At 34.0% G+C, this 61,137-nt stretch overlaps 3 protein-coding genes across 3 annotated transcripts; all 3 read right to left on the bottom strand.

Annotated features, from left to right (window-relative positions):
- Positions 1 to 19,347: 19,347 nt before the first annotated feature.
- Positions 19,348 to 32,707, bottom strand: LOC131936222 (uncharacterized). The gene is made up of 9 exons (XM_059293136.1): positions 32,617 to 32,707; positions 26,556 to 26,659; positions 25,964 to 26,228; positions 25,490 to 25,511; positions 23,869 to 24,064; positions 21,227 to 21,410; positions 20,718 to 20,830; positions 19,720 to 19,983; positions 19,348 to 19,451 (listed from the first exon to the last, which is right to left on the bottom strand). The coding sequence occupies exons 3-9, from the start codon at positions 26,022 to 26,024 to the stop codon at positions 19,449 to 19,451; spliced, it is 843 nt and encodes a 280-aa protein (XP_059149119.1). The 5' UTR covers positions 26,025 to 26,228; positions 26,556 to 26,659; positions 32,617 to 32,707; the 3' UTR covers positions 19,348 to 19,448.
- A 67-nt stretch (positions 32,708 to 32,774) lies between these two features.
- On the bottom strand, positions 32,775 to 44,111 carry LOC131936187 (uncharacterized). The gene is made up of 5 exons (XM_059293101.1): positions 43,691 to 44,111; positions 40,959 to 41,223; positions 39,655 to 39,676; positions 39,126 to 39,327; positions 32,775 to 33,005 (listed from the first exon to the last, which is right to left on the bottom strand). Exons 1-5 carry the CDS (start codon positions 43,910 to 43,912, stop codon positions 32,775 to 32,777), a joined length of 942 nt encoding a protein of 313 aa, XP_059149084.1. The 5' UTR covers positions 43,913 to 44,111.
- A 188-nt stretch (positions 44,112 to 44,299) lies between these two features.
- On the bottom strand, positions 44,300 to 53,882 carry LOC131936186 (uncharacterized). Its single transcript, XM_059293100.1, has 6 exons — positions 53,749 to 53,882; positions 53,347 to 53,552; positions 47,652 to 47,880; positions 46,008 to 46,117; positions 44,823 to 45,075; positions 44,300 to 44,361 (listed from the first exon to the last, which is right to left on the bottom strand). The coding sequence occupies exons 1-6, from the start codon at positions 53,828 to 53,830 to the stop codon at positions 44,300 to 44,302; spliced, it is 942 nt and encodes a 313-aa protein (XP_059149083.1). The 5' UTR covers positions 53,831 to 53,882.
- Between the last annotated feature and the right edge of the window lie 7,255 nt (positions 53,883 to 61,137).

Genomic DNA, 61,137 nt, shown 5'->3' with positions numbered 1-61,137 from the left:
CTATTATTGTTGTTGGATGTAGTGTATAAGTGATAAGCGATGAGTGTCGCTAGCATAGTCCAAGTTGACGAGGTGAGCCACATATTTCATTTTCTCAATTGATCGTTTTTTATGGTCTCTTATTACCAAATGTCTACTTTTACAGCGGGGCCTTGTTTTTACTTTCTCGTATATACGAAGTATAGAGAAAGTATTGTAATCGTGCAAAAAAAAATCGAGATTTTTACAAATCTCGACGTTTTACACCTCACTGATACGGAAAAACATAATTTTGCAATCTTGTCCGTATGTACGTGTGTGTGTGTGTCTGTCTGTCTGTCTGTGTGTAAACACGATTACTTGAGTACCGTTACAGCTAGGTTGATGAAATTTCATATATAAGTATTTTATCAAAATCGTAGATCCGTATCAACTTTTGAGCGATTTCCGACAACCGGAAGTGGTACTTTTTCTACTTTGAATTTTTCAAAAGGCTATAACTTGAGTACTATTTCAGATAGATAAATGAAATTTCAAATGTAAGTAAAAGATCTAATTCTCTACTCTACCTTCTATCAAATTTTGAGTAATTTCCGTTGACCTGAAGTACTAATTTACGCTATTTCCGATTTTTCAAAAAAACGCATGTAAATTTATAAAGAACAAATAATATTGCGCACTATTATGCGCTTTTTGCTTTGGCGTTCACTTGGTGCGCAATTCTTTTTTCTACTAGATTTTATTCTATTTTTAAAAGTTTAAGTAAACAAAAATCATGTCTATATTCCGAGTTGCCATCCCACGTAGTGTTATATTAGAATATTCGAGAAAGTTTGGGGGAGATCACTTCCGGTTTATTTATTTTTTAAATGTAAAATAAGCAGTTGCTGTATTAATTGGACATAGTGCTCCTTGCCGTATCAAACTCTTTAAAATGATCGTAGGCACAATAGTGTATACAGGGGAACTCCGGCAACGTCCCTTCGAAATAAGAATTTTTTTACGGAAATACTAAGGGGTGCCAATTGACCTGCTTGGACGCCCTGTTTTACCTTTTAAAGAAATGTAACTGCGACAAGAATTTAAACATTTAATTTCTCCCATTCTTTAACTGCACACAAAAATATACGAAAAAAAAAACAGTTTGATAAAGGAAAAACACCCTTATTTTTTATACTAAACGGGTTTAAATAGCTGAAAAAAAAATTAATAAATAAAAAAGGCGTTATGTAAATAAACCCTACTCAAATCCTTGTAATTCGATGCAAGCAAAATCATTACATGTCGTGTTTACTATTATTTTTCTAGAATCTATAGTGTGTGTGTGTGTGTTTGAGTGTTTTGTGTGCTTGTGTGTGTGCGTGCTTGTGTGCGTGTATGCGTTGTTCGTGCTTTCGTGCGTGCGTGTATGTGTGTGTTAACACGAATATTTGAGTAGCTTTTTAGTGAGACTGACTCGTTGTTGTACACCTTTTATTTATTGCCATGGGAAGGAATGTAACCAAAAACAAGGTTCTCTGCACAGTCATGTATATTTTCAGACTTGTTAATGTCAATTGCCCCAACTATTTAAACGCGTAAATCATGTGACAAAACATCAGCAACATAGTTATATTTAACTATAGTAACTTTATAACTCAATACTTTTTTAAAAGGCTTATTTAATAATTCAAAATTTTGCATGTAGTCCTACCTGGTTCGGTACGAACACGTGGAGATGAAATGAATGACACTGGAACAAGTTGAGCTGTTAAAAGATTTGAATCTACTGATTAAAACATTAAATACATAATATTAAGATTGTAACTATATATAAACGACAAATCGAATGACTAGAACGGACATTTGTGTATTATAACTCGCCTGTAATTGTAAGACTCTGATACCGACTCTCCATTAAAACATCATTATTTGAATTAAAGTATATCGCAGAACAAATATACAAGCCATCGTTTGGACAGGTAGTATCATTTACCGTCATGCTCATCATCATTGTGTTTCTGTTATTTAGTCTGTCAGTTGATTCATTGATCCGTCCAGAGAAATAAAACCTTATTTTTCCGGCAGGTGAAGTTTCTGGTAGAAACTAAAACGAATAATTTTATTTTAATATATATATGGATTATATGGCTTACTATGTGGCGGACAGCAAATAGACCCGTGGCATACATACATATATATATATATATAAAGCAAAGTGGTCAGGTACCCGATAGGGCACTTTCCGGCGCCGCAGGCGCGTCAAATTTGGCACGGTGACACCTTGGGACGATAGAACACGAGGGCCGGTGACGGTTGTCCGAAAAGTCCACGGAGAGGAGGGTCAAAACTGACCTCGACTGACCGGCGCCTTATATGGACTATATTACTAAAAAAAACTTTTGCCGAACGACCCCCCCCCTTGATATTTTGTGAGATGGTAGGAGATCGCCTACGAGTGTCAGAAAAAACTCGCCATGTCCGGGAAAAAATCTGGAAATGGGTCAAAACTGACCAGTTGTATTTCCCTATATAATCTATGTATTTTATGGGAAAAACAGAGGGTCATTTCAACGCGGATTTTAGGGTACTTAAACTCAGTATATCTTGCTAATTTTTTGCATGCTCCTAGGTAAATGGCTTCGCCTTTAGGGAAAACTGTCGGTTTAACTCAAAGCCCTCGACGAGGGCTAAAACATGACCGCAAGTGAAAATCTCCTTATTTGAGCAATATAACGAAAACATTTCTTGCCGAACGCTTCCCCCCCCCCCCCCTCCCTTGATATTTTGTGAGGTGGTGGGAGAACACCTAGGGATGTCAGAAAAAACTCCCATGTCCGGGAAAAATCTGGAAATGGATCAAAACTGACCAGTCGTATTTCCCTATATAATCTTTGTATTTTGTGGGAAATACAGGTTAATTTAACATAACTTTTAGGATACTCAACCTCTATTTATCTGGCCATTTTTTTGCATGCACCTCTATATATGACTAGGCCGTATAGAAAAACTGTTTGTCATACTCAAAGCACTCGACGAGGGCTAAAAAGTGACCGCGAGTGAAATTTTCATTATATAAGATATCTATAAATAAATTGACGAACTACCTCCCTAATATTTTGTGAGGTCGTAGACCGACTCCGGAGGATAACAAAAAAAAATATTATTCCCTTCGAAAAAACCCTAAGGGTCGTTAGATTTGTCCAGATGAATTATTTCCTTATAATTAATTGTTTGTAAAAAAAAAAAGTAAACATAGACATACTTCATTTGTTCAATTTTCGAGGGAGGTACCTTTTTAAAAATAATTATTTTTTAAACAATTGTATACTATTTTAAACATAAACAGAGAATGACAAAGTATAGCATTTGTTTAAGGGGTCGGCGTGGTCGTCGGTAAAGCTCATGGTTGCTAAACCGAAAAGTGGACAGCCACTCTTCTAGGAGAGACAACTCCAATATCAAACAACTGCTGTAGTTTGTTCTTGGTTGGACAAAGGCTATGGAAGCAAATCCAAAAAGAAAAGCAGGCTGAAATCGGAGTCAATGGCCTCGATGGCGCACAATCAGTTGACACGTATCCTTAATTGTGATGGAGGCGTGGTCGAGTCGGCAAAAGGTCATGGTTGATAAATTCGAAAACATTCTCGAGTTCAAACCCTCTGGCAGATTTGGCTCGATCCCTTCCAACACTAAAAATTAAGAACGAAGAAAAAGAAGAAGAAGAGCGTTTGTTTCCGTAAAAAATTAAGTTGTTAATTAAGGTACGTATCCTAATTAAATAAGTTAATTAATTTTAAAAGTCAATGTAATATAAATTATGAGATATACTCTTCATGGAACCTCTGTAGTTCTAATTCCATTTTAGTCATACATTTCGAAATTTCCAATATTTTCTCTGAAAATGGACTGTACACAACAAAGATCAACAACAACATGTTCTCTAAAATTAGCATTACTGTTTAAATTTAAGCACTCCACGCCTCAACCGTCACTTATAATTGCGTTTTCAAATTCTTAAATGTTTTTGAAAACCTAAGCGAAGCTAGGCAGTATGGCTAGTATAGTAATAAACTGGACTTGATAGCCATAGTGTAATATTTTTATAGTATTTATTATTTAAATTAATTATTTTAAAAATTAACATTGATGGCTTTGTAAAACAAATTTCATTTTACAAAATTATTGTTTTAAAAAACGTTATGTGGAATGAACAAAAGAAATTTTTATCCTTCTTAAAAATTCCAATTGTATCTGAAAATTGCTTCTCTTAGTCCTTTAAGCACAAATTATTTTTCTTGATAGAAAAAAAAAAGACTTCCCTTGCCTTAGACCCATCGGGGAAACAAATTCTTTCTATTAGTTTGTTTTGATGTAGGAAAAAACATAATTGATAATAATAGTTTAACTATTCTGTCGCTGTGCCTGTCTTTCTATGTGTCTATCTATCTGTCTTTCATACAAAAAAATATAGAGAAAACACAGGCAAAATAAAAACTTTCACAGTCGAACGGAAAAAGGAACGTGATGTCACATGGAACACATGAGATATTCTAACGCCGGAAAAGCACACACAATAATATGACGTCAGTGATTTTATAGTAAACATATAATTTTAAAAGAGATTGCCGAAATAAATACACATTAATAATAACGTCATCGATGCTTAAAAATAAGGACGCTTATATTACCCCCTCATTTATTTGTCTAATCTTAAGAGCGGTTTGGTGTGCAGTTTCTTTCAGAAGAAAGAAACACAATCTGTATGGTTGAGGTTAAGCGGCAAACAGTAGGAAACATTCTAGATTATAAAATTAGGGTCTGCCTCGAATCTGTATGATCTATCAGTGCGAACAGTTTATTTCACCCTTTTTCCTCCCAGGAAGGGGGAGGGGGTGGTACAGGGGGAAAACTATTTTTTCTTTGGAGGGGGGGGGGGCGGACACTGGTAAAAGTATATTTTCAATATAAATAGACGTACTCCTGGCACGTGGGAGGGGCTTTACCCAACCAGACTCCACCTCCCGTAGAGTCGCCTGAAAGAAACTCTAAATTAAATGCGACTTCTGTCAAATTATAGCTTATGAACACATTTTAGGGGTATGGCTACGACTATATTTATTATCAATGTGAAGTAGCAACTTGTAGAACATGGTTAAAAAGGGTTAAAATGCCGTTTATGGTTGAAAATCCGTTTTCAATTATTTTGTCGGTTCTCGTTAAATTTAAAGTTGAGGTGGTAATTTTGATTTCGGTTTAGAGAAAAAGACAAAACTATCAACTTAGCGCCCGTTGTATTTCTCCTTCAACTGGCCATTTATCTCGTAATTATATGCTTAGTATGGATTGATAAAGGGCAATGCGTTAGATAAAACAGAGATATTATAAATACTAACTTTTATTTGTTTTATACACTGAATGTACTGTTTACTAATTTTTATGTTTAATAAATAACAGTTTAGTAGCCGTTCTTAAATGTCCTCTATGTTTACTTCTATTTTCCCGTTTGCGGATAAGATGGAGTATTACAGTTGTTCACTAAATTGAATCAGGCATGTCCGCCGGCGTCCCGACAAGCTGCGATTTGGCACTCCAGTCTAAACTCTGAGCACTATGCGTTTCTGTTGGCGTTTAATTTTGCATTATTTTCTGAGTTATTATTTGCGTTTAGGTTTGCGTTTACGTTTGCTTTTATGTTTCTATTTGTATTTGTATTTGTATTTGCATTTATATTTTTGTTTGTGTTTACGTTTGTGTTTGTGTTTGTTTTGCGTTTGTGTTTGCGTTTGCGTTTATTTTGCTACATGATTAAAGCTAGATTAAAATTGAAATAAATTTTTAGATCCAGAATAGGGAGTCGGTTAACCTCATTGTTGTTAATCCGAAAAGTCTCGAATTCGAAACCCTGCGGATATCAACTGTTCTAGCAAAGAAAACTCCAAAACCAAAAAACTGCTGACTTGTAGTTTTGCTCTTGGTTGGATAAAGGCTATGGAAGCAATTCCAAAAATAAAAACAGGCTGAGATCAGAGTCAAAGGCTTAAAACCAGTTGACACGGAGTACTTAGATGTGTTGGAGAGGATACTTTTGAACACAAAAATTAAGATGGAAGAAAAAAGAAGAGCCATAATATCTTCTTCCGTTAGGAAAGTAATACTGTTTTTTTTTAAATTTAAACAAAAATGGTGAAAATTAAAAACAGTTGAAATAGTTTGCGGACGAGGTTATCAATTTGCCAGAGAAAAGAAGAAGAGAGAGAAAGAGAGAGAGAGAGAATACTAGTTTTCAAGACATAATGATTAAATTAAAGCTACAGTAATAGAAAACATTGTAAGTATTCAACTTACATATTACATTGTATGTTTAAGAACTAATAAGGTATAACGTAACACATTAACATATTACAATTCGACGAATGACTGTTCTATCTAGATAGTTTCGGAGAAAAAAATGATATAAGAGTATAAGGAGTTCCTTACAGATGATTCGTATGGAGAGTTAAGTGTGTTGTATCTCGCTAAAGTAGTTCGTTCTTTTTTCCCATCTCTCCTTGCAATAGTGAGGCTTAAAATTGTTCTTGCATTTGTTGGAACACCAGCACGCGAAGCGTCACATGTCACAGTGAACGATCCTCCTATACCAACAGCTTTTGGGTTGACGAGAGTTTCACTAAGTGGCTGACTAGCAGTAGAAAAATGGACATTAAATACTTCTAGGTCAAAACAGCTGAAACATATTGGCGTGTATCTGTTGTCATTAAATGAATATTCAAAATAATATACGCTTGCTAACTAGGCCATTTTTAATAAACAGCACATTTAATAAAACATTCGTCTAAATGTGTCTACATCACGATGCTGTTCAACTGTATCCAACGATTATCAAATAATTTTGTGTAACGAATTTCAGGCACTATTTATTTCAAAAGTTAATAAATTTAAAAATAAAAATTGTATGGATTGAAATATAAAACAAAACATAGTAATGTGGACATCATTACCTTGTATCCGTGGACTTTTGCCCTGGAAATATTGCAACTCTCTGAGTCTATATTTAAATAATGAACGCTAATTAATCTAGTTTACGATTTACTAATGTGTTAAAATGAAAAGATATAGTAGGCACATTATGAAGTTTCATAACATGCTCCAGATTTTTTTTTATAAACACATTCTCAATATCATCTCTGATCATGTATTTTTGGAAGATTTTATTTAACTTGCTTCCTCGTAATGTCTTTCTGTCTGTCGTCCGTCGTAGGTCAAAACGGGCGAGCGACGTTTCGAGCACTTCTAACTGATCAATTTTGTTCGTGGTTCAAGACTCGATGACATTGCAGTGTGACATTAACTGTGTGTTAATTAGTCGAATAATTCTTTTTCTTAATGAATTTTTAAAAACTATTCTGAAGTTAGTAGAAAGATCTACTACTATTCCGAACTATTATACGCGCATCATCATGATCATTTGGTGCGCAATTATTTTTAGTTATGAAACTCAAATGTATTAAAAAAATTTAAAGTGGGGATACTGAAAGAATATTCATACAGAACGGATTAATAACATTTAATAACATTATGTAATAATGTACTACAAATGAGAAACTAAATGATTTTCTTTCAATATAATAATGAGTCTTTATTAATGACTTAAAATGAGGACCCACGCTTTTCTTTTTAGTTATTTAAATAGTAGATCACTATATTTAAAGAAAATTCATTTTTTTTCAATTTTTAGTGCATTATTACATAACAGTTTGAAAATGTTTTATATAAATTTCTATTATCCATATTCAGAAATTTAGCTTTAAAATTAATTTGATTTACCTAATTTAGTATTTTTTAACTAACGTAAATGCAGTTTTTTTTGTTATGTTTAATATTAACTTAGTAACATCAAAATACCCTTTTTAGTGTACAGCGTCATATTCCCAACGATTATGCTAGTGTTGTTTTCTGTAGCCAGACAAACATACATGTAGCCATCATACTTTTCTTCTGTTTGAAACTTCAGTGTTGACGAATGAATATACTGGACACAGGTTGTCCCAGAACTGACCAGCACAGGTTCCTTTTCTTGATGTCGCGTTTTTTACAGGATATGGTGTAAAGCTGTTAAAGTTACTTAACCTGCTGCCAAACTTCCATTTTAATGTTACGTTTTTTGGTCCCTGTAATAATGTACGGACAAATTTAAAATACAAATAAAAATAAATTGTAACATATTCTTTAAAAACTTTTTAAGGCCAGACACCACACATGTTTCGACAGTTAATTTTTTTTTCTACTAGTATGGGTTTAACACTAATTCTGATAGTAACACCATTTAGCTATCTAACCTGAACGTTTCCAACCTCTAGTGCCAACGGTAATCCGTTTATTGCGATGTGAAACACGGTTACCCCCCCCCCCCCCCCATCAAATTTTCACACTACTTCGCGGACAGCGGCTACCTTCGAGCGTGTGTTACGTGTTCTGTTGCCCACGAGGCAACATAAAGTATGCAGCAACTTATCGGTCAAGCAATCGTGTACACGCTGGTGTAGCGACCTTTGTTTTGTTCTACAAATAAGTGCGATAAACGTTGTTTTCTACAAAGTAAAATTCGATGTCAACTCCATATAAGGGCGTGCGCGTAAAAATAATGAATGGGAAGAGATTCGTTGATACTTTTGACCAATCATACATTAGTACAGTAAATCAAAATAATCCACGATAGTTTGCAACTAACCACGTGTGCTAGGCAGCCATCTTGCTTCTAGATAAACAAAACAATCGCCTGTCTTCGTTTGTTTACATCATGTGCGTATACTCTTCTACTTATTGTTTTAAAATTATATAACACTTTAAGTTTAATAATTGAAACTTTGCCAAGAAATTTACTGTTGTAAATTATTATTGTATAAATTAGACACTGCATCAAATTAGACATTGCTTCTATACTAAGTTAAAACTGTGAAATTTTCTTACCTCGATGATACAATTCAAATCAACATCGTAACCCGCACCAGTGACAGACTGATTAGAATTCAATTCAACTTTATCCTTAGCATTTAGATACAACGAAAAAAGAATGGGACGCGCTGTTTAAAGGTTTAAATCTCATTAGCCATTTTAACTGACGTCATTTTATTTTAAACATAATGAATCTAATCATTAACATGCACCCTGATTGTTTTAAATAATAATGAAAAATGTTTTTGTTTCCATTACTATTTCATTAATTTTAATAATAAAATGTATAGTCCTACATAGCAAAAATCATGAAATGTAGGTCTACTGTTTTTTGTAATGTACATAATTGAAATAACATAATTCTAAACTATGTGTTTGCAACTAGGTGGAATTTGAACAACTCGCCTTTAATCGTGAGAATCTGGTAGCTATTTGATATCGAATCACTTTTATTGGAGTTAAGGTATTTCGCAGTACAAAAATAGAATCCAGCATCTGCACATTTAGCGTCATAGATCAAAACTTCTATTTTCATTGTGTTCCTGTTCTTTGGTTTTCTAGCAGTTGCATTTAAGGTTCCAGAAAAACGAAAAGCCCATTTTCTTGCAGGGAAACTTTGCGGTGGAGGCTGAATAATACACATTATGCTGATATATATTTCTATATCTATTCTTATCTCTCTCTCTCTCTCTCTCTGTCTCCCTCTCTCTCTCCCTCTCTCTGTCTCCCTCTCTCTCTCTCTCTGTCTCTCTGTCTCTCTCTCTCTCTCTCTCTTTCTCTTGATCTATGGTTTTACTTATCAAGACGTACGCTAAAAAATGTATACAATTTTTGTCGGCCTAAAGTAATACAAACTACTTTACAAAACACCATAAATACCATTGAACAGCCGGGATTTTAAAGCTTCTTAATCAGTGTGTGCATTCATAATCTTGTTGTGTTGACTAATAGTGTACATAATTTTGTTTTAGCTATGAAGTTTTTTTTTTAGTTTGTTACCAATTTCGTTAAACGCGTAGTAAAGCACAAAGCGTTTTGACCAATGTCTATTTTAACATTAGTTCAAATCAAGTATAAAATTAAAAATATATACGCCTATAATTCAGGTGAAACGGGTACCTATGGCTAATTATTAATAAACAGCATCATTGTCAATCACAAATCGTCAAAAAGTAGATGCTGTAACGTTTTAAGTAAAAAAAAGTGTAATTATATAATTCTACCTGACAATTTTTTCGTCGTAAAATACAGTATATCAAATTAAATTTAAATAATATTAATGTATTATGTTTTTTTTTTGTTTCATTTGTAGAATAATAAAAATGACAACGTAAAATTTAATTCAACTTCCATTATAAACTACATAAACTACATGAAAGCGTTACCTTAGCCTCGTATTGAGTACCATTATGTCCGTATCTTGCTAAAGGTTTAAGCTGCTGTGTACCATCTGACCACTCAATCACCAGCGTCCGAACTGTTGTAGCAGTTGTTGGAACACCAGCACGTGACGCGTCACATGTCACAGTAAAAGTTCCTCCAGTCTCAACTACACTTGGGCTGATAAGCTGATCACTTATTCTTTTACTAAATGTTATTTAACAGATTGTTAAATTAAAACCAGTAGACAGTTATTGCTAGAATAAATGCTTACATTTAATTTTTAACAAGGGGAGTGTAAATTAGTTAGGTGAAAATTAGTGAAAATAGTAATAAAACGGTTAGTTTAGGTATTCTCATAAATTAAAGGCAAAACAGGTACAATTTAAAATCGTTTTTTTTTCTTTAGACTAAACATGTAATAAACTTAAAGAAATGCAACATTACCGTGACTTTGAGCACGTTTCTTAGACATATGTTGAGCCTTAACATATTTTAAACAGATTTTAATTCAAGTCATCAACCAAACTATTCAAACCCTAAAATTGAATCTCCAATAGACTCAACTGATCATAGCTCTCAGATTGTTATATTTAAAAAAAAAAACCATTTATGAGAAAATCAATACAAACTAGAACAATTATATTGTTGCCATTCATACCCCGTATGGGCTGCCTCTGTCCCTGAAAATATTTTAAAATTGTTTTTGTATTTAATTTATTTACACTTGTAAAAGAGGGTAAAACATGAATCAAAACGGAGATAAAAAATAGATGCTAAAAATGTATGTTATCAAAACTTTACTAAAATAAAAATGTTGATTTTCACAATATCAATTATTACGTAATTCTGAAAATAATTTTATATAGTTTTTGTATTTAATTTATTTACATTTGTAATAAACCGGGAGTGATCTCCCCTAAACTTTCTCGAATATTCTTATATGAAACAACAGGGAATGGCAACTCGGGATATAGACATGACTTTTAATCCATTTTAAATACTTAAACTTTTTAAAATAGAATAAACTCGTAGAAAAAAGAATTGCACACCAAGTGAACGTCATATAAAATGTGCAAAATAGTGCGGAACTTTATTAGTACTTTTTTAAATTCACATGAGAGAAATCGGAAATAGCGAAAAGTATTACTTTCGCTTAACGGAAATTACACAAAATTTGAAAGAAGGCAGAGAATTAGATCTTTTACTTACATGTGAAATTTCATTTATCAATCTGAAATAGTACTCAAGCTATAGGCTTTTGATAAATTCAAAGAAGAAAAAGTTCCACTTCCGGTTATCGGAAACCGCTCAAAAGTTGTTACGGATCTACGATTTTGATATAATACTTATATATGAAATTTCATCAACCTAGATGTAATGTTACTCAAGTTATCGTGTTTACACACACACACACACACACACACATAGACATACGGACAGAATTGGATAATCCAGTTTTTCTGACTCCATTACGCATAAAACGCCAAAATTTTGATATATCTGGATTTATAATTTTTGCCCGATTAAAAAAAATCCTCTACATCCCGGATGTGATGAAGGACTGAGGAGTAAAACGGTGAAAACTGTCCGAATTTAATGTGATTTTTGCGCACGATTACAAGACTTTCTCTATACTTCGTATATACGAGAAAGTAAAAAAGGGTAAATCATGAATGAAAACGGAGAATAAACAATGTGTGCTAAATATGTATGTTATAAAAACGTTATTACAATTAAAAAGTTGATTTTCAAATTATCATTTATCTCAGAATTCAGTCATTTATTAATTAGTTGTATACGTTTCCTTACTACCTTTTTGAATAACTAAATTGCATGTATCATAAAGTTTAAATTAAATTGTAAAATACTTTTTGCCGTTGCTATTTAAAATTTGTGCGTTATATAAAAATACCTATTTAGGTGTATATCGTCATGTTCCCAACAACAGTGTCCTTGTTGTTTTCTGTAGCCACACACACAAACATGTAGCCATCATACTTGTATTCTATTTGAAACTTTAGTGTTGACGAATAACGGTATCGGGAACAAGCTGGTTCTATCTCGACTCTCTCAAATATTGGGTTTAGTGCAGGGTATAGAGAAATGCTACTGAAATTATTCAATTTGCCAATTTTCCATTGAAAGATTACGTTGTTTGGTCCCTGAAATAATAATCAACTACGGTCAGAGAAACGATAATACATAAACAAGCTGTTCAATTAACAATCCATTAAACAAGAGTTTCTGTATATGGGAAGGGCTGATATTGAACAGTTATCTCTCTTTCACCTTTCCTTCGAGTAACAATTTGTAATCTAATTTGTTTTTCTTTTGCCTGTCTAAGAAAAACCACAAACTTCCCCAGTGACTAAAAGATGGTATTGTTCAAGGTTTGTCATAGTTGATTAGACTCTGGGTAGAAAATGGAGGTTTATATGACGCAAAATTTTTAAGTTATAATGTTCGTGAAATGTGGGACTTGGAGGTGCAGGGGACGGCTGAGAAGAGGTATAGTCAATTTATTTACAACAATTAATGGATAGATGTTTAAGTAACTAAAATATTGGTTAAGTTTTTAACTATAAAGTTATAACTATTCCAATAAAATGACAACTTTAAGAGATATACTGAAGGGCTGTAAAAGCGAGTTATTTTTTTTTTAATCTTTTGTAATTAACACAAAAAGAAAATACAAAAAAAAGAATTCAACAAAATCATAAAATGAATAAAGAATTTAACCTAACCACAAGCAAGTTAGGATACAAATAAGTAGACGCTGTCTAGGGGATTGTGAAGATACAAATAATATTTTTAAGAACTTCTTTGTGCAGTTTAAACTAACAAATTACTGGCGTGGAAAGCTTAGTTTATAATGCTCTGTTTTCAGCTGGTACATTGGAATTTTGATCTAAAAATACACAAAATGTTCCGCTTCTCACAACTTTGCCCTGCATATTTTAAATGGCGTCATAATTTTTTGTGTTATTACAGCTGTTTTAAATGTGACCGTACTTACTTCAATGATGCAATATAGGCTAACACTTGAGCCAGGTCGATGAACGGACTCAAATGCACCCAGACCAGTATTATTCATGGGATTTAAGTAGAAAGACATTTTTCTTCCAACTGTTTAAATTGAAAATATTTTTAAGCTAATGTATATTTTTTTAACCGCCTAAAATGTGCTTTTAAATAAGTGCATTTTAAAGAGAGCATATAAAAAAGAGTGTAACGCAAAGTGCATATCAAAATGTATATTTCATAAACGAAGTATCAGAAAGTGAATGTCAAAAGGTGGATAGTTATTTTAAAAATACATATCAAAAAGTGAATATCAAAAAGTGAAAATCAAAAAGTGAATATCAAAAAGTGAATATCAAAAAGTGGATATCAAATTCAAATTTAAATTTTTACGCCAATAGTTTAGGCAAGAGAAAAATATTGTCTTTATTATAGGAAAGTTTATTTTCAATACATGTTTAATCATTTAAGTCTTTTAATCAGTGTGTGCATTGAATATGGTGTCGGGTTTTTAGCTATTGAGTTATTTCTTTGCTTTGTCACCTATAACATTAAACGTGGAGTAAAACACATTGCGTTTTCACCAACTACTATTTTATAAAATATTTTTTCTCCAACAAATATAACATTAAAAAATATAGGCCTATAATTCACGTGTAGCGGGTACCGACGGCTAATAGAATAGAATCCCGTAAAAAATAATTGCGCACAAATATTTGTATATTAGTATTTTATTAATTCATATGCGTTTTTTGAGAAATCCGAAATAGCGTAAACTATACTTTCCGGACAACGGAAATAACAAAAATTTGCAAAAAGGCAGAGAATTAGATCTTTTATTTATAAGTTAAATATTGTTTATACATCAGAAAGAGTACTCAAGGTATAGGTTTTTTAAAAACCAAAGTAGGATAAGTTCCATTTCCGATTATCGGAAATAGCTGAAAAGACGATACAGAACTACAAATTTGATATAATATTTATACATTTCATCAACATAGCTGTAACAGCACTCACGTTATCGTGTTCAAAGACACACACAGATATACACACAGATATACTGACAAATTTGCAAAACTACATTTTTTTCTGACTCAGAAAGGTGTTAAATGTCGAGCTATGAAAAAGTATCGATTTCTATTTTTGCACGATTACAATACTTCCTCTATGCTTTGTATAAGAGAATGTAAGAAATGACATTCATATTTGTTATACAGTAAATAACTTATTGTTAAAATTCCATTGTATACTACAGTTAATATGTTCTAATTCAGAATATAATATACTTGCCTCGGATAGAGAGATTCTGGTAAAAGCCTTCTACGTTTGTTTCATGATCATTAGAGCTTATATATGTTCCGTGACAAATGTAAGTGCCGGCATCTGCACATTTGGCATCACGGACAACTAATTCCATTTTCATCGTGTTCCTGTTTTTTGGCTGGTCCGCTGTATCTCTCAGGCTCCCTTCAAAATTATAAGTCCAGTTTCTTACTGGAAGAGAAGTTGGTGGATACTAAAAATAAAAGACAGAAGCTGAAAAAGTCCGTTTTAAATTTTAAATAAATAAATAAATATATATATATATAAATATATATATATATAAATATATATATATATATATATATATATATATATATATATATATATATATATATATATATATATATTTATGTATTTATATATATATATATATATATATATATATATATATATATATATATATATATATATATATATATATATATATATATATATATATATATATATATATATATATATATATATATATATATATAAAGTTCAGTTCTGTATGTTTGTATGTAACCGTGGACTAAAAGGAATATGAGAATTTAAATTATTATCGTCATATTGTTGTACGTCTAAAGAGGTCATGGTCTAAGTTGTTGAGAAAAACCTGGGGAGGTTTATGCGAAGAAAATAATTTTAAATTCAAAGGGGTGGCGCCCTGAGAGAGCGCGATTCGATTATTCTCTATATATGGTATATAAATCAAATAAAAGTCGATTGCGGGTTGACGCCGCTCATCCAATCGCTGGGCCTGTACGCGGCTTCCCTGTGGTAGTGAAATTGGGGGCTCTCGAAAGTGCCCCTCTACGTCCCTCATACTTAGGTGGTCACGGACAAGTTTTCAGTCACGGTCACAGGCACTGGCATGGGCATAGACATGGGCATTGGCTTGGGCTTGGGCTTGGGTATGGGTATGTGTATGGGCATGGGCATGGGCATGGGCATGGGCATGGGCATGGGCATGGGCATGGGCATTGGCATAGGCATAGGCATAGGCATAGGCATAGGCATAGGCATAGGCATAGGCATAGGCATAGGCATGGGCATGGGCATGGGCATGGGCATGGGCATGGGCATGGGCATGGGCATGGGCATGGGCATGGGCATGGGCATGGGCATGGGCTTGGGCTTGGGAATGAGACAAGGCATGGGCGTGGGTATGGGCATGGAATTATTAATTTTCTAACTTTTATTTTTCAATGGGCCACCCACATGTTGGTTTCTGTTGTGTGAAAAAACATTCAATTATATTATTTTTCAGATTTCGTTATAATCAGAAGAAACAATTTTTTTTTCGGATCAAAATTAAACATATAGATAAGTAAAACAATCTATTTGTATATGCGTACATGTAGCTGTTCTGGAGGCTATGCCCCTATAAAAGATATTACAGTTTAAGTTGTCAATCAAAATACTTACTATTTTTTCGTATTGAGGTATAAACGTCCTGTAAAATGCTAAAAGTGAATTTATTGTCCCACGTCTTTGAGTAATACGTAAAACAGAAATTGTGGTAGCAGTTGTTGGAACACCAGCACGTGACGCGTCACATGTCACAGTAAAAGTTCCTCCAGTCTCAGCTACACTTGGGCTGACGATATCATTTCTACTAGCTTGACCTTTCACTAAAACGATAATCTGTCATTAGTTGCTAAATATGTTTCAGTTAAACTAATCCAACTGTTATTTTATAAGACAACATCAATTAAATTTAACAAAATTTTAATACTTATACAAAATATTAACTGTTTTTAAATAATGTCTTTTTAAATAAAAATATACGAGAAAAGAAAAAATACAACCTTTTGAACAACACAGTATTGCCATCCCCAACCCGTATAAAATGCAGTAGTTCATTTTGAAATGCAGGACTATTGTCGTCACGAAACATACATTGTACCAAATGGCTTAGCTAATTATAAAATGTGATTTAACCAGTCTTTTCGTTTTAAATAGAGTCAAGTCTGTGTTACAGTAGACGTGGCGTTGGAAGGCAGAGGTGATGCTAGTAGGAATGCAGGGGGAGATTTTGATAGATTTATTCGAGAAAAAATAAGTTAACTCTAGTTGTCAGTAATGAGATAACAATCATCATTAGAGGTATAGTCGACTCTAGAGTTTCAACGGTGTGGTCGGATGATAGAGAATACAACTGCTAACTCGAAATTCTAGAGTTTGAATTCCGTCCCTGAATCCACACAGATCTGATTGATGCCATTACTCACTTTAGGAAAATAAGACGCGGCTGGGCATAGTGATGATCGCACTTTTCTTTCATATGTCGAGGTTACTGAAACATGTGAACTCTACTTTATCTGGTGCATTGACCGTTAGGTTCGTAAACGGTACTTTACTTTTCGGGGACAGCTTGGCTCACTTGTGAAGTTTGCAACTGCTAACTCAAAAGCTCGAGTTCCGATCCCGAGCTAGCGTTTGTAAGACGCCACTGAGTCTACTCAACCTAGATGGTTAGCTGATCCACTTTAGGCTGGGCATTGTGCTGCTCGCACTATCCGCTTGTATGGCGAGGTCATTGAAACAGGGGAACTTTACTTTATCAGCCGCATAGGTGTTGGGCACAAAGAGGAAAAAAATTGATGGTCACTGTATCAACTACTCTGTTTATTATGGAATAACATAAATTTAGTAACAGCTGCATGCGTTTGAGGGTTTGTGTTTTATCAACGCCAATTTGTCCCCAGTAAAGCGCTACTTATTCATTGTAAATCCAAACCCTAGCCCTAACATCTCTGTACCTTCGCCACTGTTTCACCACTAGAGTTCTTGCCACGTCACCACATTTTATCCACAAGAAACAAATCTCTGTCTGAGTACACATCCATGTGGGTGGGTTAAAAGATTATAGGCTAACAACGGATTAACCAACAGCTTTCAAGCAGCCAAGTCCTACATGTTTTTTGAGCTAACGATGCAGGCAGTGATGTTTTGTAAAGTGTTGAGATGAAGATTAAACAATATTATATACTGAATGAAGGGAGCATTATCACAGCTTAACTTACATTCTGATACATGAAAAAATAACCATAGGACGTATCTCATGGGGATGGCAATTCGAAATATAGGCAGGCTTTTAAATCAATTTTTAAATAATTAAGCTTCTTAAAATAGAATAGAATCTCGTAGAAAAAAAGAATTACGCACTTAGTGAAAAGCTAACAATGAGTGTAAAATAGTAATATTAGTACTTTATACATTCATATGCCTTTTTCGACTACTATTCAAACCTTTAGAAAAGCATATAATTAATTGATGAACTGATTTGTAAAGTTTCGTTTATCTATCTGATATAGTTCTCAAGTTAAGGCTTTTGAAAAACCGAAAGTGCAATAAAATCGTCTTTCGGTTACCGGAAATTGCTAAAGGTTGAAGCAGAACTACAAATTTTATGTAATACTTATGTATAAAATTGCATCAACCTAGTTGTAACGGTACTCAATGCATTGTGTCAACAGACACACATACATACACACACAGAGACATACGGACAGACTTACAAAGAGCGTTTTTCGGACTCGATTACGAATAAAACGCCGAAATTTTGATAAAGCTTGATTTATAATTTTAGCTTGATTAAATAAGTCCCATATACTCCGTTTATGATGAAGTAGTGCCTACTGAGATGTAAACCGGTGAAAACTGTCAAAATTTCATGTGATTTTTGTACAAGAGAAAACAAAAAATAAATATTCTGTGTTAACTGAAAGTATAAATCAAATTTTATTTCGAGACCTTTATAAATTTAAGAGACCTATTCTACCCTTTAATATTATTTCGGATAAACATGTAAAAGAACTAAGTCAAGGAATAAGATATGTTTCGCCAACACGCAATGTGAAATCGTGGTCGAGACGTCAGTATACTATCTAATCTGTCATTTCAGGGCTTAGTACTAATGCAATCATTATATTTTTGTTATTTTCCTACATAGATAGTCCACATTGGGAAATCCCAACTCGCCCAAATCATTGTATTCATTGTTATTATTTCGACTTTGGCTTTATTTATTATGTATTCATTTGTTATTCCTATTAGGTTATAACTTATATTATAAATTTTCGATAAGAGTATTTGATACCACAATATTTGAAACATAAACATAAAGGGTGGAAGGTGATACTCTTTGCCGAAATTTTAAGAGCCAAGAATAATAGTATATTGTACCGAATAGATCATTTTTGATTGCTTCATTCATAACAAGTACTAATACTGTAAGGGTCTAACAGTTAAGGCCACGAGACCTACTAAACAATATATAAACAGTATAACACTGTATTGCTTTGTTGTTTTTAATTTAAAACTAAAATATACTATTATCGAAATTGTTTTAAAGACACGACCACAAGTAGACCAAATAAGCTTGCGCCTTCGACAAGCTACACTCTAACCAAACAAACTCTAATATACCTTAATTTATAACCCACATTGACTCGAATAATTAGCGTTTATTGCGAATACAACAACGCTTGGACAAGTTAAAAACAATTTTAAAAAACTCATTTCAACTGAAATCAACGATTGCCGGTAACGCATTATGCTGTATTCTGGTACAAGGGGATGCAGGGGAGTACGATAAACATCCTTAGTTATCTCGTAGGGAGACACTCTCATAGTTTTATCCATACTATGTAGGCCTATAGCGTTAATTCGAAATGTTACTTTTACAATAACACGCAAACAAAACAAAATTCCGAATAATAACGTGTATGCTTTAATCAACTAGCATCATTATTTAGACTACTTTTGTGTTCAAGAGAAAGTTCATCAAGCGTTATTCAAAGTCTCCTGCAATGTCACCAATTTCACTGAAATAATTAGAAGCATAGTTTAATAATAAATGTAAGGAATCGAACTAACTAAATTAATCTGAATAAAAATGTTCGTTTATAAAAGACTTTTAAATTCCTGAATTTTAAAAAGTGTGAATAGTCAATTTTTAATGATTAATTTAATAAACTATGTATTGCAAACAATTCTATAATATTTATCAAAATCATATTCTATTGTATGGAATTTTTATTTCCGTTCAGTTAAAGCATAAAATTAATAAATACTTAATCGATATAAATATACCTTTTTTGAGTATATCGTCATGTTCCCAACAATAGTGTCTCTGTTGTTTTCTGTAGCTACACACACATACATGTAGCCATCATACTTGTCTTCTGTTTGAAACTTCAGTGTTGACAAATGAATATACTGGACACAGGTTGTCCCAGAACTGACCAGCACAGGTTCAGCAACTGACACAGCGTTTTGTACAGGATATGGCGTAAAACTGCTAAAGTTACTTAATCTGCTACCAAACTTCCATTGAAAGGTCACGTTCTTTGGTCCCTGCAATAAATCATGGTTTCTATAATAATAAGGAAAGAACAAAATAAGAGAACGCCGTGGTCTTATCAGTTAATTTATTGGTTGCTGAACCAAAAAGTCTCGAGTTCGAACCTCGGGCAAATGAGGCTCGATAGCTCGGGACAGCAACTCGTCTAGAAGAGACAACTCCAAAATCAGGTAATTAGGAATTTAAAAAATCATTGTTGTATTTTTTTAATAAATTTCGACAAAACAGTCTCGCCTTCCCATTTACCATCTCCGACCCTAGTCTGTTTTACTTGTCAGTATGTACATCATTAAAGCTGTAAATTTTTTTAACATTGACTGTGTATAATTCAATACTGCTGCTTTAAATGCGCTTTTTTAATTTATTTGTCTACTCTTCTGCCGCCCATTAAGGGTTGACGCCCTGGTTGGCCGCCACCCCTCCCTCTCCTAACCACGTCACGATTTGACCTTTAGATCTACAATTTTAATTAGGACCGCCACCATTAATTTAGTCGTTTTAAACAGTTCCCTTTTTTGACTCGTGACCTCTTTTGACGGCAACACAAGTCCGTGACTCGAGAATCCTTCTTTACCCAATTGACTTACAGTTTTTTTTGCTTAATAAAGCTACGGAAAAAAAATCACAGGAAATAGAACATATTTAACTGTTCTAGCTCCGGCACAAATACTTGCATTTCAGTTATTCGTTTGTTATAAACAAATGAGAAAACAATGGCAATACTTACAGTGGCATTACAAAACAAAGTAACATTAGACCCTGCAGGATTGACCGACTCGTATGGACCCCGTCCGTTGGCATTCTGGGGAACTAAAGTCAGGGACACAGGAACTACTTGGGCTGTTCAAAGATTGTAAGAAGCAATAAAATAATATTAATTTATGGTTGTGAGCAAAAACAAAATATCTTTAATTGCTATTTTTAAAAACGAATTTATTGATCTTATGTAAAAAAAAATAAACATGAATTTACAAAAATAGTTTTAAACTTTCAGAAATTAAAACTTTCAAATACACAAAAATGTTATCAAAGATCTGCTGTTGTAAACTCTAAAATTAAATCATGCATCATATTTGTTATGTCTAAATTCAAACGTTCAATAGCAAGTTGTGTAACGAAATTGTTTCAATAAATTTACAAATTTCTATTTTAGCTATATAAATAAATTCCGAAGATCGTAAAAATACATCATTCCAGGCATGAGAATAGTGGACAGACTGGGGATGCCAGACTTACCTACAATACTGAGATTCTGGTGGCCAATGAAAAACAAGTTGTTATCGATTGAAGCTCTACAAACATACAATCCAGCATCTGCACATTTAGCGTCTTGAACAATTATTTCAATTTTCATTGTGTTTCTGTTGTTTCCAACAAAATTAAAACTCCAGTTCCTCTCGGGTAGAGAATACGGTTTAAACTAAAAAAAAAATATTTCAAAACTAAACGGATGGAAGGAGAGACTGGTTGATTGATAGATAGATGTATGTATGAATAGATAATGGATAGAGAAACGCATGGTTTTGCTTCCTGGGCCACTTTGTGGTATAGCGGATTTTAGCGGAGGGCCGCACCGTTTAAAATAATTGTATTCTTTAGTTAGCATTACATTTCATTTCAGAAAATTAAAAAATAGTATCACAAAAATCAATAGATAAAACTTGTCTCTGTTACCTAAAACATACGTATTTCCATTCTTTATAAAGCACAAGGGATTCATTACCAATTTTACGCTTTTTTGTAGGGTTCATGACTTCACGTAATTTGGAAATGTTTTAATTTTACATGTGCATAGACAAAACTGAAATAAAACTGACAAACCGGGAAAGTAGGTATTTTCACTGCCTGCGCATGCGCATTAACATAGCCGCTCTAATAAAAAAACCAACGTTACAAACTTTCGGTCGCGGACATGAAGCAAATCTCAGTTTAATGCGGGGTTTCCTGAATCTATGGTGGGCCACAAAAAAATCTGTGGTGGGCCGCAATCGGCTCGCGAGCCGCAATTCGCCCAACCATGGAGAATCAGATATAGGGATGAAGGAAAAAGCGAGGCAGGTAAAGAGGCTGCAAGGGTAGACGAATTGAATAGACGGATGGACGGACGAATGGGTGGATGGATGGACGAACGGACGGACGGACGAATGAACGAATGAATGGATGGATGAATGGATATATTTTAGTAGACTATTTTGTATTGTGTAAGTCTCATTGCCAATATAACATTTGAAAAATTTGAATATGTAATGATAATATTTAAAAAAAATAATTGCCTTACTTAATTAGCGTTTAAGAAACTTGAACCCAATATGATTTTTTACAATAGTAAGTTCTAGGTTCAAATTTATTAGGCTAACAAACACGCATATATTTAATGTGACGCAATACTTAATGGATACACACAGCGAGATAAAGATCAATATTTCAAATAAATGGTCGGCACCATGTGTCCTGGATAGTGAATATGAAACGAATGATTCCCACAAAATACAGCAAAAAGATTTTCCGTGGATGTGTCACTATATTCAGTACCAAAAACTGAAACAATACTGAAGCAATACGCATTTGTAAATGAGACAATACGGTGCTTTTGTGATTTCTTCAATGCATGCGAATAACAGTTCTTTCAACTTACAACTTTATTCACATTAATAAAATAAATCCATAGGAATTAATAATGAAAATCCATAGTGAAATAACAGCAATCATAATCATAATACAATCCAGAAACAGAGTGACGGGATGACATCTTACAACATTTTTCTATACAGGCACAGGCACTTAGTATATCTTGCGCTCCCCTTTTATACCCTACATTCTCTCCCCTAATGTCAGTGAGCGATCTAACAAAAAGCATGGAAAAACATGATTAGTCGCTCACACAGTCCTTCCATTGGCCAGGTACTCTACTTTCATACAACTTCATTTTAAATACAATATAAAAAATCATACAAGAAGTACAGTCTGTTACAAATACTAATGCAATTTTAGTAGTTTCGGTGTTGCAGTATTATCCATCATTAAAAAAAAACACTTTTCGGTGTAGTTCAACACTAACAAACTAATTGAAAACTAATGTAACTGACACAAAACAAGTTTAGATTTAGTCCTATATTGTTTTAATCTCTACTTAGTCCGGATGTGAATGCCACTTCCTGAAACGTATACGTAAACATCAATACAAGATTTTATTTAGAATAATATTCAAGTAAAAAATATTTTGTATTTTCAAAACAAGTACTACCTAAATCGGCGTGTCTTCGCTTAGCGACGCTTGCAACAATAAACTTAATTTGGTGTAGCTTTAAATCATCGTGAAACGCAGTTGTAGATCATAATAACCTTTTAATTATACTTATAAACGTTTTATTCTCTGCTTAGTGCTTTTGGGTGAATTTTTATTAACCACCATTCTCTCGTGCAGCGTATTATTATTTTATTTCTGTAATAAATTTAGGCAGTATCTCAAATACTTTTGGTTTACCCTTTATCAATTCCATTAAAATTCGAGCATGGAAATACACTAAAAGAAAGCCATCAGTATTTTTCTTGTAATTTGTATATTTTTTGTGTAGTTATCTATCCCGATCCATGGAAAAAAATTGTCAAATTTTTATCAGAAAAAAACTACAATTTTTTAATGGCAGGAAGTAAGATTATCTTAATTATGTAACTTTTACTTTACGTTAATAACCTAAAATGTTAGAAATGATTAATATAATTTTTTAGACATCAGTTTGATTTTAGGAAGACAGTAAAAAAAATTAAATAATAGCAGGACGGTAATGAAGCGAAGTTTTATACTTTATGGAAGTCTTCAGAAAACTATTCCGCCCGTATGCCACACAATCCCTTTTATTTGCATAAAATTGACTTACTTTATATTCATATGGAGTAGAGTAGGTCCAGTATCTTGCTAATAATACTGAATTATTCGATGCACCCGTCCATACAATATATAATATTTGAAGGTTTTTAGTATTTGATGGAACACCAGCACGTGATGCGTCACAAGTAACGTTGAATGATCCGCCTTCTTTAACCTCTCTTGGGTTAACAATCGTATCGCTGTCACTTCCAATGTAATAAAATATTTATTTAAAAATTGAAAAGGATCTATTACTTTAAAAATGGAAAATGCCAAAACAGACTGATTGATACATCTAAAGATTCGCAATATTATACAACAGTTAAACACTCAAGTTTTAGCGAATAACAATCTGTATAGAACAGTTGTCTAACGTATATTGTAAATAAAATTGGTTGAGTAATGTAAATAATATGCTAAGATGTAAGTTAATAAGATGACAGGTATTTGTTAAAGCTAATATTTAAAAAATCAACATGAACAAAATATCATGTCAAAATAAATTTGTGTGGATGAAACGTAATAAAATAACCTAAACCAAATGTATTTCTTTAACCAATTGCACAAATAATCAAAGCTTTACATGCACTGTTCTTTAAAATTAATAAACGGCTGTTGGTTTTAAGTACTAGTCATTCTAAGGTTAAAGATTTTAAAGTTTGAACTTTAGTAAATACACTCTAGTGTCGTATTCCAACAACATTAAAACTTTAGCAAAAATCATAAATAATATCCATATTTAACACTAGGTAAAGAACAACCACAAACTACTTTACGATATATCTTTCAAAACCACAATGGCAAAATATATTACGCGGCGAAACAGTAACACAAATACGTATGTTAGCTATACTTTTGTTACAAAACATTGCAAAAGAATAGTTTAGTAATTCAAAATAAATTTTCTAAGTTTGAAAGAGAATATAAACCGGACAAATAACTCTCTAAACATAAAACCCTCTGACATAACGCTCAACGGTAACAAAACAAAATTGACAATAGCCATTACAAGGCCAAAATCCCTGAGTTTCAGCTGTTATGACTTTACTATAAGAAAAAAAAATACGATAAATCATTCTTGCTAGTTTTAAAAATAAAATGAATTTCTCATTAATTTACTTTGTAAAATATATTTCTAAAAAAAAGATTTTTTCATTGCGGTTCTACCTCAAAAATATCATTTGGTATCTGAATTAAAAAATTAAATACCAGCATTCTACTGTCGCCCTGAAATTGTATAGATAAAACATTTGTCTCCCTCATCCATATTTATATATTACTGAGACAAATGAATATTTTAAAAGACGAAAAATTAAATATCATTTTCTGCGGGTTTATATATATATATATATATATATATATATATATATATATATATATATATATATATATATATATATATATATATATATATATATATATATATATATATTTATTTATTTATTTATTTATTTATTTATTTATTTATTTATTTATTTATATATATATAACAACATTTTATATTGGTTTCTGTCGAGGGTTTAGTGTATGTTGTTGTTGTGTCCCTGAGGTTTTTTTCAGGGGTTTATTTCGAGGGGTTTAAGTAAGGAATGTTTTCACTACACTCCTATTGGCACTGATGTCATACATACCTTACAGGTTTTAGACGTAACTCTGTAATTTCAATAAAATCAATTGATTTTGTATTTTGTATTTTTAATACTAGAGAGAAAACATTTTTTTCTCTACCGCTTTTATAAGGTACATCCGTAAATGCATTTCCGCTAAAAAAAATAATTGGCAAAGATTTTTGGTAAGTATGACAAAGGCGGTCAGCTTGAAAAATTAAGCTCTTTGTAGGATTTCCAACATTGATAAAATATTGCGAATTCGGTTGTACCTTTAAAAAGTTATAGAGAAAAAAATGTGTTTGCTCTCTGGTAATTAATGTTTTACCAGAACCTACCCCCTTAAAATAGTAATGCTTTACGAATAGTTTTTTCGATGACCTTCTGAATGAAAGATAAGTAATAAAAATAGTGATAATTTGTAAATCTAATAAAATATAACAATATATTATATTAATATATTCTTGGTTATAAGCCAGTGCAGTAAATTAAATGTACCTTCTCTTACGCGTATCATCATACCAGCAACAATTGTTTCTCTGTTGTCTTCTATAGCCATACACACATACGTGTAGTCATCATACTTGTATTCTGTTTGAAAATTCAGTGTCGACGAATGAAGGTACCTGGCACAGGTTGTCCCAGAATCGATTAAATCAGGTTTGCCAATTGTTACAGCGTTTTTGTCAGGATACGATATAAGGCTACTAAAGTTACTTTCCTTGTTGCCAAACCTCCATTGGATGTTTACATTGCTAGATCCCTGCAATTATACAGTACTAAATACAAAAGAACAAACATATATCTACAGTTAAAATATAATTTTTATCAACTTTTATGTTTGCTCAGAATACGTAAGAAATACCATGTTAAACTGTGAAGTATGGGAATAAAAGAAATAAGCTATGAATTAACACATACACACACACACACACACACACACACACGTTTTACTTTAGTCACCAAAAAAACTCTATTTAAATTCGTTACGAATCTTAACTTTATCGGGAAATTAAGTAAATGTCATATTACTGTTATTGATTTTAATTTTGTGTTCACGCAATTTTTTTCATTTATTTACTGAACTTACTTTAACAAAACACTTTAAATTGACCTTTTCTCCCTCAGTAAATTCCAATTGCCACTTTTGGGGTAGATACGCTCCCCTCTGGAGCAGATATTGGTATGTGTCGCCTTTATTGAAAAATAAAAATTAATTAAAACAAGAAAAAATAATTATGAATAACTAAATAAAATAACAGAGAAATGCATGCAAATATATTGTGTTCGGCGTCTATGTTTTACTGTTGCTTGTGTTAAAATCTTCGTTTATAAAATAACAATTGGTTGTCGTTGTATGTACGCCTACTACATTGTTGATTAATAAATGTCGCCTATCAAAGATAGGGCTCTAACATATTACTGTATTTGTTATTGAATGCGGTGTATAAGTGATGAGTGTCACCATCATATTCCAAGTTGACCAAGGGATTTTACAGCGGGGCCTCGTTTTCTAGTTTTTAAATGCAAAATAAGCAGTTGCGGTATTACTTGGACATATTGCTCACGGGGGAACATAGGCGCTGCAGTGAACGATTATAGTAGTCTATCTTATTCTTATTGTATCGAAATCTTTAAAAAGAACGTAGGCGCAATAGTATTAACGGGGGAACTTGCGGCACTGTCTATTGAAATTAAATTATTTTTACATAAATATTAAGAGTGACAATTGACTTGCTTGAGCACCCTGCTTTTCATATTAAAGAAAAGTAACTGCGACAAAAATTTAAACTTTAATTTTCTCCCGTTCTCTAACTTCACACAAAAATAAAAATAAACTAATTACATATTTATACTAAACGGGTTTCAAAAAGCTGAGAATATTAATAAGTAATGATTATTAACTAAACTTTCTTTCATTGCTAATATAAACAAACGACCTGACCCGCAACGAAGCATACGGCGCAATCTAGTTGTTTTATTTTCTGCTTATCAGAAATTCATAATTTGTGAATTCAACACTATCCTCCCCTCCTGCACTACCTCCCCCAGCCCGTCTTCCCGCCCTCCCTCCCCACGCCCCTTCGCCCAGCGAGAGCAGCTGTTTACAGACAAAAAAAAAGATTGTTACCTCCCCTTCCTTTCAAATAGTTTAATACTAAATTATCTGCCCCTAATAGTCGTCATTAACCCGGTTCTACTACTGTAAACATTCGTTGTGAAGCAGAGCTCATCAGATTGGTGGGGTGGGGGTGGTAGCGATTTGCCTGGAGAGCGGATGAGTAACCTGACAGGTGGGGATGAGGGTCGTGGCTAAGCTGCGAGGGGTTTTCTATGGTCTCCATGAAGTTACCTCACTTAAGTTTAAACTAGTTTCAAACTAAATTATCTGCCCCTAATAGCCATCAGTAAACCAGGCTCTATGATTGTAAACATTTAGCGTGAACTACAGCTCACCAGACCATGTGGGGGTGGGGGTGGTTGCGATATGCCTAGAAAGGAAGAGAGGGGGTTGCAAGGCGTGCTTGCAGCTTGTTTCCTGACGACTGCAAGAAGAGAATTATATATATATATATATATATAGAAGAGTTTGTTTATATAACGACTTAAATTGTCTTATAGTTACCCCCGTGTTTACTCTTTTGCACTCGCACATTGCTAAAACATTATAAGGATTAATGTCAAATAACATTTTCGTTTATATTCCTATAAAAAGTGGATACATTTTAATAATTATAGGGTCGAACAAACGAATTAATCAAATTGTTTTGTAATTATCCAAGGGAGGTAATTTAAAATAAATTCAACTCACGCTATTGAAAAAAATGTGAATGCGAAATCTACGGACATACAAGAAGGAATTATTGTTGCAATAATACAATTAGCAAAATGTTAATGCAAATTTATGTGTTTTTTTGTGTTTCTGTGCTGCGTTTGTGTTTTCATTTCTGTTAGCATTGTGTTTTGTTTGCATTGTGTTTGTGTTTTCTTTTGTGTTTGTTTTTGTTGTGTTTGTGTTGTGTTTGTGTTGTGTTTGTGTTGTGTTTGTGTTGTGTTTGTGTTGTGTTTGTGTTGTGTTTGTGTTGTGTTTGTGTTGTGTTTGTGTTGTGTTTGTGTTGTGTTTGTGTTGTGTTTGTGTTGTGTTTGTGTTGTGTTTGTGTTGTGTTTGTGTTGTGTTTGTGTTGTGTTTGTGTTATGTTTGTATTGTGTTTGTGTTGTGTTTGTGTTATGTTTGTGTTGTGTTTGTGTTGTGTTTGTGTTTGTGTTGTGTTTGTGTTGTGTTCGTGTTGTGTTGTGTTGTGTTTGTGTTTGTGTTGTGTTTGTGATGTGTTTGTAATGAGTTTGTGTTGTGTTTGTGTTGCGTTTGTGTTGTGTTTGTGTTGTGTTTGTGTTGTGTTTGTGTTGTATTTGTTTTGTGTTTGTGTTGTGTTTGTGTTGTGTTTGTGTTGTGTTTGTGTTATGTTTGTATTGTGTTTGAGTTGTGTTTGTGTTATGTTTGTGTTTGTGTTGTGTTTGTGTTGTGTTTGTGTTTGTGTTATGTATGTGATGTGTTTGTGTTGTGTTTGTGTTGTGTTTGTGTTGTGTTTGTGTTGTGTTTGTGTTGTGCTTGTGTTGTGTTTGTGTTGTGTTTGTGTTTGTGTTGTGTTTGTGTTGTGTTTGTGTTGTGTTTGTGTTGTGTTTGTGTTGTGTTTGTGTTTGTGTTGTGTTTGTGTTGTGTTTGTGTTGTGTTTGTGTTGTGTTTGTGTTGTGTTTGTGTTGTTTTGTGTTGTGTTTGTGTTGTGTTTGTGTTGTGTTTGTGTTGTGTTGTGTTTGTGTTGTGTTTGTGTTGTGTTTGTGTTGTGTTTGTGTTGTGTTTGTGTTGTGTTTGTGTTGTGTTTGTGTTGTGTTTGTGTTGTGTTTGTGTTGTGTTTGTGTTGTGTTTGTGTTGTGTTTGTGTTGTGTTTGTGTTGTGTTTGTGTTGTGTTTGTGTTGTGTTTGTGTTGTGTTTGTGTTGTGTTTGTGTTGTGTTTGTGTTGTGTTTGTGTTGTGTTTGTGTTGTGTTTAAGTTGTGTTTGTGTTGTGTTTGTGTTGTGTTTAAGTTGTGTTGTGTTTGTGTTGTGTTTAAGTGTGTTGTGTTTGTGTTGTGTTTGTGTTGTGTTTGTGTTGTGTTTGTGTTGTGTTTGTGTTGTGTTGTGTTTGTGTTGTGTTTGTGTTGTGTTTGTGTGTGTTGTGTTGTGTTTGTGTTGTGTTTGTGTTGTGTTTGTGTTGTGTTTGTGTTGTGTTTGTGTTGTGTTTGTGTTGTGTTTGTGTTGTGTTTGTGTTTGTGTTGTGTTTGTGTTGTGTTTGTGGTGTGTGTGTTGTGTTTGTGTTGAGTTTGTGTTTGTGTTTGTGTTGTGTTTTTGTTGTGTTGGTGTTTGTGTTTGTGTTGTTTTTGTGTTGCGTTTGTGTTGTGTTTGTGTTGTGTTTGTATTGTGTTTGTGTTGTGTTTGTGTTGTGTTTGTGTTGTGTTGTGTTGTGTTTGTGTTGTGTTTGTGTTGTGTTGTGTTGTGCTTGTGTTGTGTTGTGTTTGTGTTGTCTTGTGTTGTGTTTGTGTTGTGTTTGTGTTGTGTTTGTGTTGTGTTTGTGTTGTGTTTGTGTTGTGTTTCTGTTGTGTTTCTGTTGTGTTTGTGTTGTGTTTGTGTTGTGTTTATGTTGTGTTTGTGTTGTGTTTGTGTTGTGTTTGTGTTGTGTTTGTGTTTGTGTTTGTGTTGTGATTGTGTTGTGTTTGTGTTGTGTTTGTATTGTGTTTGTGTTGTGTTTTTGTTGTGTTTGTGTTTGTGTTGTGGTTGTGTTTGTGTTGTGTTTGTGTTGTGTTTGTGTTGTGTTTGTGTTGTGTTTCTGTTGTGTTTCTGTTGTGTTTCTGTTGTGTTTCTGTTGTGTTTGTGTTGTGTTGTGCTTGTGTTGAGTTCGTGTTGTGTTTGTATTGTGTTTGTGTTGTGTTTTTGTTGTGTTTGTGTTGTGTTTGTGTTGTTTTTGTGTTGCGTTTGTGTTGTATTTGTGTTGTGTTTGTGTTGTGTTTGTGTTGTGTTTGTGTTGTGTTTGTATTGTGTTTGTATTGTGTTTGTGTTGTGTTTGTGTTGTTATATCTGGTTGGTGTGTTGTGTTTTGTTTTGTTCTATACCCAAGTTGGTAGGTTAAAAAAGATTTACCATTACCATTCAATTTTATTTGTCTAATCTTAAAAGTGGTTTGCATGAAGTGTTTCTTTCAGGCATCTCTTGTTAGGCCCCCTTTCCCGCCATAAAATGTCTACGCCCCCCCCCCTACCCCTGACCAATTTACAAATTTACCAGACTAAGTATTGTGATACAAATTTTACAATGGCGACATTGATTGTTAAATCAAATAAAGAATTAAGAATCGATACTTAATAATAATGTTTCATTTTAGAATTGAATGTAGATATACAAAAAATACCGATAAAGTAATATACATAGTAAGCGTTAGTATCAGGATTAAGGTTAGTGTTATTAGCTGATTCATTTCGGCTAAATTGCCGAATCTGGATAAAAATGCGATTTCAGTGAAATTTTCGTTTCCAATTAAAATTGAAGTTGAGGTGGTGATTTTGGTTTCGGTTTAGAGATAAATCTATCAATCTAGCGCCCGTTGTTTTTCACCTTAAACGGGCCATTTATCTGGTATAAATATAATCCTGAAAAACTCTAAATCTAGATTTAATGTTATTTTTCCTAAGCTTTATAAACTAACAGATTCGAAATTTTATTTTAGTTTTGCAGTCGTGCCTGTGTGTGTGGATGTGCGTACGTACGTGTGTGTGCGCGTGGGGACGAGTAGTTAAGTGTGTAAACATGATAATTTAAGTACATTTTCATTGAGACTGAAACGTTCTTATTTCACCTTTTTTGTTTCCCATAGGAGGTAAAATAAGCAACAAACTGTTGTCTGTATGGTGACCCGTCAAAAGAGCGCACGACAAAAATGCGCCGACATAAGAGCGCAGACAAAGAGCGCCGACAAAAGAGCGCCGACAAAAGAGCGCCGACATAAGAGCGCAGAAAAATGAGCGCCGACATAAGGATTTAGCAGAAGCTAGTCCTGCAGAAATTATGCCACTGGTAGATTATTGGGAGGATAGTTACATAGGGAGGCGAAGGAGAAACCTATTTGGAATGTCCATAATCGTGTCTCTGAAAATCTACCACGAACAAACAACTCAGTCGAGGGATGGCATCGCGCATTCCAACAAACGGTCTTTTTTCTTCGTTCTTAATTTTTGATTATGGTGGAGGAATTAGACAACAAGTCCAACTTCATGGGCAAACCGGACTGTGGTTTCCAGTTTGTCAGGTGTCCCATATAATTTTTCCCTGAGTGGGGTGGGCTGGGGCCAGTGTCTGCCTCTTGCCTGGCTATACAGAGTACAATCCTGGAGTTCATCAACCAGTTTCGTCTGGTACAAGATCACATCAAAATCGAACTGGAACGTCATCTAGTTGGAGTTAATCAACCAGAATCTTCAAAGAACAGATATGTTCAGCTGAACCGAAGATTGCAAGCGATTGCTTCGACCTATGCTAATGATTCAATGATGGACTACCTACGGGGTATAGCTCACAACTCAGCATTATAAATGCAGCTATAAAGAAACATTTTATTAGTCTGAAATTATTTTCATTTTATTATAATTCATTTCAGTTTATATTCTCACTTTAGGCCTAACTTTTAAAATCTTTGTTTGTGTTACTACGTTGCGTTTAGAATAATTCGACTTCATGTTGATTATATCAGTTTTTTAGTTAAAGAAACTGAACAATTAGTTTTTTAATGAAACAATAAAGAGTTAGCTTCAAACGATGACGTCTGATCTGAGTTAATTTTCTTGTTCCTATTTATTAAGTATGGTTTTTCGATCTTTAGTTTGCGCTCTTATGTCGGCGCTCGTTTGTCGGCAAATTGGTGCGCTCTTATAGTATCTTATAGTATCTTATCTTGTATAGTCATGTATATTTTAATCCTTTTAACACTAAAATGCTCCCAACTATGTCAACGCGAAAAGCTTGTTGCAATACACCAGCAACATATGGATATTGTACTTTAAGTAGCTGTAAAACTCAATACTTTTTTTTAAATTGACTATTTAATTATGCAAATTTTTCATGTAGGCCTACCTGATAGTTCATTACCACGTGGAAATAAAATAATTGACACTGGAACAAGGCGAGCTGTTAAAAGATTTGAATATATGATATAATCGATAAAGACGTAATATTGAAATGTAAATTTATACTAACAACAAATCGTAAGGTTGAAATGACATCTGTGTATTTTAACTCGCCTGTAATTGTAAGACTCTGATACCGACTCTCATTAAAACATCATTATTTGAATTGAAGTATATCGCAGTACAAATATACACGCCATCGTCTGGACATCCAGCATCGTTGACCGTCATGTTCATCATCATTGTGTTTCTGTTATTTAGTCTGTCAGATGTTTTATTAATCCGTCCAGAGAAATAAAACCTTTTTTTACCGCCATGTGATGTTTTTGGTGGAATCTTAAATTTAAAATTTTGTTTTAATGGTATATAATTATATACCACAATATACACTCACATACCCTCATATATATATATATATATATATTTATTTATTTATGTGTGTGTGTGTATATATATATATATATGTATATATATGTATATATATGTATATATGTATATAATAGGACTATATATATATATATATATATATATATATATATATATATATATATACTTATGTTTTTAATATATTATATAGCTCATATGGATTCTGTGGCACACATGCTTATTGTAAAAAACTCGGCTTGATCGCCATAGTGCAGGGGTCGGCAACCTGCGGCTCGCGAGCCGCATGCGGCTCTTTTGATGTCAAGATGCGGCTTTTTGGCCCCATGCACAAATATTAATAATTGTTTTATTTTATTTTCAAAACTCATAAAAAATATCGTCTTGCAACACTCTGTAATAAATTATATAATCATGAACATAAACATTAAACATTCGCTATTCTATTAGAATATTTAGGTACTCCCTATATTTTCAATGTACTTCCTATTAAACTGTTCATCCCGAATTGAATTATTCAACTTCATGGTAGATATCACAAAGAAAATAAACCAGCTAAACGTAAAACTGCAAGAAAACGAAAACTCAGCCTATGCCTTGCTTGAGAAGTGGATGTTTCGAAAAAAAAATTTTTGTTGAAGACACGGATAGCGGTAAATTTCGAAAAAAGCTGAAAAAAAGTATCTAGAACTCAATGCAACTATTAGCATGAATTGCTTCAGCATTACAACAAACAAAACGAAGGATGGATTCACTAAGAGATTTGAGCAATTCAAAACAAATGCAAGTACTCTGACGTTCGTAGTAGACTCTCTCTACACAAAAACAAATGAGATTAACTTTGAACTATTTGGAATTGATGCTGGTTCGCTTCAAATGCAATTGCAGGATTTGAAAACGACTCATTTGTGGAGCGGAAATTCATAGATCTAAAGAGCAAGCAAAAATAGTTGAAGGTCCAGTAAAACATGCACGTTACGCTGCACAACTGGACAGCTGTAAAAGAAATATCGCGAGTTGAGGCACTCATACGTGACGCATGGAATAGTCTTGCAGGATGGTACAGTAACGTGGAGAAGTTAACATCTGAAGTGCTAACGATCTTTAGGTCAACATATTCGTGCTAGCAAGAGTTCTCTTACATGAATACAATAAAAAGTTAAGTAAGAAGCCAACTAACAACTAAAAATCTAGAGGCGTGCTTGAAACCTCCTGAAACAAGAAGTTATGAGCCAGATTTAAACAAACTTTCAAACGGTCAATGCTCACATTTATGTAACTAATGTAAATATTCAATGATTATAGTTATATTTTATGATTACTAATGTTATTATTCTAGCAGAGCTAGCTAAAATACTATACTATGCTTTGTGCGAAACATGCGCATTTTTAAAAATATGAATAAATATTATTTCATATTTAAAGCTATTTATTTAAATTTTATATATATATATATATATATATATATATATATATATATATATATATATATATATATATATATATAAACCTAATCCTAAATATTGAGAAAAAATGTTAGTGGCTCTGTAAAAACAGGTAAATTTTGTAAATTGCATCTTTTGGCTCTTCCGTCTCAAAAGGTTGCCGACCCCTGCCATAGTGTAATACTCTTGAAATGTCCCTAAATAAATGATTTTTTAAAAAATAATATTGATGGCTTTGAAAAACACATTTCATTTCCCAAACTAAAGTAAAGAAAATGTTTTATCCTTCACGAAAAATTGTGTATAAAAATTACATCCCTTAGTCCTTTAGCACCAATTATTTTCTTGATAGATAAAAAAAAACACGTCCCTTGGCGTGCTGCGCGGTAGAATGCAATTTGACTCCCAGTGTTATTCTGTGTGCGCTCTGGAACCTACGTTCGTTTTAAACAGTGCGATAGACTATTAATAAGGTGGGGCGTTATAGTCGTTAAGGCCATTTATCTCGTCTATAGTAATTATTTCTTATTCTGTCACCCCGTCTCTCTGTCTATCTCTCATTCAGAAGAATATAGAGAAAGCACAAGCTAAGTAAAAACTTTCATAGTAGAAAGGAAAACGAAACGTGACGTTACATGGAACATATAGGAACATTGAAGGGTGTCTGCGTGTGGTTTTTCTTTATAGCTGGTCAAAAGTAGGAAACAGGTTTCGATTATAAAGGTAGGGTTTACTTTTAGTCTATATTATCTACAAATGCGACTAGTGTTTCTTTCAGATTTTTTCCTCCAATGAATAGGGAGGGGGTACTTAAAATGTTCGTGGGGAGGACTAAATGTTCTTTGGAGGGGGTAGAGTGGGGGGGGGGGGGGGCTGAGACTGGTTAAAGTATATTTTGTATATAAATTATGTTTTTGTAGTAAGGGACGGTAGACCTGCTTCGGGGTTGATTGTGGGGAGAGCGGTGCGTAATTTGTGACCAGGAAGGTTTTGTTGGCCATTGTATTTTCTGGTAAAAGTAGTGTCGAAGACGTCTGGTCCATTTTATTACGATTGATCGATAGAGATGGCTGTCGACTTGGCTGTAAAGGGTGGGGGCCCAAGTTTTCTTTTAGCCACCGAACCGTAATCTGGGTGGCTCAGCTACATCGATATAAATAAATCACCCTTCACAAAATTTTAATTATGTCTGAAAAAAGTGTTTAAATTACTTCCCTTATCCAGTTTACAACTAATTACTTCCCTTGATAGATCACACACACAAATTACTTCCCTTAAAAAATATTACAATTGGGAAAAAAAATATTTTTTATTAGTTTGTTTTTTTAATGTTGGGAAAAAATACGTATATAATTAGCTTGGATTGATAAAGAGCAATGTGGTAGATAAAACACAGATATTTTAAATAATGCATTTTATTTATTTTCTACCTTTAACTTCCCGTTTATAAATTATTATTTTTAATTAATATCAGTTTAGAAGCCGCTCTTAAATGTCTTCTATATTAACGTCTATTTTTCAGTTTGCGGACAAGCTGGGGGTATTATACTTATTCACTAATTTAAATCAAGCGCGTCCGCCGACGTCCCGCAAAATGTTAGATGTAAGAGCTATGGTGCACATTTTCGTTTTAAAGACTGCGATAAGCTGTGGACAAAAAGGGTTATTTTAGTCCTTCACTAAATTGAATCCAGGGCGTCCTCCAGCCAGTGGCGTAGCTAGGATTTTCGGGCCCCTATGCAAAAATTATTATTGGGCCCCTTCGTCTATCTGTAAATTGTGTATTTTTTACGTCCTAATTGTGTAATTATACGTTATTATTATGTAGTACCCGTAACGTAAAATACCTTTGATGTTATATCACTTTTATGTAAAAACAAACCTACAAATTAACTGTAAGCCAGTGACATTTAAGTAACCTAACACAGTAGCGTCACAGGGCAGGGGCCTCACAATTTAGGCGTGACACCATAACGAAAATTCGTCACATTTAGTGTCAAAACTATGTTTTATTCAGTTATAGTAATACAATATTAAGGAGAGGGGGTAACGCTCCACCGAAAATGCAAAATTATTGAACGTGGTGAGGTTACACTCACTAAACGCACCGGATGATATCGAACCTTGTGACGCCACTAACAAAACACGAATTTTAAAAAGCTGCTTATGATTTATATAGATTTTTTTCTTTCTTATAAATTTGCAAAATGATTAATATGTTCCTTGAAGTCCATTTTAGCTGCTCCTGTGTGTTCGATACTTAGGATGACCAAGTTTCTGACCCAAAGGGCATATCTGCAACTTGTTTCATGACATCATAATAATGGAGAGACTCGGGGCACCTAATCGTATACTACTGTCGATGCGGCTGGAGGACACCCTTTATTTTCTTTAGTCATTGATTATGGTAGCCCTCCGTATCTCTAGGGCATGGCGCTCATTGAAACAAATGTATGCGCCGTAGTGCTCACGGGGGAGACCGGGGCGCCGGCTGATGCACATGTGCAGTTTGACCGTTGAATTCCGCAATGACCCTGACCCCTTGAGCAGGACGCCCAATTAAGTGACCCCAGGTGCTAAGAAAGCTGCTGTGAAAATCTGAGGGACAAACAGAACCGCCTTACTGTCCAGGGGCCGCTCCCCGAACGAAATTTTTAAAAATGTTTAATGGCAGAAAACTTTAGAGTTTCTTTCTGGCTTCTTTTCGAGGGTGGTGGGACTGCTCCTCATGTGTGGGGTTGTGTTAGGAAATTTCACCTTCAGTTAAGGGTTGTCTGAACTATTCTAAACGACTTCCCTATGTTTCTTGGTGATTGGATCATTTTAGTATTAATGCTTAAAGGATAAGGAGACAGACAAACAAAAAACTTGAAGTAGCGGCATATTGATTAGAGATAAATTAGATCAACAAACACATTGTGCTTAAGGTTAAAACCAACAGAAAAACATTGACAAATATTCGACTCAGCTTGTTGTGAAAACACTTTCCACGGCTGATATTTTTTAAAAAAATGGCTCAATCGTAATCATGGGTGGATGGAATTTCGGTGAGGACTGAGAGTTGAGATGCAGGTTTGTGGCGTTGGGGTAGAGAGTTTTTAACGATGCGTATAAATTTGCGGGTGACGGATGCCAATCTCACAAAAGAGTCAATTGTTCAAATTTATTTATAGGCTAATTCTCTCAACGGCTTGCCAGACAATGCAACAATGCCTATAGTGTTATTAATACCGACGGGCCCTGTACAAACCCTCCCCAGTAAGAAAGGTTTGGAACCCTTTTTTGGAACTTTTGATTACTCGTATCGTAGAAAAGAAACAGGATTTTCGTTTTCTTTTTATAATTATTTTTATTATACAAATATTAAACACCCATTTGTAAAAGTTTTTAAAAATTTAAAGAGGGTAAAGGGCCCCTATTTGCCTCGGGCCCCTAAGCCTTGCTTACGCTAGCTTTACGGTAGCTACGCCACTGCCTCCAGCGCCCAAATAGGGTGCTATTTGACGCCCCAGGCCTTTCTGTGAGTTCTATGGTGCCTACGTTCGTTCAGGTGAGTGCAATTAACTATTGATAAGTTGGGGTATTATTATCGTTTACTAAGCTGAATCAGGCTGGTCCGCCAGCGCCCCGACAAGATGCGATGTGGCGCCTGGTCTATACTTTGAGCATTAAGCGTGTATGTTCGCGTTAATTTTACATTATTTTCTATGGTATTGTTTGCGTTTAGGTTTGCATTTGCAATTTGTATTTGCGTTTGTATTTATGTTTGCGTTTGTGTTTACGATCGAATCTTTTATATAAGTTAGGAAGGCTAAGTGATTCCTTCTATGAGCAGATTAAAGTGATTTCATTCTGTTGAATCGAGATTTTTAGAGCCGGAATTGGGAGTCTGTTAAGAGCATGGTTGCTAATCCGAAAAGTCCTTAGATCGAAACCCTGTGCAGATGATGCTCGAAAGATTGGGACATAAACAATTTTAGCAAAAAAGAACTCTAAAACCAAACAACTGCTGACTTGTAGTTTGGTTCTTAGTTGAAGAAAGACTATGGAAGCAAATCCAAAAAGAAAAACAGGTTGAAATCAGAGTCAAAAACCTATATGGCGCATAACAAGTTGACACGTAATACTCAGATGTGTTGGAAAGGATACTTTCTAACACAAAAATTAAGATTGAAGAAAAAATAAAAGCAAGAATATCTGGTCTGTTCAATTGATTACATCTCCAAAGTCTTTCATTATAATTCCTTAAAACTATTAGCCACTAAGCATAGTAATATAAAAATAATTAAAATTAAAAACAGTTACAATAGACAATTTGCAATCGAGGTTATAAATTTGCCAGAGAGAAATAGTAGTAGAAGAAGAAGAAGAAGAAGAAGAAGAAGAAGAAGAAGAAGAAGAAGAAGAAGAGAGTGTGTGAGAGAGAAAAAGAGAGAGAGGTGTCAGTTGTTTTTTTTTAAATTAAAAAATCATATTAAAGCTGTAATAGAAAACATTGTAAGTAATTAACTTACAAACTAAAAAGATATATCATAACATATTAAAATATGGCAAAATTCGACAAGAAGTTGAATTTTTAAAGATAGTTTCCAAAAAATATGATATAATTGTATAAGTAATTCCTTACTGATGACTCGTATGGGAAGGTAAGCGTGTTGTATCTCGCTAAAGTTATTGGCTCTTTTTCGCCATCTCTCCTTGCAACAGTCAGGCTTAAAATTGTCGTTGCATTTGTTGGAACGCCAGCACGTGAAGCGTCACATGTCACCGTGAATGATCCTCCTACATCAACTGCTTTTGGGTTGACGAGGGTTTCACTAAGTGGCTGACTAGCAGAAGAAAAATTAACTTTAAGTAGTTCTAGGACAAAGCAGCTGAAACATATTAGTTTGTATATGTTGTCATTAAATGAATATTCAAAATAACATGAGCTTGCTAACTAGTCCAGTTTTATTCGATAACAGTGCATTTAATAAAACATTTATCTAAATGTATCTACATAATGATGCTGCTCAATTGTATCCAACCATTATCAAATAATTTTGTATTACACACTTCGGGCGCTATTTATTTAAAATCATAATAAATTTAAAAAATAAAATGTGTAACGATTGAAAAATAAAACAAAATGTAATAAATAATGTGGTCATCTTTACCTTGTATAAGGGGACTGTTTCCCTGGAAATATTGCAACTCTTAGAGTCTATGTTTAAATAATTTACGCTAATCAAACAATTTTATACAAAGATGAAATAAATAGTAAGCCTATTATGAAATACGAGCTGACCCGCGCCGAAGCGTACGTCTCTGTTTAGTTGTTTTATTTTCTTCACTACCAATACTGCGACTGAAAATATTTTGCTCTAAAACAATATCAGTAGCCGGTAAAGACGATTATCCTCACCCTCCCTCCCCACCCCCACACCTAATAGCTGACCCGGCTCTACGATTGTAAACATTCTGGGTGAACCACAGATGTGGATGAGGGTGGTGGCTAAGCTGCGTGGTGTTTTCTATAGTCTCCACGAAGAGAATTATAAATACGAGCCGAGTTTTATTTTCTACTTTTCAGTAATTCATAATATGTAAATTCGACAGTACCAATGCTGCCACTGAAAATATTTGCTTTAAAACACTATCAGTAGGTCGTTAAGGACGAAAACCACCCCAAACCAACCTCCTTTCCCCAACCCCTACACCTTTCGTGAAAGCAGTCTTCTCTTAGTTACCTCCCCTAAGTTTAAAATCGTTTCAAACTAAATTATCTGCCCTTAATAGCCGTCACTAAACCCGGCTCTATGATTGTAAACATTTAGCGTAAACCACAGCTCACCAGACCATGTGAGGGTGGGGGTGGTAGGGATATGCTTAGAGAGGAAGAGAGGGGGCTGCTAGGCACGCTTGAAAATTTTCTAATATGAGTACACAGACCTGAAACTATTCCGCACTATTATACGCGCTTTATCGTAATCATTTTGGCGCAATCGTTTTTAGTTATTAAAATCTGTTGTATTAAACATTTTAAAGTAGACATACTGAAAAAAAAATTCATAAAAAACGTTTAAATAACAAGTGTTTAAGTAATACTGGACTTAAATGTAGAAAAAAAAATGATTTTCTTTAACAACAATAATGAGCCACTGTTTAAATAACTAAAAAGAAAAGCGTGGGTCGCTTCTTTAATTCTAGAAAAAGTAATGTATAAAATACATATTATAGAGACCAACGCTTTTCTTTTTAGTTAATTAAATAGTAGCTCATTTTCATGTTTAAAGAAATTCTTCTATTTTCTCATTTTAGTGCATTATTAAATAAAAGCTTGTAATTAAAACGTTTTTTATGAATTTCTATTAGCCATATTCAGAACTCTTGATATAAAATTAATTTGATTTACCTGATGTAGAACTTTTCAAAGATACTTTTTATCATGTTTAATATTATCTTAGTAACATCAAAATACCTGTTTTAGTGTACAACGTCATATTCCCAACAATTGTGTTCTTGTTGTTTTCTGTAGCCACACACACATACGTGTAGCCGTCGTACTTTTCTTCTGTTTGAAACTTCAGTGTTGACGAATGAATATACTGGACACAGGTTGCCCCAGAGCTGACCAGCACAGGTTCAGCAACTGACGTCGCGTTTTGTACAGAATATGGTGTAAAACTGTTAAAATTACTTAACCTGCTGCCAAACTTCCATTGAAAGGTTACATCTTTTGGTCCCTGTAATAATGTACGGAGACATTTAAAATATAAACAGAAATAAATAATAACATAATTTTGCGAGATAATATTAAATTAACGATATAAAAAAAACATTTCAAACTTCCATCACTTTTGTTATCAGATGATAATATATGCCAATAAAACTATATAGGCGTACATTTAAAGAAAAATTTTAAATGTAACTAGACTACCCGGTCATCCCTTGGATAACTGTGGGTTTTGGGGATCATTCGTAAATGACATCACGTCTGTCACTTATCATCACAAAATAACCAGACCCCATATTCAAAGAGACGTTTCTTATCTTTCAAAAAAAAAAGGTTTCGGCTGAGCATAGGTCTGACAACACTATCCCTTCATATATGACGTCACAGGTGACCTACTAAATTCTACTTCACCTGCCCAGTGTCCCGCCAAGTCTCAGACAACATGTTTTTATCGTTAAAAAAACCATTCCGGCAGAGCATGTCTCTGACCACACTATTCCTTCATATGCTTAGGACAAAGAAACAGATGAGCTTTACTTTATCTGCCCTGAATCCCGCCAAGTTCAGATAGTCAAATTTATCATTCACATCTAAAAAAAAATTGAAGACATTTTTTTTAACATTGACGTGATATGTCTAGAACCCATGCCTCCCGCTTGAAAGCCTATTACACTAACAACGTAGCTGTCAAGACTCGTAACGTCATTGATGCTTTTTGTGGTGTAACTTAATACTATGAGTCTCCTTATGCAACTTAATTTACGCGCATGGGCCCTATCTAGATCTAGATCTAAGTCTAGTCACTTTCAAATTAAATTGTATCTTAAATTAGCCAATTGCATAGCTAAAATAAACAAAGATTTATATAAAATAATGAAGGTCTGAAATAGTTTAGTATTATCTAGATATAGATAGAATTATCTAGATTCTACGACTGGTTTAGTCAAGTCTAGTTTTCCGTAACTCTAGAATCTAGATCTAGATCTAGAATAGGGATAGATAAATCACTAGTATTATTCTTGAATTAGATGATCCTTGAAGCTAAAAACGAAACATTTTTATCAAATATTTAAGGACTAATAAAGTTTAATAAAGATACTCAATAAATTATTCTGATTTTAAAATAATTTGGTTCGAACTAGATTCCAGATCTATAAATAACTTTCTTGGCCACCTGATATTTAGATCTATAAATAACTTTCTTGGACAGATTGTAGAGCTAGCGAAATTTATTGTAAAACTAAATGAAAAGACAGTTGAAAATGTATATATATATATATATATATATATATATATATATATACAGAATACATGTATTTTCTATTTTATTTTGGATACGGACATTTTTATTAATGATAGGGACTTTTGTTGATAATAATACGGCGGATGTTTTAAATGTATAAACTAAATTTTACTTAAAGAAGGAAAATATAAAGAAAGGCATATTCAAATGAAGAAACACACTTTTAATTATGGAACCCCAATAAAGTTTATCGTTCTGACAAAAACGCAAAAAAAACAATGAGAGACAACTCCAAAATCAAACAACTGCTGTCTTGTAGTTTGTTCTTGGTTGGACAAAGTCAATGGAAGCAAATCCAAAAAGAAAAGCAGGCTGAAATCGGAGTCAATGGCCTCAATGGCGCATAACCAGTTGACACGTAATCCTTAATTGTGATGGAAGCATGGTTGAGTCGGCAAAGCTCATGGTTGGTAAATTCGAAAAAAAAGTCTCGAGTTCAAACCCTCTGGCAGATAAGGCTAGATCCCTCCCAACACTAAAAATTAAGAACGAAGAAGAAGAAGAAGATGTCGCATGTTTAAACTACAGAAAATACACAACAACACAACACTAATGGCGTCATCTTCCAATTTTAGAATGTGATGAAAGGGAATATTTCATTCACGTTTGATTTAGATCTATAGATTTACTTATCACGACGTACACTATGAAATGTTTACAATTTTCTAGATCTAAAGTAATAAAAATTACTTTGACAAATAACATAAATACAATTGAAAACCAGTTTTTTTACGAAATAATTTAAGTACCTAAATCAGTGTATGCATTCAATACTGGTTGACTAATAATGTATATAATTGGGTTTTAGCTTTTTTTGTAATAATTTTTTTTTTACTTTTTCACCAATATCGTTCAACGTGTAGTAAAGCACATAGCGTATTGACCAATGACTATTTTATATTTTTTCATAACAAGTATGACATTAAAAATATATAGGCTTATAATTTACGTGAGACGGGTACTCATGGTTAATAAACATCACCATTGTCAATCACAAACTGACATAAATTAGATACTCTTACGTTTACAGTAAAAAATTCACTATATCAAATTAGATTTAAATAATGTCAATGTATTATGTTTTATTCGTTTCATTTGAAGCATACTAAAAATGACAACGTAAAATTTAATTCAACTTCCATTATAAACTATATAAACTACATGAACGAGTTACCTTAGCATCGTATTGAGTACCATTATGTCCGTATCTTGCTAAAGGTTTAAGCTGCTGTGTACCATCTGACCACTCAATCACCAGCGTCCGAACTGTTGTAGCAGTTGTTGGAACACCAGCACGTGACGCGTCACATGTCACAGTAAAAGTTCCTCCAGTCTCAACTACACTTGGGCTGAGAAGCTGATCACTTATTCTTTGACTAAAAATTATACAATACATGGGTTAAATTATACCAGTCGTATATTATTGCAAGTATAAAATGCTTAAATTTCACATTGCGACTGGGCGTGTAAAACTTTAAGGTAACTATTGGTGTAAATAGTAATAAAACGGTTAATTTAGGTATTTTCATAAATTAAAGACAGTAGAGGTACAATTCGATATCTTTTATTTTCTTTAGACTAAAGATCTAATAAACTTAAAGTAATAAAAAAATTACTAAGAATTTTTGCATGTATATTAGACATCTGATGTGCCTTTACATATTTTAAACATATTTTAATTCAAACCGTCAACCAAACTAATCAAACCCTAATATTGAATTTCCAACTTAACTTATCATAGCTCTCAGACTGGTATTTTAAAAGAAAAGCATTTATTAGAAAATCAATACAAACTAGAACAATTATATTGTTGCCATTCATACCCAGTATGGGCTGCCTCTGTCCCTGAAAATATTTTAAAATTGTTTTTGTATTTAATTTTTTACACTTGTACAAAAGGGTAAAACATGAATGTAAACGGAGATAAAAAATAGATGCTAAAAATGTATGTTATCAAAACTTTATTAAAATAAATACGTTGATTTTCACAATATATATTTATTTTGAGGAATTCTGAAAATAATTGTATATAGTTTTTGAATTTAATTTATTTACATTTGTAAAAAAGTGTACAACATGAATAAAAACGGAGATAAACAATTTGTGCTAAATATTTATGTTGTCAAAACGTTATTACTATTAAAACGTTGATTTACTTTAGAATTCAGTAATGTATTAATTAGTTGTATAATTTTCCTAGCAACCTTTACGAATAACTATATTGTATGTATTATTAAGTTTAAATTAAATTGCAAAATACTGATTGCTGTTGTAATTTAAAGTTCGGGCGCTACATAAATATATACCTATTTGGGTGTATATTGTCATGTTCCCAACAACAGTGTCCTTGTTGTTTTCTGTAGCCTCACACACAAACATGTAGCCATCATACTTGTATTCTATTTGAAACTTTAGTGTTGACGAATGACGGTAGCGGGAACAAGCTGGTTCTACCTCGACTCTCTCAAATATTGGGTTTAGTGCAGGGTATAGAGAAATGCTACTGAAATTATTCAATTTGCTGCCAATTTTCCATTGAAAGGTTACGTTGTTTTGTCCCTGAAATAATAGTCAACGTTCAGAGAAACGATAATAAATAAACAAGCTGTTCAATAGATATGCATTAAACAAGTGTTTTGGTGTAGATAAGAAGGGCTGATATTGTCCTGCGTCTAGAACAGTTATCTCTCTTTCACATGTCCTTTGAGCAACAATTTATAATCTAATTTGTTTTCCTTTTGCCTGTCTAAGAAAAACCACAAACTTCCCCAGTGACTAAAAGATGGTATTGTTCAAGGTTTATCATAGTTGATTAGACTCTGGGTAGCAAATGAAGGTTTATATGACGCAAAATTTTTAAGTTATTATGTTCGTGAGATGTGGGACTTGGAGGGGCAGTGGGGGGACGAGAAGAGGCATAGTCAATTTTTTTACAACAATTAATGGATAGATATTTAAGTGAATAAAATATTGATAATTTTTTTAACTATAAAGTTATAACTATTCCATTAAAATGACAACTTGATGTGATATACTGAGCGGTTGTGATGAGAAGTGGGACATCTTATCCCACTTCTTGCGAAAGCGAGGTTTGCTTTTTACATTTAAAAAATCTATGTTGTAAGTAACACAAAAAGAAAATACAAAAAAAGATTTGATAAAATCATAAAATGAATAAAGAATTTAACTTAACCACAGGCAAGTCAGGATACAAAAAAGGAGACGCTGTCTAAGGGATTGGGAAGATACAAATCATATTTTTTTAAAGAACTTCTTTGTGCAGCTTAAACTAACAAATTACTGGTGTAGGAAGTATTTTGCATCAAAAGCTTAGTTTAAAGTGTTCTTTTTTTTGCGGGTACAATGGAATTTTGGTCTAAAAATACACAACATTTTCCGCTTCTCACCACTTTGCCCTTACATATTTTAGATGGCGTAAAAAATTCTTTTTTTTTTGTTATTACAGCTGTTTTAAATGCGACTGTACTTACTTCAATGCTGCAATATATACTAACACTTGAGCCTGGTCGATGAACGGACTCAAATGGACCCAGTCCAGTATTATTCATGGGATTCAAGTAGAAAGTCATTTTTCTTCCAACTGTTTAAATTGAAAATTGAAAATATTCTGAGGCTAAAGTATGTGCTTTTTTAACCGCCTAAAATATGTTTTCAATAAGTGCATTTCAAAGAGATCATAGCAAAAAGAGTTTATCACAAAGTTTATATTAAAAAGTACATTTCAAAAATGGAATCTCAAAAAGTGAATATCCAGAGGTGCATAAATATTTTTAAAAAATACATATTAAATAGTATCAAAAAGTGAAAATCAAAAAGTGAAAATCAAAAAGTGAATATCAAAAAGTGAATATCAAATTTGAATTTAAATTTTTACGCCGATAGTTTAGGCAAGAAAAAAATATTGTCCTTATTATAGTAAAGTTTATTTTTAATACATGCTTCAAGTTTAACGATTTTTTTTCAAAATATTACTATAGTGTTATTTAATTAATTGATTTTAAATAACTCATTTAAATGAAGCGGGAATGATCTTCCCAAAACTTTTACGAATATTTTTATATAACACTACGTGATATTGACATGAATTTAATCAAATACCTAAACTTTTTAAAATCCTAATATATAAAAGACCATGTGCTCACTTCTCTCTCTCTCTCTAACACACACACACACAATCTGTCTCTCCTTCTGTCCGCATGCCCCGGGCCTAAGAGATCAGTATCTTCAGCGTTATATGTAAAAAATTAAAAATACGGACTTTTGTTGAAAAAAATATGTTGGATAAAACACAAAACTAATGGCGTTATCTTCCATTTTAGAATATAAAGAAGTGAACTATATTTCATTCAAATTTGATTAAGATCTAGATTTTATAAAACTGATTCTCAGAAGTTACGCTATAAAATGTATACGATTTTCTCGGACAAACTAATACAATTTACTCTAAAAAAAAAACCATTATAACACTTGAACAGGCGGTTTTTAATTAAATCTTTTAAGTCTTTTAATCAGTGTGTGCATTCAATATGGTGTTGTATTGAATAATAATGTATATAATTGTATTTTTCTAATAGGTATTGGTAGCCTATGTTATATTAAATGTGTCGGATTTTTAGCTATTGAGTTATTTCTTATAATATACTATTATCGTTAAACGTGGAGTAAAGCACATTGCGTTTTGACCCAAATTAATTTTATAAAATATTTTTTCTCCAACAAAAGTAGCATAAGTTCCATTTCTGATTATCGGAAATCGCTGAAAAGTTTAAACAGAACTACAAATTCGATGTAATATTTATAAACTTCATCAACATAGCTGTAACAGTACTCAAGTTATCGTGTTCACAGACACAGACACACACATATACACACACAGAGAGACATACTGAAAAAAATGGAAAAGCTACATTTTTCTGACTCAGAAAGGTGTTAAACGTCGAGCTTTGAAAAAGTCTCGATTTCTATTTTTGCACGATTACAATAATTCCCCTATACTTCGTACACGAGAAAGTGAAAATGGGCATTCATGTTTGTTACAAAGTAAATAAATTACTGTTAAAATTCCATTATATACCACAGTTAATATGCTCTAATTCAGAATGTAATATACTTGCCTAGGACAGAGAGATTCTGGTACAAGCCTTTTACGTTTGTTTGTTGACCGTTAGAGCTAATATACATCCCTCGACAAATGTAAGTGCCGTCATCTGCACATCTGGCATCACGGATAACTAATTTGATTTTCATCGTGTTCCTGTTTTTTGGCTGGTCCGCTGTACCTCTTCTTAGGCTTCCTTCAAAATTATAAGTCCAGTCTCTTCGCGGAATTGTGAATGGTTCAACCTAAAAACAAAAAGAAAGAAGCTGAGATAGTCCGTTTTAAATTTTATATATAGATATATGTATATATATACATATATATATACAATATATATATATATACATATATATATATATATACATTATATATATATATATATATATATATATATATATATATATATATATATATATATATATATATATATATATATATATATACAATATATATATATATGTGTATATGTGTATGTATATATATATATATATATATATATATATATATATATATATATATATATATATATATATATATATATATATATATATATATATATACTGGTGGGGCCGGAATGAACCGCAACGGAAAAAAGCGCAACGGAAAAAAGCGCAAAACAAAAAGCGCAACGGAAAAAAACGCAAACAGAAAAAAGCGCAAACGGAAAAAAGCGCAAACAGAAAAAAGCGCAAACGGAAAAAAGCGCAAACAGAAAAAAGCGCATACGGAAAAAAGTGCAAAGAGAAAAAAGCGCAAACGGTAAAAAGCGCAAAGAGAAAAAAGCGCAAACGGAAAAAAGCGCAAACAGAAAAAAGCGCAAACGGAAAAAAGCGCAAACAGAAAAAAGCGCAAACGGAAAAAAGCGCAAACAGAAAAAAGCGCAAACGGAAAAAAGCGCAAACAGAAAAAAGCGCATACGGAAAAAAGCGCAAAGGGAAAAAAGCGCAAACGGTAAAAAGCGCAAAGAGAAAAAAGCGCACACAGAAAAAAGCGCAAAGAGAAAAAAGCGCAAACGGAAAAAAGCGCAACCAGAAAAAAGCGCACATAGAAAAAAGCGCAAACGGAAAAAAGCGCAACCAGAAAAAAACAACTAAAAATGTGCAAACGAGAAATTTAGCACAGAGACCTATATGGACTAGATTGCACATGTATACATGACTGTTAGGGCTGCTGTGAGAGTGTCGTGTTTGATCACGTGATCTACTACCATTTAAAGCATACCACTACCATGTGCATTTCTATCACCATGATACAGGCGATAATCGCTTTACACAATGCCTATTATTTTCTTGGTCAATAATTATTCAACTACTATTCTCGTATAAATAAACATAAAACTATTGACATTACACGTAGTATCTTTCACATTCTCCCTAGTTCGAACTACCTAGCTTGCATACCATAACAACCCGTTCCTATGGCAAAACTACACTCTCTTTCATCCGCGTCATCGAACATGCATTCGTCATATCTTTCGTAACAACATTCATTCGCACCAAAATAACAATTATGTATTTAATATTTTTTTCACACCATGACGCACCTACCTACTTACCTACTACCCACCTACCCACCTACCCACTTACCCACCTACCCGCCTACTCACTTACCCACCTACCCACCAAAAAAGTATCGGCGAAGTTCGTAAGTTTCGTAAACATTACTAGACATCTTTTTTTTTAATGAAAATTCATTGATATTATTGACATATGTTACAAATAAGTTACATTTTGCGACAACTTTAATTAGTGTGTTGGGCTTGTTTGAAAACTCACTTCGAACTAACTCAATTACATGCTATTTATTTTAACATTACACGGTAAGCGTCAGCCAACTGTTGTGATGTGAGGTGAGGACAGGTTCGACAATAAACCAACACGAAAGTACGAAAGAGACATAGACTGCCTATTAGAGAATGGACCCCTTAACTTTCCTAACTCCACCATTTATTATACCCTACCTATCCTCTAAATTTCCTGCGCTAAATGTCACTTCCCTCCCAATCGTTCCTATTCTACAGAATTGTGTGTACTATTTATCTACATTCTTTAATCTCAATATAACTAAAATAGACTTTTGTTTGAAGGGTAATGAAAACATGTAAACAAAAGGGACGCTACTCTAAAGCTATGCGAATACTTATTTGCAGTGGCGTAGGCACGGTGGGGGGGGGGGGGTTAGGGGGGTTATAACCCCCCCCCCCCCCTTGGACCCCTCAGTATATATATATATATATATATATATATATATATATATATATATATATATATATATATATATATATATATATATATATATTGTTAAACTGAATAACTATGTAATGTAGGGCTCTACATGAGAGGGTCAACACTACCTTTATATTCTGTCTAGCCATTCAGTAGTTCATCCCAAAGCACGACGACATCAAGGTATACAAATGATTCGACAGGATGACATTAATTTGACTATTTATTGCATTACAAAGGACGACTTGAACGAACTATACTAAGACTGGACTACATTACGACATCACTCTAACACAACAAGAACAAGTGTACTTTTTAACTTCTTTCCCCGACAACAACGAACCTACACTAAAACGTCACATTCTTTCGAACCGCGTAACTATTCAATGCGTCATTAACTTTCGCACTAATATTCGTTCACACCATTCCTTGTTTAAACATACATCAAAACTATATATATATATATATATATATATATATATATATATATATATATATATATATATATATATATATATGAGGTAATTAGGTAGGTGGGTAGGCAGGCAGGCAGGTAGGTAGGCAGGTAGTTAGGTAGGCAGGCAGGTAGGCAGGCAGGCAGGCCAGCAGGTAGTTAGGCAGGTTTGCATGGCAGGTAGGTAGGTAAGTAGGCAGGTAGGTAGGTAGTTGGCAGGCAGGCAGGTAGGCAAGTAGATAAGTAGGTAGGCAGGCAGTTAGGCAGGCAGGTAGGCAGGCAGGTAGGTAGGTAGGTATATAGGCAGGTTTGCATGTAGACAGGAAGGTAGGTAGGTAGGTAGGTAGGTAGGTAGGTAGGTAGGTTGTGAGTGAGGTAGGTTGGTAGGTAGGTAGGTGCGTCATTATGAAATAATAGTAAATACATCATTGCTATGATGTGTGTTTTATCAGGTATTTTGGTGCGAATGAATGTTGTTGCGAGAAATATAACGAATGCATGTTTGATGACGCTGATGAAAGAGAGTGAAGTTTTGCCATAGGAACGGGTTGTTATGGTATGCAAGCTAGGTAGTTCGGACTAGGGAGAATAATGTGAGAGATACTTCGTGTAATGTCGATTTCAAGGATAGTTTTATGTTTATTTATACGAGAATAGTAGTTGAATAATTATTGACCAAGAAAATAATAGGCATTGTGTAAAGTGATAATCGCCTGTATCGTGGTGATGGGAATGAACATGGTAGTGGTACGCTTTCTGGTTGCGAATTTTTCTGTTTGCGCTTTTTTCGGTTTGCGCTTTTTTCTGTTTGCGCTTTTTTTCGTTTGCGCTTTTTTCTCTTTGCGCTTTTTTCTGTGTGCGCTTTTTTCTGTTTGCGCTTTTTTCCGTTTGCGCTTTTTTCTGTTTGCGCTTTTTTTCCGTTTGCGCTTTTTTCTGTTTGCGCTTTTTTCCGTTTGCGCTTTTTTCCGTTTGCGCTTTTTTCTGTGTGCGTTTTTTTCTGTGTGCGCTTTTTTCTCTTTGCGTTTTTTTCCGTTTGCTCTTTTTTCTGTTTGCGCTTTTTTCCGTTTGCGCTTTTTTCCGTTTGCGCTTTTTTCTGTGTGCGCTTTTTTCTCTTTGCGTTTTTTTTCCGTTTGCGCTTTTTTCTCTTTGCGTTTTTTTCTGTTTGCGCTTTTTTTCTCTTTGCGTTTTTTTCCGTTTGCTCTTTTTTCTGTTTGCGCTTTTTTCCGTTTGTGCTTTTTTTGTTTGCGCTTTTTTCTGTGTGCGCTTTTTTCTCTTTGCGCTTTTTTCCGTTGCGGTTCTTTCTGGGAAACATTTATACTAGCGTACCCGTCCCCACGCGTAAATGTGTCATCTAGTCCATATGGTCTTTGTGCTAAATTTCTCTTTTGCACATTTTTCGTTGTGTTTTTTCTGGTTGCGAATTTTTCTGTTTGCGCTTTTTTTCTGTTTGCGCTTTTTTCCGTTTGCGCTTTTTTCCGTTTGCGCTTTTTTCCGTTGCGCTCTTTTCTCTTTGCGCTTTTTTCCGTTGCGCTTTTTGTTTTGCGCTTTTTTCCGTTGCGCTTTTTTCCGTTGCGGTTCTTTCTGGGAACCATTTATACTAGCGTACCCGTCCCCGCGCGTTGCCGCGGGAATAGAAGAAAGTCCGGCGAAATATATTAGAAGGGTTTCATCCATGCGTTACCAATCATATATTCTTAGAATCGTGAAGTTGTTTTCTAAAATTAAGTTATTTAAATGTAAACAATGCCTGCGCTTGGAACATAAATATCGGGACACGTGTTTGCCTAACTACCGCATGAAAACCTTGAGTATACATTAATCACTCACCAAAATAATATGGTACAACACTTTGGTGACCGCCCATGTGTCAAGGACGTATAGGGGCGCTCTCAAAAATTATAATTATGTCTGAACATTTAGCACTTATTACACCCCTTGATAAATTAGGAAAATGAATTTTTAAAAAAGGGTTACTACAGTCCTTCACGAAAATCGAATCCAGGGCGTCCTCTGGCCCCAACAGGGTTCTATTTTGCCCCACCCCCAGGGCCTTCAAGTTAGCTTCATAGCGTATACGTTTGTTTTAAACAGTGCGATTGACTATTGATAAGAAGGGTTTCTATATTCTTTCACTATATCGAATACCGGGTGGTTCCGACGGCGCCCCGTCAAAGTGTGATTTGGCACCCCGTGCTACACTGTGAGCACTATGTGTTTATGTTTGCATTTATGTTTGTATTATTGTTTAAGTTTAGGCTTGCGTTTACGTTTTTGTGCTCGTTCGTATTTGTGTTTGTGTTTTCGTTTCTGTTTGTGTTTATGTTTGCATTTTTAATTGCGTTAGTGTTTGAGTTTTGGTTGTGTTTGTTTTTTTGTGTTTGCGTTGGTGTTTGCTATTTTGTTTGCGTATGATATTGCGTTTGCTTTAGTGTTTGCGTTTGGATTGATGTTAGTGATTGTGTTTGTTTTTGGGTTTGTGTTTGCTTTTGAGTCAATGATTGCGTTTTTGTTATGTTTGCGTTTGGGTTTTATTTTTTTTATTTTTTTTTTTTTTTGGCTGGAACGGCATGTCTAAAATATAAAGATGTATAGATTCTGAGTAAGTGTGGAAAACATGCATATAATAAAAAAACTGTACTTCATCATGCAATATTTTTAAATGGTTTATAAAGAACAGCGTGGGTTCTTATATTATTTATTGGATACTTTTACTAATATTTAGGAAGCGACCCACGCTTTTCTTTATAGTTATATACATAGTAGTGTATTATATTACAATATATTTATAGAAACCTATTTAGTTTATCTTTTTAGTGTATTAGTACATAAAAGTTTGTTATTAAAACTTTTTTTATGAATTTTTTTATGGTCACGGTCATAGTGAGAGACAAAATAAACAAGTTTTTAAAAAATTAGCTCACGTTAGGATATATATGTCAAGAAATGTATTTGTGTGCGTGTACTCGTAGGTTTACGTGAGACATTACCCTTTAAAAGATGTTACAGTTGCAGTTTTTAATTAAAATACTTACTTTTATCTCGTATGGATATACATATATGCTGTATATTGCTAAATCTCGATATATTGTCCCACGTCTGTGTGTAATAAATAAATGAGCAACTGTTGTAGCATTTGTTGGTACACCAGCACGTGACGCGTCACATGTCACAGTAAACGTTCCTCTAGCCTCAACTACACTTGGGCTGACGATATCATCTCTACTACTTTGACCGTTCACTAAAACGATAATCTGTCATTAATTGCTAAATAAAAATTTATTTTTAAAATATTTTTCAATTAAAGTAATCCATCTACTCTTTTATTAGACAATTGCAACTAAATTTAACACAATTTTAACAGTTATACAAAATATTTACTTTTTTATTTAATGAAATTTTCAAACAAAAATGTATGGGAAAAGAAAAAATACAACCTTTTGACCAACACAGTATTACCATCTCCAACCCGTATAAAATGCGGTAGTTCATTTTGAAATGCAGGACTATTGTCGTCATGAAACATTAATTTTACCAAATGGCGTAGCTAAATATAAAATGTGAGTTAACCAGTCTTTTTGTTTTAAATGGAGTCTAGTCTGTGTTACAATAGACGTGGCTTTGGAAGGCAGAGGTGATGCTAGTAGGAATGCAGGGGGAGATTTGGATAGATTTAATCGAGAAAAAATAAGTTAACTCTAGTTGTCAGTAATGAGATAGCAATCATCATTAGAGGTAAGGTGTTAACGGTGTGGTCGGATGATAGAGAATACAACTGCTTACTCGAAATTCTAGTGTTTGAATTTTTGTCTCTGTCTACCCAGCTCTGATAGATGCCTGACTCACTTTAGTGAAATAAAAGACGGCTGGGCATAGTGACGATCACACTTTTCTTTCATATGTCGGGATAACTGAAACATGTGAACTCTACTTTAACTGGTACCGTTATTTTCAAAAACTCACTTTTCTTGTGCAGCTTGGTTCACTGGTAGAGCTTGCGACTGCTAACTCAAAAGTCTCGAGTTCAGATTTCGGGCTCGATGTTGTAGGATGCAACTGAGTCCACTCAGGCCAGATGGTCAGCTGATTCACTTTAGGGAAACAAAATCGGCTGGGCATTGTGCAACCCGCACTATCACCGTGTATGACGAGGTCATTGAAACAGGTGAGCTCTACTTTATCTGCCCCTTAGGTCTTGGGCACTCTGTTTATTATGAAATAACATGGACATAATACCTAACAGCCTCATATGTTTGAAGGTTTGTGTTTTATCAACGCCAAGAAGTCGCCAGTAAGGTGCTACTTATTATTACAAAATCCAAACCCTAGCCCTAACATCGCTGTACCTACGCCACTGTTTCACCACTAGAGCTCTATACTTGCCACGTCACAACATTTTATCCACAAGAAACAAATCTCTGTCTGAGTACACATCCATGTGGGTGGTTTAAAAGATTATAGGCCTAACAACGGATTAAACAACAGCTTTCAAGCAGCCAAATCCTACATGTTTTTTGAGCTAACGATACAGGCATAGTTGTTTTGTAAAGTGTTGAGATGAAGATCAAACGATATTATATATTGAATGTGGGGTTCCTTATCACAGCTTAACCAACATTCTGGTACATCACAACATAGCCATGGGACTTATCAGACAATACGGGTCCATTTTTATAGTATTCCGCTACGCAACTATGAAGTAGAAACTAAAATATTTCTCTATACTACTAAAACTCTAGTTTGTTTACATTTTTGAATATTTATTTGTGGTTTTTTTTTTTTTTTTTTTTTTTTTTTTTTTTTTTTTTTTTTTTTTTTTTTTTTTTTTTTTTGTGTTTGTCTGATTGACTACTGGAGAGAATCTGCTATATGCATAGAGCTATAAAATAGTATGTAGGTAGAGAACAATTTTTGTTTTCAGACTTCAGACAGACTGTTAATCTCAAATTTATTTAAAGAGGTTAATTAATTTATTGATTTATTCATTGGTGGATTTTAAAAATTAGAAAAACGACTTTACTTTGAGTGAATAGTGACGTCACATGATTTGTTTACTTTTTAGTACAATAAATGGTGGCTCCAATACAAGATTTCGTATCAGGGGCGGAACTATAGTGCCGCCAGACCCCGCAATGCCGGGGGGGGGGGTCCAGGCTGTTTAGGGTCCCACGGCTGACCATAATTAATATTTTTATAAACATTTAATTTAATTTTCGTGCATTTTTACCTTGATATTTGGTTTTTAAAAGAAAAATACTGTAGCTGCGGTACGATTATCTTTATTTTACAGTCATTATACCACGCTCTTTCGCAAAAATTAAAATACATTACCCAAACTGCAGTGTAAAATATAGGCAACTCTTCAAATTTGAATGACTTCTGTGAGTCGTTGCTCCCCTTTGACAGCCACATAGGGGACACGCAACTGTGACCGATCCTCCAAAGTGTACTGTTGCGGATGGGGCAGGGGATAGGGACCAAATAGGGGGCTCGAAAATTGTCGTCAAATGTATTTAAATATTTTAAAAAGTTATTTATAATTGTATTTTTTAAACTATGGTTAAGGCCGAGTTCTATTCCCCTACAATCAAACACACACTGTCGCGGGCAAAATCTTTTTTAAAAAATAACAGTCCATTGCTTGAGAAGCCGCTACATATGATGTGGGCTTTCATGATGCGCACTTCTTCTTTGCGGTATTGATTAGGGACCCAAAATCTATTGTACATTTTTCAACGTAAATATGTGTTTGTGATAGTGGTAGAATTTGTATCCTGTACTATATTGTATCCTACAAATAATAAAAAATAATATTATACTAGAAACTTCGGTTTTAAATACGTTTACTTGTTTTTGCTTTTACAAGAAATATCATAGTAAACTTTTAGGGCCTATACTTGGAATTATCTCCCCTGCGTAAGTTTCACAATGGGCGATGCTGAGATTCTGGTACAAGCCTTTTACGTTTGTTTGTTGACCGTTAGAGCTAATATACATCCCTCGACAAATGTAAGTGCCGTCATCTGAACATCTGGCATCACGGATAACTAATTTGATTTTCATCGTGTTCCTGTTTTTTGGCTGGTCCGCTGTACCTCTTCTTAGGCTTCCTTCAAAATTATAAGTCCAGTATCTTGGCGGAATTGTGAATGGTTCAACCTAAAAACAAAAAGAAAGAAGCTGAGATAGTCCGTTTTAAATTTTATATATAGATATATGTATATATATACATATATATATACAATATATATATATATACATATATATATATACATTATATATATATATATATATATATATATATATATATATATATATATATATATATATATATATATATATATATATACAATATATATATATATATATATATGTGTATATGTGTATGTATATATATATATATATATATATATATATATATATATATATATATATATATATATATATATATACTGGTGGGGCCGGAATGAACCGCAACGGAAAAAAGCGCAACGGAAAAAAGCGCAAAACAAAAAGCGCAACGGAAAAAAACGCAAACAGAAAAAAGCGCAAACGGAAAAAAGCGCAAACAGAAAAAAGCGCAAACGGAAAAAAGCGCAAACAGAAAAAAGCGCATACGGAAAAAAGTGCAAAGAGAAAAAAGCGCAAACGGTAAAAAGCGCAAAGAGAAAAAAGCGCAAACGGAAAAAAGCGCAAACAGAAAAAAGCGCAAACGGAAAAAAGCGCAAACAGAAAAAAGCGCAAACGGAAAAAAGCGCAAACAGAAAAAAGCGCAAACGGAAAAAAGCGCAAACAGAAAAAAGCGCATACGGAAAAAAGCGCAAAGAGAAAAAAGCGCAAACGGTAAAAAGCGCAAAGAGAAAAAAGCGCACACGGAAAAAAGCGAAAACGGAAAAAAGCGCAAACGGAAGAAAGCGCAAACGGAAAAAAGCGCAAAGAGAAAAGAGCGCAAACAGAAAAAAGCGCAAACAGAAAAAAGCGCACACGGAAAAAAGCGCAACCAGAAAAAAAACAACTAAAAATGTGCAAAAGAGAAATTTAGCACAGAGACCTATATGGACTAGATTGCACATGTATACATGACTGTTAAGGCTGCTGTGAGAGTGTCGTGTTTGATCACGTGATCTACTACCATTTAAAGCATACCACTACCATGTGCATTTCTATCACCATGATACAGGCGATAATCGCTTTACACAATGCCTATTATTTTCTTGGTCAATAATTATTCAACTACTATTCTCGTATAAATAAACATAAAACTATCGACATTACACGTAGTATCTTTCACATTCTCCCTAGTTCGAACTACCTAGCTTGCATACCATAACAACCCGTTCCTATGGCAAAACTACACTCTCTTTCATCCGCGTCATCGAACATGCATTCGTCATATCTCTCGTAACAACATTCATTCGCACCAAAATAACAATTATGTATTTAATATTTTTTTCACACCATGACGCACCTACCTACTTACCTACTACCCACCTACCCACCTACCCACTTACCCACCTACCCGCCTACTCACTTACCCACCTACCCACCAAAAAAGTATCGGCGAAGTTCGTAAGTTTCGTAAACATTACTAGACATCTTTTTTTTAATGAAAATTCATTGATATTATTGACATATGTTACAAATATGTTACATTTTGCGACAACCTTAATTAGTGTGTTGGGCTTGTTTGAAAACTCACTTCGAACTAACTCAATTACATGCTATTTATTTTAACATTACACGGTAAGCGTCAGCCAACTGTTGTGATGTGAGGTGAGGACAGGTTCGACAATAAACCAACACGAAAGTACGAAAGAGACATAGACTGCCTATTAGAGAATGGACCCCTTAACTTTCCTAACTCCACCATTTATTATACCCTACCTATCCTCTAAATTTCCTGCGCTAAATGTCACTTCCCTCCCAATCGTTCCTATTCTACAGAATTGTGTGTACTATTTATCTACATTCTTTAATCTCAATATAACTAAAATAGACTTTTGTTTGAAGGGTAATGAAAACATGTAAACAAAAGGGACGCTACTCTAAAGCTATGCGAATACTTATTTGCAGTGGCGTAGGCACGGTGGGGGGGGGGGTTAGGGGGGTTATAACCCCCCCCCCCCCCTTGGACCCCTCAGTATATATATATATATATATATATATATATATATATATATATATATATATATATATATATATATATATATATATATTGTTAAACTGAATAACTATGTAATGTAGGGCTCTACATGAGAGGGTCAACACTACCTTTATATTCTGTCTAGCCATTCAGTAGTTCATCCCAAAGCACGACGACATCAAGGTATACAAATGATTCGACAGGATGACATTAATTTGACTATTTATTGCATTACAAAGGACGACTTGAACGAACTATACTAAGACTGGACTACATTACGACATCACTCTAACACAACAAGAACAAGTGTACTTTTTAACTTCTTTCCCCGACAACAACGAACCTACACTAAAACGTCACATTCTTTCGAACCGCGTAACTATTCAATGCGTCATTAACTTTCGCACTAATATTCGTTCACACCATTCCTTGTTTAAACATACATCAAAACTATATATATATATATATATATATATATATATATATATATATATATATATATATATATATATATATATATATGAGGTAATTAGGTAGGTGGGTAGGCAGGCAGGCAGGTAGGTAGGCAGGTAGTTAGGTAGGCAGGCAGGTAGGCAGGCAGGCAGGCCAGCAGGTAGTTAGGCAGGTTTGCATGGCAGGTAGGTAGGTAAGTAGGCAGGTAGGTAGGTAGTTGGCAGGCAGGCAGGTAGGCAAGTAGATAAGTAGGTAGGCAGGCAGTTAGGCAGGCAGGTAGGCAGGCAGGTAGGTAGGTAGGTATATAGGCAGGTTTGCATGTAGACAGGAAGGTAGGTAGGTAGGTAGGTAGGTAGGTAGGTAGGTAGGTTGTGAGTGAGGTAGGTTGGTAGGTAGGTAGGTGCGTCATTATGAAATAATAGTAAATACATCATTGCTATGATGTGTGTTTTATCAGGTATTTTGGTGCGAATGAATGTTGTTGCGAGAAATATAACGAATGCATGTTTGATGACGCTGATGAAAGAGAGTGAAGTTTTGCCATAGGAACGGGTTGTTATGGTATGCAAGCTAGGTAGTTCGGACTAGGGAGAATAATGTGAGAGATACTTCGTGTAATGTCGATTTCAAGGATAGTTTTATGTTTATTTATACGAGAATAGTAGTTGAATAATTATTGACCAAGAAAATAATAGGCATTGTGTAAAGTGATAATCGCCTGTATCGTGGTGATGGGAATGAACATGGTAGTGGTACGCTTTCTGGTTGCGAATTTTTCTGTTTGCGCTTTTTTCGGTTTGCGCTTTTTTCTGTTTGCGCTTTTTTCGTTTGCGCTTTTTTCTCTTTGCGCTTTTTTCTGTGTGCGCTTTTTTCTGTTTGCGCTTTTTTCCGTTTGCGCTTTTTTCTGTTTGCGCTTTTTTTCCGTTTGCGCTTTTTTCTGTTTGCGCTTTTTTCCGTTTGCGCTTTTTTCCGTTTGCGCTTTTTTCTGTGTGCGTTTTTTTCTGTGTGCGCTTTTTTCTCTTTGCGTTTTTTTCCGTTTGCTCTTTTTTCTGTTTGCGCTTTTTTCCGTTTGCGCTTTTTTCCGTTTGCGCTTTTTTCTGTGTGCGCTTTTTTCTCTTTGCGTTTTTTTCCGTTTGCGCTTTTTTCTCTTTGCGTTTTTTTCTGTTTGCGCTTTTTTTCTCTTTGCGTTTTTTTCCGTTTGCTCTTTTTTCTGTTTGCGCTTTTTTCCGTTTGTGCTTTTTTTGTTTGCGCTTTTTTCTGTGTGCGCTTTTTTCTCTTTGCGCTTTTTTCCGTTGCGGTTCTTTCTGGGAAACATTTATACTAGCGTACCCGTCCCCACGCGTAAATGTGTCATCTAGTCCATATGGTCTTTGTGCTAAATTTCTCTTTTGCACATTTTTCGTTGTGTTTTTTCTGGTTGCGAATTTTTCTGTTTGCGCTTTTTTTCTGTTTGCGCTTTTTTCCGTTTGCGCTTTTTTCCGTTTGCGCTTTTTTCCGTTGCGCTCTTTTCTCTTTGCGCTTTTTTCCGTTGCGCTTTTTGTTTTGCGCTTTTTTCCGTTGCGCTTTTTTCCGTTGCGGTTCTTTCTGGGAACCATTTATACTAGCGTACCCGTCCCCGCGCGTTGCCGCGGGAATAGAAGAAAGTCCGGCGAAATATATTAGAAGGGTTTCATCCATGCGTTACCAATCATATATTCTTAGAATCGTGAAGTTGTTTTCTAAAATTAAGTTATTTAAATGTAAACAATGCCTGCGCTTGGAACATAAATATCGGGACACGTGTTTGCCTACACTACCGCATGAAAACCTTGAGTATACATTAATCACTCACCAAAATAATATGGTACAACACTTTGGTGACCGCCCATGTGTCAAGGACGTATAGGGGCGCTCTCAAAAATTATAATTATGTCTGAACATTTAGCACTTATTACACCCCTTGATAAATTAGGAAAATGAATTTTTAAAAAAGGGTTACTACAGTCCTTCACGAAAATCGAATCCAGGGCGTCCTCTGGCCCCAACAGGGTTCTATTTTGCCCCACCCCCAGGGCCTTCAAGTTAGCTTCATAGCGTATACGTTTGTTTTAAACAGTGCGATTGACTATTGATAAGAAGGGTTTCTATATTCTTTCACTATATCGAATACCGGGTGGTTCCGACGGCGCCCCGTCAAAGTGTGATTTGGCACCCCGTGCTACACTGTGAGCACTATGTGTTTATGTTTGCA

Source organism: Physella acuta, unplaced genomic scaffold (assembly GCF_028476545.2).
Source record: "Physella acuta isolate Inbredline_101_S28 unplaced genomic scaffold, ASM2847654v3 ptg000171l, whole genome shotgun sequence".
Taxonomy (NCBI): domain Eukaryota; kingdom Metazoa; phylum Mollusca; class Gastropoda; family Physidae; genus Physella; species Physella acuta.
The sequence above is the reverse complement of the archived record's forward strand: the minus strand, read 5'-3'. Positions and strand labels throughout refer to the sequence as shown.

Coding starts and splice junctions, on each gene's coding strand:
- LOC131936187 (XM_059293101.1), bottom strand. CDS start 43,912: ATGTATTGTATAATTTTTAGTCAAAGAATAAGTGATCAGCTTCTCAGC. Junction 39,328..39,654: donor AAACAGTCCCCTTATACAAG/GTAAAGATGACC, acceptor TTCTTCTGCTAG/TCAGCCACTTAGTGAAACCC. Junction 33,006..39,125: donor CCTTCCCATACGAGTCATCA/GTAAGGAATTAC, acceptor TTTAAATTTAAG/ATTCCACCAAAAACATCACA.
- LOC131936222 (XM_059293136.1), bottom strand. CDS start 26,024: ATGGCTATAGAAGACAACAGAGAAACAATTGTTGCTGGTATGATGATA. Junction 24,065..25,489: donor TTACGTCTAAAACCTGTAAG/GTATGTATGACA, acceptor TTACATTGGAAG/TGACAGCGATACGATTGTTA. Junction 21,411..23,868: donor CTACTCCATATGAATATAAA/GTAAGTCAATTT, acceptor TTTTTTTTTTAG/TTTAAACCGTATTCTCTACC.
- LOC131936186 (XM_059293100.1), bottom strand. CDS start 53,830: ATGACGACAATAGTCCTGCATTTCAAAATGAACTACCGCATTTTATAC. Junction 53,553..53,748: donor AATACTGTGTTGGTCAAAAG/GTTGTATTTTTT, acceptor TTATCGTTTTAG/TGAACGGTCAAAGTAGTAGA. Junction 45,076..46,007: donor GTATATATTGCAGCATTGAA/GTAAGTACAGTC, acceptor CTATTATTTCAG/GGACAAAACAACGTAACCTT.